At 47.0% G+C, this 57,027-nt stretch overlaps 1 protein-coding gene across 1 annotated transcript; it reads left to right on the top strand.

Moving 5' to 3' along the window:
• Positions 1-11,214: 11,214 nt before the first annotated feature.
• On the top strand, positions 11,215-45,293 carry LOC125738908 (heterogeneous nuclear ribonucleoprotein L-like). Its single transcript, XM_049008431.1, has 13 exons — positions 11,215-11,663; positions 32,467-32,585; positions 33,363-33,600; positions 35,588-35,673; positions 36,618-36,714; positions 36,850-36,922; positions 40,735-40,806; positions 41,108-41,322; positions 41,425-41,546; positions 42,324-42,525; positions 43,046-43,103; positions 43,429-43,527; positions 44,380-45,293. The coding sequence occupies exons 1-13, from the start codon at positions 11,451-11,453 to the stop codon at positions 44,433-44,435; spliced, it is 1,650 nt and encodes a 549-aa protein (XP_048864388.1). The 5' UTR covers positions 11,215-11,450; the 3' UTR covers positions 44,436-45,293.
• Positions 45,294-57,027: the final 11,734 nt, after the last annotated feature.

Here is a 57,027-nt window from a genome sequence, read left to right on the forward strand (position 1 = left end):
TGCATGGTTATGCTTTTGCTTCACGCCTCTGGGACTGGGGTTCGAGGTTTCGCCCTAGGCTCTACTTGTATGGAGGTAACATGGTAACATGTTTACCTGCCCGTGTCATTGCCGGGTATCACTCCGGGTTCTCCAAAAACATGCTAAGATGTATTGGAGTTTTCCTTAGATGTGAATGTGCTTATCACTGGGGTGTGTGTGTGTGTGTGCGTGTGTGTCCGGGATTGGCTCTGAACCTCTGTGACCTTGCATAGAATGAGCAGGTATAAAAGATGGATGGATGGATGGATGGAAAGGTAACTGAAGGTAAATCCTTAATATATGTGAAGAATAAGATGGTTATTGGCGGAGGTACCTACTGAAACAATGCCATGGTAGGAGTTCAAGGAACGTCTTCAGTGTTATTTTTGTACGTTTTGGTGTGTGACTCCAGCGGGTCCCATAAATATTACAAACTTTGAATTAATGAAATCAGGTCATTTAAACAGCTTAATGAATTCACATTATACCGCGAACCTTCAGTGGGGCGAGATGGAGCTAAACGGTACACCTGGCTTTCCACTCTTTAATGGAGTCCCAGATGGCCTCTTTTGATGACCAATATTGCCGCACATGTTTTTGGCAGCCGCGCTTTCGGGAGGTTTAATCCCATGGTCTGTTGCCTTCTCCTTCTGCCTCTTCTTCCTCCCGCTGCAGAGGGGGTGGGGTGGCTGGGTGGGTGGATGTCCTCTTGATCAGCATTCTGTGATCTACCTCAGCTTGGGCACCAGTCAAGCGTGGCCGGAACTTTGGCACAATGAGTTCCATACCCACAGAGGCTTCTAGACATGTCAGCACCACCTGGGTGCAGGTGGAAGCCGAGGAACTCGTCCATGGTCTAATGTTCAAGCATGAGGCTGAATGCTATATTAAATATCTGAAACCACAGATGGGGAGGAAGCAAACTCGCGACTCTCAACGCTGTTAAAAAGGTGCTTTTTTTTTTTTTTAGGTCTGTCAATCACTGTCCCGCGAGGATTCAAGGAGACAGGCGAAATTGACTCAATTAGGATAATAATTATTTGAATTGGGATGCAAACTGTTCAGCCGGAGCAAATGCCACCAAGACGGTGATCCATTGGGAGCAAGTTTCACACAAGCGTTTCAGACCAGATCTTAGATGATAACTTTCCTTTTTTGAACAAGTACACTTGTTTCACTATTCAGGGTAAACAAGAACAAGATTTTGCATCCTCCAAAAATACTGCTATTGCAGGTACATGTAGAATAATTGTTTATTATTGAACAGTTCTATGCATAAGATGGATTTTATGAGATGTTCTTGTGAGATGCAATTTCTTTTGTTGGGATTTTGGACAGACTGTTTTTTTGCTTGTCTGATACAGTTTACTAGTCAGTTACACATTAGTTCCCAGTAAAATGGTGTCTCACAGTTGCTGTGTTGTATAAAAGAGTAAATAATGAAAGGTGATCATTTACCTCATATGCTAAAAAAGGAAAAACAGGCAGGTTTCACTTTGCTGCCTCAACCTCTTAGAATGAAAATTAATTTAGATCATTGATTTTTTTTTCTCTCTCTTTATGTTCCACCTGAGATGTAGAATTCCAGGCAATCGGGTGAATAAAATTGGATCTTTAGACTGAATATTTGCCAAGAATATCATTGCCACTGATCAACACTGTTACAGTCCAGAAATAGTCACTCCATGAGCAGTAAGAAATTAACTGGATGGATGGATGATGAATAGATGGATAGATAGATGGATAGATGGTGTCATGAGTGGCAGATCTAGACGGTTCTGTAACGTGGTTTCAATTGGGATTAACTAATTGTCATTTCTCTCTAATTAATAGACAGAATATGATGAGGCTTACGGCTATGTGATGGAATGACAGCCGCTTTGATTATAGAGCGTAAATGACGTGTGAAGGTGGATCCTAATCGTTTTAGCGGAACACCTTGGACCGACAATTCTGCAGTGTGCTTTTTGACTGAGGTGCTGTCAAAGGTAAAACAATGCGAAACCTAAATATACAATCGGGGCCACATTATTAGGTACACCTGGCTAGTCCTGACTAGGAACCAGTTTGCCCCCAGAACCAGTTCTGATTATTCCTCACAGGTGAAACGAGTATGACCATTCTCCTCTGATCCCTCACAATGCCACTGCTTGGATTTTTGTGCTCATCTCACCATTCACTGTAAACTCTAGACAATGCAGTGTTTGACAATCTCACTACTGTTTCTAGGATGCCGGATCGCACATTTCAGCCATTCTGATTCTCAGCCCAATAGTATCTGACCCCCCTGACCCTATCTGCTTGCTGTATGTATTCAGTCGTAGTCACATGACTCCTGGTTTGTAGGAGAAGGCCGTTTCAGTTAAGAAGCAGGTGTATCTAATTAACAGGCCCCTGAGGGTAAAACTGTTCCACTGGCCTTATTACCCCAATGACTATACCAATGTAATCAATATTCCTACAACGCACTTGTCTTAATAATGTTCTGCCGATGACTGATAAAACGTAACATTAATTCCTGCAAGGTCTGTTGACCAGAAATTTAACCGGATAGTCTGTCAGTAGGGGAGAAACTGTCTGTAGCTACATGAGTCGGCTGGATGTTGTTCTGGACAGATTTTTTGGTTTACGGTGAGAATTTTTTGCTGCACTGTCTTGGCTGCCGGACATCCCTCACATCAAGGCTCGAGATCAGACTCGGAGGCAAAAGGAGGAGCCTGTAAGGCCATACAGCCTGTAAGGTGTTTTAATGAAGATGGTGAATGACCTGAAGGATGTGGCTGAATCTGCCTGGATGTAGTATTCAGGCTTAGTTCAGAGATATGAAAACTATCCTGCAATCAAGTAAATGTTTTCAATGCTATCCAATTTACGCTCAAAGTTTCACGGACTAATAAAATGGCCAGGGGGGTAGCAGGGCAGTGGATCGGTTGTCAATTTAAGATTAATGCTGCAATTTTTGTCAGATGTGAACAGACTGCATGAATGTGAGGGACAGTAAAAATGAAAATATATAGGCTTAGTTTATTTTTGGAAATTAACCAACCCAGTGTTTGAAAACCTGTAGTTTAACGAGAAGCATTACAGGTTTAATGTTTATCCACAGACCTACAGTAAACACTATCTGTACTTTTCAGTCAGACTCAGTTGTTATTCTCCTTATGCTGAAGCCTAAAAGCCAGTTTGTATCTCGAGAACCTTGTGTATCTGCGTCCAAAACCGTACAACATTTTTCCACTAGATGCCCAAGGTTGCTATAGTAACTCTGATTCATTCAACCTTTAAAATCAACTTCCCCCCCTCCCATTATTATCAAAAGGGTGCATGGAAATTTCCATTTGCCACATGAAAAGTTCCACTTGTATTCAGTCGTCTTCATTGTTGTCCCCTAATGTTAATATCTAAATCTTTTCGAGTAGGATCAGTATTGCGCAAGACAACTGACGCATTTGGATTCTAGCATAATGGACTGAGCCATGCAGCGGGACCTTTGGGCAGTTACGTAACTTAAGTTACTCAGGGAGATATTTTACGATATATCTGTTAGTGCACCTGTAGAAATACACGAACCGTGAAACCAGCCGTGACATTTTTTGAGCGAAAATCATGCATTTATTTTGTAAGGGCTTATGAGTAACACTGAAATAATGACTGACTGGTTTGGGCAGAAAAATCTGAATCTGCTAAAAGACCTGGACTTGTGTGGAAGAATTTGCAATCCACTGTATTGACACCCTAACCATCATATTGATCAAATGAAGCCAGTTAAGTTAATTTATTTCTATATATAAATTTGCAACATTTACGCAGTGAATACATAATATTGACAGTATGATCTCGGTGATATATTTTTTCCCACACAGAATAATACGACGAGAAGTGCAAGTTGTCATTAACATCCATCCATTTTCCAAACCGCTTATCCTACTGGGTCGCGGGGGGTCCGGAGCCTATCCCGGAAGCAATGGGCACGAGGCAGGGAACTACCCAGGATGGGGGGCCAGCTCATCGCAGGGCACACGCACACACCATTCAGTCACACATGCACACCTACAGGCAATTTAGCAAGTCCAATTAGCCTCAGCATGTTTTTGGACTGTGGGGGGAAACCGGAGTACCCGGAGGAAACCCCACGACGACATGGGGAGAACATGCAAACTCCACACACATGTAACCCAGGCGGAGAGGCAACATGTGACCCAGAGGTGAGGCAATATTGCTAACCACTGCACCACCATGCCGCCCCCCCGTCATTAAGATATTAACATAAAATAAGATCTAATAAACTGTTTCGTCTATATTGTTATATGTGAGGGTGAAATAAAACTGGGACAAGTATAGACCTCATTTTCTCGCTTATCCTGAATTGTCAGGGCTTTCAAAATTCACAACGACTGGAAAGATGGAGAAAAGGGGTAGAAAATCCAACACGCTTGGCTGTTTCTATAGTAACTACATCGCCGTAGATGCATTATATGTTTACTTGTCAAAAGGTGAAAAGTAATTTATTACGGTTCGCTTCGCACTGTCTAGCGCCGGAGGTAATTGCCCTGCAATCGGCAGTAAAACATTCATTTGAACTCTTTATTACATTACAAAGTAACGCTACTCGCTGTCATCGGTGATAAATGAAGACTAGGGAAGTGAAGGAATTAAGGTTTAAAACCTTCACGATCGTAAAAACACGTAATATTTCGAGCATTAAACATGTGCATTGCAGCTTCATCGAGATTAAGCGCCACGTCCGTTTGTAACCGACAATGCACCAGTTTGTGTGGTTTTTGCACCTCTGGGGGAAAAATACACACAAGATCTCAAATGTATCTGAAATGACAATTAAGGCAGCATCGAGGATAGTTTGCAACCTTCGTATCAATGAAGACTGACAATCTATAGCTGTCATTCATTTGCGTTATCCCAAGTTTTTCCACCGTTACTTGCTTGTTTTTTTTAAATGGGATATTAAATTGTAGGTCTAACAATACAAACATTGCATCAAGCGCAGGCCCCTATGTTGCATGGGACAAACTCTAGCCCCCTTGATCAGGACAAGCGGTTAGAAGATAAATAATGGAGTAAAACACTGACTGGGCACTAGTGAAGATATTTTTTATAATTTGCTTTGCATGGGATTTCGCAGCCTGTAACCTTAGACGTTAGTTAAACTTGATTGAGCTTAATTATTCAGATGGTTTGGATAAAAACCATGTTAGTTTACTTTTCAAAGACCATCTCGGAACCCGGTTTCAGCCATGAGGCTTAGCGTAAGATTAGGGGGAACTCCCAGAAATCCGATGATATCCGATGGCCACTTCAGCCGCCGTAATGAGTAGCTGCTAGTTCTGGCAGGAGATCCATTTTCATATCCGCGGGTGGAGATAAAATCAGAGCAGCACCCTGCGCCGCAGGACGGAGCGGAGCGGAGGCCGGGGGACGAGGCCCGGCTGTTTCCACGCTGCCTTTCAGGTATCCGCGCGTCACGTGACCTCTGATCGGCACTTTGGCGAAGCTGTTCTGCATGTAGCAAGTATTGGACTGCAGGACAACTTTAATAATTTTCTGATTATAATTTTTATAATATTTTTGTCGATATCGGAGTAAAGTACTGATCTGCATCTATCAAAAGTAAAAAAAAAATACATTTAGAAAACTGGTAATTGATGCTGCTTGTGTGTCTAATCAGTTATTAATCAGTCTGACATATACTGTATTTGACACTATTGTAGTTATATTCCTCAGCATGCAAAATGGAAGCCGTTGGATCCAGACCCATGAAAATAGGCTTATTTTGTGCTTCAGTAATACAAAACATAATAATTTGCATATTTACTTGAACTTCTTTTAATGTTATAATGATGCAGTGAAGTTGGCTGTTGCAGGCATTGCAAGACGTTTCTTTTATACTGTCTGAATAGAATATCCCCTTTTTTCACTACATTTGAAGGTGCACAGAGGTGAAAGGCTCAGTCCCTAGAAACTGTGACTAAGATATTGAAATCCTCTTCCCTTTCTGCTTTTATTCAGAGAACCTTGTGGAGATAGCCTCTCCTCAGCTCAGCTCTCAGCCTCAGAATCGGTGCCCGAGTCACTCAAAGGTGGGGCTTAAAGCTGATGGACTGGCTTGTGAAGCTGGCCTGCTGGGAATGAACCAGGACGGTTACGGTTCAAAGGAGTCGTATTTCACGGCAATGATGTTGAGGGAATGGAGTATGGGGGGGCTGGTCTTTTTATGATGTCACTGGGCAGTGTTTGGGAGAGCTTCACCGCACCTCCAACCTGATCTCTCACAGATATCATTCAGATGAAAAAATATCACATGGGAGGCAAAACGTCTTGAGTGAGTATCTCTCTCTGCAACGCCTGCCAAGCAACGTATACTGAAAGCAGCACAGGTGAACACAGAAGTCATTTGGAGTAAGTCGACATGATTGCATGATTCCAGGGCTCAATTAGTGTGTGTCTCCCTCCCGGAGGAGAGGGCCCTCTGTTCTTTCCGTGAAAGAGGCTCTTCGGCACAATCTAGGTCAAACAGCCATCACAGAGGCACTCAGCAGGATGCCTTTCTACAATGAATCATCTCATATTATCTTTAAGCATCAGAGAAGAAGGGATCAGGAAAGTGATTGTCACATGACACATTGGACTTGTTTTAATGCATCTGAAGTCGCCTTGTCACCCATGAAGACATTCCTGCTCGCAGTCTCTCTGTGAGACCATGTCGGCCCTTGTGTCCTTTGGGTCCGGAGTCCATGTAGGATGTTCAGGGCATAGCGAAGGGAGTCCAGCATTTCCATCAGCAGCTGATTGGAGATGATGCATACAAATCAAAGCTGTCCAGCATTATGCATGCTGCAGGGATAGCTCTTTGATCCAAACTAGACCTTTAAGGTCCGGTTCAAACGATGTTTTGGTTCTGTCTACGTTTTTTTTGGCAGGCTGTGCTCCAGGACTAGCAGACTGCAAAATCTTTCATCCTTCCCCTTCTTCCATTTCGGTCTTTTCCTTTCTTTTTATTCTCTCGTTGTCACACTCCTCTCATTCTGAGCTTTTAGAGGCGAAAAAAAAAATGCCGTCGTTTTACATAAGCAAAATCTATTGTGTGCCAAACCCACACAGTATAATAATTTGACGTTTCAAGCCGCCCCCCCCCCCCCCCCCCCCTCGCTCATTTCGCTACAGTTTGCTCTCCACATGTTGCAGAGAGAAATCTTGCCGTTTACATAAGCACATTTCCATGTAGGAACTACAGCCGAATATGCCTGTGATTTCTACCCTGGGAAACAAATGCACAATCCCCTTCAAGGAGAGACAAACTGAGCAGAATTATCTGTATAAAGCACTCTGTGTCCTGCTGAACACACGATAACGTGAGCTTCCATTTTTATTGCTAAAAAAACATCCTAGAAGTACAAACACATCTTGGCTTCTCCTGTCCTCAGTTCACCCATTACCGCTTCATTTTACACGTGGTACCGGGTTCGTGGATCTGAGTATGAGGTCCACACCTCTATGAGAAGCACATTAGATGTGTTTGACTGGGTGCAAGGAGCCACATTTTGGCAGCACAGAATGTAATACATACTGATGTATCACAGTGAGATGTTTCTTGGCACCTTGCGAAGAGTCAGTGTCAAAGAGGTTTTGGCCAGTCGTCATCAGAATATTTTGCAGTGCCATGTCTGACCTTTGCTTTCTGTATGCCCCCTGAAGAAGGTGCTGTCCCCTTCAGTTTAGTCTCCACTAAGATTAACCCAAGGACTCTGGAAACACAGGTGTAGCACTTCACACATCTTACTATAGATCCCCCTGAATTCCGATGCTTGTATATGGGCCCCGTGATCAGCAGGCTTTGTGGCCTTGTGGTCAGTGTTTTACTTCACCCTTTCGCTTTTAGTCTTTGACCCACACGCACCCTGCCCCTCCCCCCTTCCAATCCTGGGGTGTTGGTGAAATCATGTCAAATCAAATGGACTTTATTGTCATGCCATCCATATACAGGTATTCAGTGGCAGGAGATGCCGTTCCGTCTGGACCACAGTGCAACCAAAGTGACGGGGAGGGGGACGGGGGGGGGGGACGGACAGTTTCATAATACCTGACGTGCAAAACACAGGATGTTTCAAAACAGGGAGGCTGCACCGAACGGTTTATATTATAGTGCAATGTGCGTGTGTGTAAACAAGAAGTAAGACAGCAGCAACATAATAGGGTGAAATTAATATAGCGGCTAAAAATAAATTGATCAGGATTTTCTGCATAATTATCGTGTTCTTCCTAAAGACATGCAGATGGGATGATGGGAATGACCTCAGTCCTCCGACTTTCGGTTTGGTCTGGGACAGACTTCGAGATGTTTCACTGGCCTCCTAAGAACCCGACCTAGTTTAGGATTAATCAACAAACCCACTTTGTCACAGTGACCCTCATCATCACCTCCATACATAAGGGCTCCACCCTTTACACTCATAAATATTGGTAATTTCCACTCTTCCTTGATGGTCTACTTGAAGTACAGGCTTGTAGTACAAGAATATTCCGGATCTTTTCATGATGGAGTTTGAGGTTTAGTGTAAGGTTAACATAACATAATTATGGCCCAAAACATTTCCGGTTTAAACGGAAAATGTAGTGTGATCTTCTGTTGTACACTTTGAGAAACAAACTCAGCCTCAAATGCCTTAGTGTGATTGAGTGCAAAGGCAAAACCATTTTGTCATCCTGGATATAGTAAGCGAAAGATAATTATACATTTCATGTACACAGGAAATCCTGCTTTTTCAGCTATTTTTTGTTTGTTTTTGCTTCGACTTTGAATTGCTGTGCATGCATGCGTGTCGTTTTGTGCATGCATGTCTTGTATGCATGTGCAAGTGTTTGACTCAGCTGCCATATGTCTTTGTTTGAGCCATTTTCATGTCATGAGCCCACATATCAATTTGTATTTGTGTTTGCGCTTTGTGTATCTGTAAGTGCTCACCTTACTTGCAAGTAAACTTGAAAGATTTTGCCACTTGATTTCCAAACAGGATGTGATGTAGTCTGCCTAAGCAATAGATCTAGTCTTCTGAATCTAGACTCTAATCTCTAATCTAAACCTGCTTGTGGGATGGGTGGTGGTGGGGGAGAGGGGCTCGGTATCCCAGGAAGTCATGTGTCCAAAAATGAAGCGCATGACTGAGAACACACAATTTCACTTCTCATTTTTAATGGAAATGAAGACGAGATTAAAACAATTCAATGCTGGAGCCACCTCTACCTTGATGGGCATGGAAATGTTTAGGATTATAGCAGAGGATGGAAGATTGCAGATTTTCTGCGTTAGTTGGTGGTGCTCTTTGAATATCAGTTTGAACAGTCTGGCCCAGAATATATCAAATCAAAATGTTAGGACTTTACTCTGGTTCAGTGACACTATGAAAAGCTATTTTGAAAAACTGTCTTTTTGTGTATTTAAGCTGCTGTAATTCCGAACCTTTATAGGATTTTAAACTCTATGCAGTTGCTACTGGAATATCTGCAGGTCTGCACATGTTGTAGGTTGTGCAAGTGGAGTCGTAATGTTCGCGATCATCCGATCATCCGATAATGAAATGCATTAAAAGCGTGTCAATGTATATGGCCACTTTACGATGGAATGCCTGTGTGTTTGTTCAGTTTCAGTAGGTCTTCCCTACGCATCCTGCCTAAATGACATTACTGCACCCCCAGACACCCATTTCTATACTATTGGTCGGTAAGTGTTTAACGCTGAGGACAGCCAGCTTGCATGCCCCATTTAATTTGACATTGCACTCCAGCTACAGCGACCAAACAACAGGTGGCGCTATTCTGTCTGGCAGATGCCCAACGTGGAGTCAAGGGCCACTTTGTTGGAAGGAGACTGGGACGAGACTTGAAACTAAAGCAGCCGCTTTCTCAAAATGCTATCACAGGCATCTGTAAGTACAAACAGGGGTGTCCTTCAGGATTAATGCAGCCATGACTGAACCCTTTCTCCGAACCATTTCAGCCTACTTCCCAAGCAATTTTTCAGCACGCCCTAGATCAGATTGAACGCATGAAAAAATATTTATTAACGACACAGGGAAAACAACCCAGTTTCCTAAAACACGTTTTGGCTGTAGGCTCGCAAACAATATCGTAGTTTATGGCGGTATTGAATTTGACAGGGGACCCGAGGTAAACAGGAAAGGGGCTCGTTGTCCGACGTAAAGAATAGTTCCGTGTAGTGCTTCATAGGAAAGCCAGGTTTATTATTGTTTCCTGTCTCGTGCCTTTGATGTACGCGCCCCGCGCTACAGAGGCATGTGCTGCATGCGGCCGTGTCACTTGCAACTGCTTCGTTCTTGCACCTTGATCAAACCACCTCTTGTTTTCGCTTCAGCAGCACATGCATGCACCCCGCAGCACATTCCGTCAAAGGCGTGAGAGTAGGTCAGATTGTGGCACTGACGTTAAAAATAGTGCCACTGGCTGACAGTGTTGTTGCCGTGTTTTTTTAACGACATGCCAATGGATTTTGGCACAAGGAAAGTGTCTGTGCTCACTAGTGGAAATTCCAGCTGAGACGAAAATGCCATATGATGTAACCGGGCTCACGTTATTCACCAGTAGATCACCTGCCATCCAAAAAGCTGATTAAAATTCTGCTAGAATTCTCATTAAGGCTTTGGTAAACTTCAGAGTGTGCAAGTAGGCAATGAGAATGTTACTCATTAAAATACATACAAATTCTGTATGCTAAAGTTGAGCTCTTGTTTATGTATACAATTTTCGCTAAAGTTATGGGAAAATGTTCGCTCATAAAAATGTAAGCAAGATGCAAGTGTTTATGGAATAGACAAGAATGCACAGGTCTGCCAAAGACATGTAAATCTTGCTGTTTTTTATCTATTACACGTACGTAATTGTAGTGACCCTGAGTTTACAACTATAAGGTGATTATAACACCATAACTGCTGCGAACAGGAAATCCCAGTGCGTTGCCACTGTCAGTACTGTCCTGGTGTTTAGTAACCAAGGCACCGTGACAGACATAATGCTTTTTTTTCTCGTACCCCTACTGCAGAAGTATGTCTTCGGATCGCTTTCCCCCCCCTCCTTGACACGCAAGTGTTTTAACAAATCACAGGCGAGTTTTATTAGTCTCCAGCCGTGAGAATCCAATCAGAGGCCGGGGGGCGGGCTCTAAGACGTCTGAGCTGCAATGTGAACAAAGAGGGACGGTACAGATGTGTAGAGGGCGCTTCGGTGCTTGACAGCGGGTTTTAGCTCTATGCGCACGCCGCGGAGGGTAATATCGCGGTTAGGCAGGTCCGATTGGGCTCCCGGAGACGCTCGGCAAGTTCATCTGCCCCATCTGTCGGTTCCGGCATAAAGGGCGCCTGTTGTTGTTTTTGCCGTAGCGCAATATTTACGCCGAGGTAACGATGTCTCTCATTGAGGAATACGAGGAAGGAGAGTACGAGAGACCGCCCAAGCGACTCAAGACGGCGGAGGTGGAGGAGGGCGAGGACTTGGAGGAGGGAGAGGACTCGGATTCGGCATCTGCGGGGGTGCTGGGGGACGAGGAAGAAGTGTCCGGGCCGGGCACGGAGAAAAGGGGGCCCTGGACCTCAGCGAAATACGCATCTGGAAGAAGGGTATGATCAACTTGGTGACTGGGTCGTTTATTAGATAGAGCGCTTAGCGAAATATAAGCGCTATAATGTATCCCAGCATAATCGCAGTCTCGCAGCCGGGACTGATAATTAGATACTCGGCGAGAAGCGTCATTATAACTGCCCGGGTACTTTTGAATATTGTGCGCAAAGATAAAGCACAATTTACGAATCGGTACACTTGCTTTTTTTGATCAAAGCCAGCTACATCCAAGATGCAACCGAGCGTACCGAATTGTTAATTGCACCCAGTTACATTTTTTTAAGTGTCAAGGCTGTGCAGAGACTGGAATTTAAAATAGTATTATAGTGGATGTATAAACGTGTTTATGTGATTATTAACTATTTAACTTTTCGCTTGGCACGTCATCACCGCACGCGATCTCAAATGAAGAAGTGTTTTTATTTTTTTTCCCAGCCCCTGTATTTGTTTGCCAGTTGAAATGTAATGAATGAACTTTTTGTGTCCTTGGTACCGTACGATCTGGAAGATGTAGTTTCAGGGGAAGGTGTGACATGCAGTCATGCATGTTGCTTTAAAAGGAAATGCAGGATGTAAGAGAGAAAACTGAAAATGTTAATCCTTAGGTTGTACATATAATCAAATAAATAATTAACACGGCGACGGATTTTTCTTTCACTAGAGTAGGTAGGATGTGTTAATCACGCTCAATAATGCGCTTCGCAGGCTCAATTGGTAGTAATTTAACTCTCCGGATCTCGCTGTCTAACTGTATGGATCTAACCGTCTTTGAGACTCTGCACCTAGATGTGACCTGTCTGTTTTAAACTATTTGGACCTATCTTTAACTCCAGAAACCTAGTTGTCTTTAGTCTGTGGATCTTCTAACCTACCTTATCAAGTTGTGTGGATCCCTCTCCAGATCAGACTGCATTTAACTTGCTGTGTTTAATCACCCCGAGTGTCAGCATTCGCTCGAAGGTGTCAGACTGTAACCAGAGCCCGTTTTCCTATAACCCAGTTTTTTTTCTGCACCAGGTGTACGATTATAAAAACATTATCCATAACAATTGGGGGGAAAACAAACCAAAAAACCTTGACATGATAAACAACCGGTATCCACTATGTGAGATCTGAGTAGTTTTCATACTAACCCTGTGAGAAATAAAATGTTTATCGCTGGATAAGGTTTTATTCGTATTAGACGCCGTCATCTCCCTTTATAATCATGCATTTATAATGCCATTTATTATTGAGAGCCGAATCTCGCAGAAGTACGCAGAAATCCCGTTTATGGTGTTAGCGGCCGGTTGACATGAGTCGTGGGAGCGGGTCCGACTTCGGCTGCGCGGATCTTTTGAGAGGCTGCATTTGCGCCGGGAATAGTGAAAAGCAGCAGACAAACAATCTATTCGTGTTTATTCTCTCAGTGCCGACCGTAGTCTGAGCCTCGTAATCCACATAATTGCTTCATTTTTTTTTCCAAAGCCCTAATTGAGAGGTAGGATCATTTGGCCACCTCATTACACGTGAGGAAGTATATGCTGGCCATTGTTGTCATATAATTCAGTTTAGGTCAGTATAATTTTTTTCTGGGTATTATGTTAATATATATATATATATATATCTGAGTGATTATGAGGGTGCGGGGGTGCCCGCCACTCTTACATGACTCATGTACATGTCAAATACTCTGAAGCTCCAGCCGGCTTCAGTAAAAACAAATGCTTGCTCTCTACGAAGCCTGTTGATTTAACGGAAACCTAGCATCACATGACACCCCCCCCCCCCATATTTTTTTAAAGAAATTATGCGGATCTGTCATTATGCGGACGCTCCCAATGTAATCCCATTTTGAGTGTGCTAGTTAGCTAGCACCCAGAGGTATGGAAAACCTTTGAAGTCTCAACGCCCGCCAGAGGTAATATCCATCACCATATCGCCTCTATCTGACAATTATTTTTAAGAACGGATCGCATAAGAGAAGCAGCTTGTTTTTGGCAGGGGGGCAGAGTATCTGAAAGACATCTGTGACAAATACCGCTTCTTAGACTCTGGCCTTGGAGAAGCTAGGACGGTGTGATCTAGATGAGCCGTGCAGAATACCCAGAATACCGTGGTGTACAGCAGCATGGCTGTGCAAATCTTATTCTGCTGATCCGCTTCTCCTTATCGCAGACGAACGACCCCCCTCCCACCCCCGCCTGCCCGAGCCAGCTGCTGTACAGATGATATTGTAGTCCATACCTTTATCTTTACTGCCTTCGATCACGGTTTACATAAATTAAGCCCCTAGCATGTGTCCTGATGAGATGTTCGGTCTGATTGTTAGGGGGAATCTTGAAACGTTGCCACAGTGCTCTTGTCGATCCTCCTCTCTCTCAGACTGGGTCTCCCTCTATTACTTTGGCTCCTGCTCTGGTTACATGTGACCTTCTGTCATCCCCGACAAGGCTGCGGCCTGGTCCGTGGTCAGTCGCAGTGTCACAGTGTCAGGCAGCTGTTTCCCTGTGAAAGGTGCAGTTGTACGCAGATGTCAGCTGCATGCCGCCATCACTGATGCGCAGTTATTAAATCGGCTGCGTGGTTCTGCATCCAGCCCAGCTGAAAAGTTAAGTTGCTCACGAATCCCAGGTTATTCATTTATTTTGTTAATCTCCGTTTATTTTTTCTTTCAATTTTTATTGGTTAGTGGGAAATAATTATTGTTTAATTTGTTTTTAGAATTTGGTTTCTGTGATGGGTTGGCGCTCACTCCTAGGTTGTTCCCCATTGTCCAGGTGGAGGAGCATCTTAATTGCTGTGAACTTAAAATGTTTTGGGAACATTAACTTGTCACCCAGGATGGTCGCTCCTTGCGCCTGTGCGGGGAGGAGACCAGTGTTGTGTACAGAGACCATTGGGCTCCCAGTGCAGGAACTGGCTTTAATGGGATAGTCTCTGCTATAAATGGAGCCCCAGTCCTCTAAGAAATTGGATATTGATTTTCATTTTCTAATGTGGTATGCATCAAACGGAAATCGCAGAGGCCCGGCCTGCATCTCACTGGCTGGGGGAGAGGCAGCTGATTGGCTGGCCTGTTTGGGTCGGAAGCTCTCGCTAATGACGTTAATGAGCGGCCAGCTGCTGACCTTTTACAGTTGGACTTTCTGGCAGCCGCTGTCAGCAGACCTATCGCCACTTCCTTTGTACAATTTGCAGGTAGTAACAAGACCCTCCATCCCGTTTTTAGGGTCGTAGATTGTAGCCAGTCATTTAATTTAACTGGTCAGTCTGGTTTTCTTTATCACGCATCTCAAACGAGAATCGAAATACTCGAGAAATGCTTAGACATTTAAAAACTGATGAACATGAAAAAAACTGCCGACAGCTGTGAAATCGATCGTAATTTGGCTTGTTAGTGATTCCAGGCTTGTGCCGTAGGTGCAGTGCTTTCCACATGCTACGGGATGCAGTTTGAGTGGCCTGTCTGAGAGCGCCGGAGCTCTGCCTCAGACATCCCCGCACGTTCACGCTCACCGCCTCGGCCTGCAGTGTAAATAGGTCGCCACGTGGTAAGGCCTTGTGGCAAGGCTTGCTCTGAAAGGAAGAGGATTTGTGCAAAGCTTGCAGCGTGACCCGATGACAGGCATGTCTCCAGGAGAGGCGCCAAACTTTTTGCTTTTTTTAAAAACCCCTTTATGAAATAAGGTGCTGTTCCGTATGCTTGAATTAACAAAGCGCCGACGCAGTCACCTAAGGCACATCCTTAGACATTCCTAAATGCTCCGTTATAAAATTACTGTTCCGCACCTGGGTAGCCTTGATGGGGAATTTATAAGAGATGGGGGGGGGGGGGGGGTATGAAACTGGTGCCTAGTCTTTTGTCCAGGTGTCTCTTCGTTTTATTTCTTGTTTTCTTTTAAAGGCAGATGTTGCCTTAATAGGGCGCAGGGTGGCCCCACCCACTGCTGATATGCCCCAACTACCACTCACACAACCCCGCCTACCCCAGACATGGCCCTGCCCATGATATTCAAGTCCCTCCTTGCTGCATATAAGCACTAGTCTGCTGACGTGCCCCGCCTGCTACTCACATAACCCCACCATTAATTTGCATAGCCCCGCCCACAACCCACACAGCCCCGCCTACCATCCAAATGGCCCCGCCCATTGTCCACACGGCCCCGCCTACCCCCTTACATGGCCCTGTCCATCACCCACATGGCCCCACCTACCATTCACGTGGCACCCCTGACATCAGGGTTGTCGTATGAATAAAACACACACGCCGTTAGGAGCTTTCCCCCTATTTCCTTTGAGTGTTTTCTTTCACCATCTGTGCACGTAATTCCAGGGCTCCTCCTTTCGCGGCTGGGCCCCGGAAACGGCCACGCTGGGTCTCGCTCCACCATGCTCTCTCCGAGCCGGCTGTGAGCTCCCACGGCGCCTTTTTAGATGAATCCGAGACGTTTGTTTCATTACAGCTTTTCTTCTTCTCTCTCGGCAGACTCCTTGCCCTGTCGATATTATTATGGGTCAATTACGAGCTTATAAATTTCCCTCCACTGCCACCTCTGGGCCAGGGAGGAGTAGGCAGACGGCATTCCAGGTTGTTCTTGCTCTGCAGAGCTGAACAGGAATGTCGCTGTCATGAAGTAGGTGGGGGGGGGGGATGAATTTAGGTGATTTTGGGGGGCAGAAACTACAGAAAGAGGATGATGATGATATGGGGGCTGTGGGATTTCTATGGTGACCCCCCCCCCCCTACTGAGGTGGAGCAATGGTATCAGCTGGGGTGCAGTTCTTGGTCAATTTGTGACATCTGTTCTGCCCCCCCCATCCCGGCCAAGTTGTAGGATTGAGATGAAAATGCAGATGAGGTGTTAATGATATAAGAAGTTTTTGTTTGTTCAGTGTGGGTAGAGGCAGGAAGCAGGGTGTCATGGACCCGAGATACTTCAGATGGGGGGAGGGGGGCAAACCTACCTAAGGTAAATGAACGGGGCCGACTGTGTTTCTCGCTGCCTGGGATTCCTCTGGTCTCGTTCATTGCTCTGTTTTCTCCCTTCGGAGTGAGGAAGCCACCAGATATTTACTTTCTGTTCTGGTTTTTCCACAGCAGTTTGGCAAGAGGAGGCTGTGTAAGGCAGCCGGCTTTCATATGTCTCACCTGAGAGACTCTGTGTTTTCGGGACTGGTTTTTCTCCCTTTTTTGATGATTTTGGGCCACTGGTTTGCATCCCGCGATGAGATGGAAATGTTCCTAGCTGTTTTCACCTGAATCCGCTTCCTGGCTGCTCGTTGCACATCTGATTTTTACAAATGGAGTTGGACAAAAAAGGTTTATCAGATTGTAAGGGGAGCAGAAAAGGGCAGGTGGAATCCACCATCACCTTCATTTAAAATTGACCTCGCTGATATCCGGCTGCAGAATCTAGAGACACTGTTTCAGAGCACTTGGCCTGAAGGGCTTGTGACTGTAAGGCTTTTTAGTTTAGCTTAAGACATCAGGTGCTCTTGGACAATGTGACCCAAGTTACCCTCATGCCATGGTGCACGTCTGCATCCTAACAAGTGACTCGTACTCGATGCACTAGTCTGATCCTGCACTTTTGATTAATGGCCTTGTCCCACCCAATGAGAACCGAAACGGTCACCTGATCGGACATGATTAGTCCCACCCACCCTGGTTTTGTCATATCCTGATTGGCCACTTAAAGCTGTGTGTAACTGGCTTTGCATCCAGACGTTAGTACATCAGATTGTATGCGGACCTGTCAGAACGAGGTGCTGGGAATCACAGCGCAGGCTGTACATTTGTATTCATGCTGTACCCCGTCCGCCCGTATTAAAGTTTGATGCCGATGGGGTTAAGACTGCCCTGGGATTACTTGCTTTTAACTCTACCACGCTGTGATCTACAAATCATCCTCATGGTCGGCTAAAAAGACGCTCCTGGGCTCTGAAATGATGCAGGTGCCACCCCCCCCCCCAAAACAACTGTAACATCTGAAAGGTTGGCAGAGGAGCTGGGTATGACATACCTCAGAATTATTGACGATGTGGGGACCTCAGTGGATTTTGCACGGTGTCACATAGGTCCTGAAAACCTTGCAGATGTACAAATACTTGTTCTTCTTACTCATTTCTCTGGGCTATGGACTTTTGAGTCAGTAAAATTTAAAACAGGCCATTAAGCTGTGTAGGGTGTGAGATTTGCACTGATGAAGGGTATTGGGCAAGGTGCCAGGCAGTGTTGTGCACCTGTGTCTTTTCGCTGGTCTCGCTTCCCACGGGAACGTGCCATTTGTCGCTTTTAGGAATTTAAAGGGCAGCCATTGGTTGCTTTTCCTCGTGGGTCTGGACACAGACGCTCGTGCATCTCATCCATTTGCTGCGACGGCTTAACCTGTCTGTGGTAACTCCAAGCATCTGAAGACTTACTGTCGTCGGCAGTGCAATGTCCATCTTGGCATGGAGGCTGCAGCTCCAACTGGTACAGACGTGTCCAACCCCCCTCACCCCGGCATTGATGTAACACCCCAGTCATTGTTGGCTGTCATTTAAGTGCTGAGACACCACGAAAGAAATTGTTCTTTTCCAACTTTGAACATGGTGATTTATTCACTGCAGAGGTCTCTAAGAAGGACTCGGAGGAGCTGAAATAGCACGGTTTCTTTGTATGGATCAAAAGGAATGGGTCACATGAGGAAGACAGAGCAGAGTACAGGGACAGTTAGAGGAGAAAGGTGGGGTAGATTACAGCGACAGAAACAAGAGGAAGATGAGGTAGAGTAGAGGTACAATAAGAGGAAGATGGGGTAGGGTATAGGACAGGAACAAGAGGAAGATGGGGTAGAGTAGAGGTACAATAACAAGAGGAAGACAGGGTAGGGTATAGGACAGGAACAAGAGGAAGATGGGGTAGAGTAGAGGTACAATAACAAGAGGAAGACAGGGTAGGGTATAGGACAGGAACAAGAGGAAGATGGGGTAGAGTAGAGGTACAATAACAAGAGGAAGACAGGGTAGGGTATAGGACAGGAACAAGAGGAAGATGGGGTAGAGTAGAGGTACAATAACAAGAGGAAGACAGGGTAGGGTATAGGACAGGAACAAGAGGAAGATGGGGTAGAGTAGAGGTACAATAACAAGAGGAAGACAGGGTAGGGTATAGGAACAGGAACACGAGGAAGATGGGATAGGGTAGAGCAGCAATTCTCAACCAGTGGATCACGATCCAAATTTGGGTTGCAGGAAGTTCTGAAAGAGTCGCGAGGCAGAGTTGGAAATGTATGCATTTTAAAACCAGCAAGCTCCTATGCTGATCCGCTATAAGATTTCCTAGCCCCAGTCCTGTAATTAACCTACATAAATAGGTCTTGGGTCTGCAAATGCTGCAAACCAATCCAAAAAGCCAAATCACAGATGCTTAATTTAAAATTCACTGGCACATCCAATCAGATTTGTGCGAAAGGCATTGATTGGTGAAAACTGTGGAGTGCACTGCGCATTTGAATTTAGTGTTAATTTAGACCTGTACTTCATATAGGGTTGCGACTGAGCTGGCATGGCAAAAGGTTGAGCACCACTGGAGCAGAGGGTTACATGAGGCTTGTGGGTTAGAGTGCAGGGATAGTTGCATACTTTTCCATTCCAAGGCGAGGGAACATCTGCAGAAGCTTGTATGATGCTGCCCTTTGTCTTCAGAGGAGGTTTGCGGGGGGCAGCTGATGAAACTACCTGACAGTGGTGGTGGTGGTGGTGGGGAGGGGTCCTCTTCACTGGCACTCCTGAGGGACCTGTGCCAGGGGCCTGAGAGCTGGGGGAAAGCGTGTCTTTCATCAAAGGAGAGTCGCGGTTGGCCCCACGGTTGGGGCTCTGCTCACTTTCTTGTCTGTTTACAAAATTAGCCGTCAGACTCTGCCTCCCCCATGCAGGTGTTTTGATGACGACCCCTGCTGCTTCTTTATGTGACGGCCATTTTCCCCTGTGATCCAGCTCACTTTCGCCCTACAGGTGGTAATATCAGACATGCTTTTTTTGTTTTTTTTTTGCGACTCTCATCTTTACGAGAACTCGTACGTACGTACGTTGTTCTTGTGCTGCCGGAGCGCATACTGACGCTCTGGCCTGTCACCGGCATGAATGCAAATCATCGTAATTCTGCCTTAACTTGGCTGATTACTCGTGGAAAGGGAACACGGAGCCACTGAATGCCGGGTCAGGAATTAGGCCTGCATAAACAACGGGAAATTAGCATAACAATGGAAAATTAGCATCTCCCGCTACAGCTTGTTTGCCTGGTCAAGGCAAATGAAGAAAGTCTCTCTTTTTTTTCCCCCCTGCTAGCTTCAGAACACAGCACAATCATATTAGCATACACGTACAGTCCCGTGTGGAGCACTACATGCTGCCTAATGTAACGGTTAGTCTGCTAATCAAGCCCTTAATTCGAGGTGCTTAATCACTGTCGCCTTGCTGAGACGGGAGTTTCCCTAGCAGCTTGGGCACGACAGCAGCGCAGGAAATGACTTCACCTTGAAACTGTCGTCTGTCGATTTCATTTGGCTGTTTCGAAATTGTCCCTTTGAAGTCGCCGAATTGTTGGGTTATTTGTCAAGGCATTTCTTGTAAAGATGTACATTTTACTTAAAAAAAACTGTAGAAAAACAGCAGTGCTTTGAGATTAGGCACCATTATTTGAATTTTGGCTGCAGTTAGTAGAGTTGTAATAATACATAGCTTCATATTGATGTATTTTTTATATGTATCGTTTATTCATATAGATTATACAGTGGCTCCGTGGGTAGCACTGTTACCCGTCTCCCCCAGGGTACAAATCCCATCCTTGTTTGTGGAGTCTACATGTTCTTCTCATGTTTCATGGGTTTTAATTTTACTCCAAGCAAAGTGACGTTTCTACACTGCCACAGTGTGACTCTGAGTCTTCCCCGCCTTGCCTTCCATGCTGGGTCACCGGTTACAATATGGATCAGTTTTATAGGAAAGCTCAGCTGTATCGATGTGGATTGCTGGTGTTTTGCAGGACAGAAATGCATAGCGCCACATCCGCAATTAGCATGCCTGACAGTGCAGAGCTGTATGTTTAACAGATGCGACGATGGTCACCTTGGCGATAGAATGCGACATGTTATTGCCTTCGTACCGACAGGCAAGCCTGTGGCCTGAATTTACACTGTCTAATCTGTGCTTTGTTTCATTCTAATATATGATGTGCAACGCACACGTCTTTGCAGCGCTCTCCCACCCAAATACGGAAATGGAGCGTCTGTTTTTGCGTGGTTGCTCAGTATCTCAGCTTGTTTACTGTTTTATTTAGTTTTTTTTTTTTTGCTGAAAGGATTCATGTGCTTGAAACTGAGGTTACATTTAACTAGCTGTGCTTGACTCAGCAGCTTCCTGGTTACAATCACTAGGTCCCCGCTGATTACAAGTAGTTATAGTCATACGGGGAAATTAAAAGACAAAATGGATCCATTATGTTTAATAATCTGTGACCGTGGCTTGTCACTAAAGGAGCTTGTAGGAGGGATTTTCTTGGAGTTCAACGTCTGGGTTTGTAGCTGAGACCTTCTTTACTTATTGATAAGGAGGGCTGGTGCAGAAATTATTCAGTGGCGACCTCCACACAGTCTGAACAATCAGTTCATTGCAGATCACTGGGGCTTGCTTTGTGGTCCTACTCAATGTCATGTTCGACAACTCAGATGTGTCATGGTCTGGAATACTGGTCTGGAAACTGGATTCAGCCTTTTGGATGGCCGACCAAGTAAGAGGCGGAGGAAGGCGACACTGATGAGCTGGACGATGAGGCATAATCAAAGATTATTAGAGAAGTAGGACAGAAAAGGGGAGTCTTATAATTAGCAGTTCTTAGCGAATAGCTAGCGGGAAGCTGGGGCACTTGTGGCCTGATTTTCTGCCGGTGTGTGTCAGTGGGGGTGCCCTCTTCACTGGGGCTTGTTTCACACTTCTGGGCATTTCTGCAAAAGCCTGGTGATGAGATCAGCCGTTCTGGCTCCTGAATGCAGGACCACAGTTCAGCTTCAGACTGAGAGATACTCTGAGTCCCTGACTCGTGTTTTTCCATGTGACGCTCGTTGGCCCAGGCATCAGAAGCACTTTGTCTTAGTTTTCCGGTACCTTCTGTTTGGTGTGTGGGTGGCGTGTGGGTGGTCGTCTCGGCTTGTGATGGTCAGCGTAGCTTCATGAAGCTCTCAGAGCTTTTGGTTTTTCTTTCCCCTTCGTTCTTGTGGTTGATTGATTGACCGATCGTTCCAAGCCTCTCCGTAACGGCCATGGCAGATGATTCCGCTAGTTGGTTTTTCTTCCTGTTCGTTTTTTTTTTTTTTGTGGTTGCTCCTTGATGTGATTGTAATGCCCTCTGATTGAGGGTTTGGGTGGATTACACAGGGATGGGATAGTGCCACCACTAGCTTTGGGGGGGGGGGGGGGGATATTAAATCTCTGTTACAACTCGGCTTCAATTTGGTAGTCAGCAGTGTGCCAAGAGACAGCCCTGGGCCCTCACACGGTGATGGAGGAAGTGCCAGGATTTGCAGCGTCATGCCGTGATCACACAGGCTTGGCACGGAGACCAGGGGAAGGGTGTCGGATTTGTGGCGGGCGGGGGGGGGGGGGGGGCGGGCCCTTGGGAGAGCCTTTGTTGGCTGTGCTGCTTAACCCTTCAGGTGTGTGAATCAGAGTGTTGTTGAGGGAGGCTGATGCACTGCAGTATAACTAGAGGAGCTTTTCCACTGCCATCAAGAACCGAGCCGTGACCCCGGTTGCTTTTGCATTGCAAAGTATTTGAACCGTAGCCGCGCCGTACCTGAGCCGTGACCGCACTAACATGGGCCTGCTTACTAGCGGGGCCGAAAGCGTGACCAAACTGAGCCGGTTGCATCATCATCATTTGATTGGTTGAACTGCATGAAGATATTGGTGTTTTGTTCATGGGTTATCTGAAGGAAAAAGCGTATATTCTATGTATTGATCATTGTTAGTAGTATCGCACATCGTGATTCTTTCCCGAAAACTCGGAATTTGAAAATTTCCATCCTCCTACTTAAAAAAGTACTATCGGTAACAGCTGAACGGAATAGATTTATAATGCAAATTTATGCAAGCAAATGCTAATTCTACTAGCATTGGATTCTTGCATAACAGCGATTATCACTTGCTAGTCGAAATTAGCACACAGTAACTCATGATGTACACCATGTGAACTGTAAATAAGCGTCTTTTGGGTTTTATATCCCTGTCGCTCTCCAAACCCAGCAATCTCTTTACTGATAGATAGATAGATAGATAGATAGATAGATAGATTCCTTTAATTGTTATTGTACAAATATACAACGAAATTGCATTGCACCCACATAAAGAAAATACGGCTCCTATCTTAAAACAATAAACAAATAAATAAATAAGAAATGTAGTCAATAAGCCTAAATTAAGTAAGAACGAGAACCGCTTTACGGAGTGCTGAGCCGCTGTGTGTGTATGTTTACCATCTCCAAAGCCGACCCTTCTGCAGAGTGAAACCGAAACGAGCTGGAATCAGGCTGTAACTAGTCTCTCTTTGTGGTCCAGCTTGGTTCCTGTATGCCAGCGGAAAAGCACCATAGGAGCCACATGCCAAGTGCCCCACCCCCCACAAAGGGATGCATGCAGCGTTTCATTTACCCCAGAGGTCGGAAGTCGAAGCTGGGAATTGCATCACACCTGAGTTAACCGCGTCCCAGTACCAGAAATCGGAAAGCCATTTAGCAATACCAGTTCCAGCCAGGTTCAGTGTTTGTCATCGTTAACAATACCAATTGATAACAATGCATCATGCAGTATTTTGGACAGTACGACAGTGTGACAGTGTATTTAATGAGATGCAAATAAGACATACCATAAATGGTAATAATCAGTAAAGAACTACAGCTTCACTTCTGTTGATGAAGGGCATAACCATCTTGAATTCTCAAGTCGAGGCTGCAGAGGCCAGAATTCCGACTTCAGAGGGCGTCGAAATTTCCGACTAGGAAATGGAAGGCGCCAATATTTCAGCCAAACTGCAGACGCACCTCTACAAGATTAAGGTGACTAGGATGCTAATCTGCCTGTTCTCCACTAATCAGTGTCTTCACATTGACGTGGGGGGAGGGGTGGGGAGCAATATCACATCCCCTGTGGGGCAGGAGTCATCAGTGGAGCTGCATCACAGCGAAGGAAGCGCCGAGGTGGGCTCTGTGGCATTCTGTCGCCATGGCGCCCATTGTCATCGCGCTCACTCGGCCCCCTTGAGCCCCCATCTCATAGCAGGTATATGAATTTTCTCCCCTAGATACTCATCACTCTCACCCAAAGCTCCCCCTTCCCCCCAGGACCCACCAAGCTTTGAAGCCTTTGGTTACTGGGGCGATGGTGTCCTTCAGCTCAAAGGGGATGCAGAGCGGCCGATTGATGTCAATACTACATATAATGAGAATGGTCTATTTGTATGATGCTCACAGGGATCCAGGGGCCTCCCTGCCCTCCGGCTTGACGGCTGTCAGACGGCAAACGCTGGTCAGCCATGCTCCCCCCCCCCTTAGTGCCATGGCCCCTGCCTTACCTAGCCATCAGGGGCACAATCCAAACTGTGACTTTCTATGTGCTGCCCACGCGGTGTGGGCAGAAAGAGTGTTTTATTAAAAGTGTGTACAGGGGATTTAAGACAAAGAAAAGGAAGGAGAATGAGGTCTTTGTGTTGAAACGTTGTATGGCTTCAGCAAAGCGGCTGTTTGACTTGCAGTCCTGCTTTCGAGTGACTTTCACGCACTTCCCCTCTGCCCTTTTCATTTCCCATATAGTCTGGAATGAAATGTAAATCTTCATCAAACAGGCCCGCTTCGATAAATGAGCCTTCCTGGAATACCAGGGGGGGCTTCTCTAACACGAGGCACCTTTCAACGGGAAAGATTGATATTATTACTACAAAACACAGTGTCACCACGTCCCCCCCCCCCACTCATCTAACTGGAGCCGTCATGGTCAGTAAGGAGTTCAGTAACTTCCTGCACAGTGTGGGTGAGTTAATCCCACCCCGATCCACAAGAGCCTTCCCTTGGGGCTGAAGCTTATAATTGTGTGTGCAGTGCTCCAGCGTCACCAGTGAAGGGCCCCAGCACTGGCCCGGCTCGGATCCCACTAACCTGTCAGTTTTTTAATGTGTCCACCCCTGCCCCAGACCCAGAATCGTGGCATAGACACAATACAGCCCTTCTTCCATTCACAGGGTTTGGGATTTTCCCCCTCTGTTGTCATGCAGTGCGGGCTAAGGGCAGGATGAGGGCCTCCTCAGGTCATGGTGTCGCAGTCCCAGTGATAGTGGAGGTGGCAGAAGCGGTGTCACAGCGGTGATCGCGAACGCCGAGCGTAAGATACAAAAACACGTCGCTTATTTAGATGGGGAGGAAGTTGAGCAATTGCAACGGCCGCTAGGGTTCGGGAAGATGAAGAAATTGGCGAAAGGAAAAAAACGAGACGTATCAAAACAGAAAAACAGGCATGACATTGACGCCCATAAGATAAGGTCTGACTTATGTGAGGACCCTTGAGCTCCATTGGACTGGAGTCAAGACTTAGCTGGACGTGTGGAGTGTGACCCCTTGCTCAGAGTGCGGAAAGTTAGCAAATAAAAGGGGCTGTGTAGCTGATTTGGGAGGAGTGGGGATGAGCGTGGTATTGTTGGGGGTTAACTTGGGTTCATGACCCCCCCCCCCCCCCCCCCAGCGTCGGCCTGGCTCCGCCCCTCAACCTTGAGCTCGGAGTTATGTGCTGAATGTCCAACTCCTGTGGGGTGGGGGGGGGGGGGTTACTTTCAAGATCCTGAAAAGGGCTGGGGGGTGTTTTTACCGCAGTGCTGTGGCCGTCCTGTTGGGGGAAGTGTCGAAGTTGACAGCAGCGGGGTGTGGGTTCCAGGCACCCTGTTGGAGGGGGTTGTGAGCCCAGGTCTAACACAGTCAAATTGGGCTTTTGGAACACTGATCATGTTGAATGGCACAAAGGGTGACCTTCTGTATGGAGGTGTGACGCCCAGCTGCCTGCCGGCTCCCCTATATGCCATATACTTCGTCACCCTTCCCTTTGCTGCTGTCAGATGTGCTGTAATAGCTGCCATTAGTCTTGTAAATATCAGTAAATATCGTGATATTTAAGTGATATTTGCTGAAATTTGTGTCAGGTTTAATCTTAATACCTTCTGCTGAGGAAATAAGACTCTGGCAAAGTGCCTTTTCACCTGGATATGATTTGTCGCAAATTGAAAATCCCAATGAAGCCAATTTCCCTCCCGCCCTATAAATCAATGCACCAATTGGGGGAAAAGATACCATGTAACAAGCTCCCCTGATTGCATGTGTGGGGCTCTCTGATTGGTGGGTTTGCTGAAATTAATTAAACCCCAGAGATGAAGACCCCATAAGCAGACAGGTGGCCTAAATACCCCCCCCCCCTTCCATTCCCTACTGTGATGTTTAGGATCACAGTTAGGCTGCTGATTGGTTCATTTTCCTCAATCATCTCTAACAGTGGCTTACAACTCCCCCCCCGTCAGTATTCAAAAAGGAGATAGGGGAAGTTGTCTGGCCATCTTGAAGGCATGGACAAGGCCAGGCGGCATCTGCATACAAACTCGCCGGAGCACATATGCGCACACACAGGTGCATCCACTCCCCCTCCCCCGCCGAAAGTCAGGAGGAGCTCTGCTGAAACACACCCTGCCGAAATGCATTTTAAAAAAAGTAGCGCAGTGACGCCTCATGCGATCGCTCCTGCAGCCGCAGCGGGATGTCAGCTGTGGTCCTGATGGTCCTTTCTCAGTCGCCATCTTCGCGTCTGTCGTGACTTTCGTCTTGTTAGGCGAGTTTCCTGCCGAGGTTCCGCCGAGGGTCAGCTGTAGGCCCCGCATCGAAAGGAGGAAGAGCTTCGCCGGATGCGTGTCAGTCTGCTTTGCTGCCGGTGCTGCATTTTGAGGTGTGATAGGAGCGTGGGCACTTTTAGAAGCTGATTTTTAAAAATTGTTCCTTTTTTTCGCAATTGAAAATTCCCTGTGGGGTGTTTTTTGTTCAGTGCTCAGTCGGCATTATTACAAGCTAAATAAATATATTTGCAAACGTGGCCTTTTCTGTTCAACGCTGTCGCACAGCCAGTGTGACCCCCTCCGACTATTCCACCTGAGGTGACCTCTCCACTCCCTGATCTGGCCTGGGGGGTGTGTGTGGCTATCGGTTGTACCGTGATGAGCTGTGCAGGTGCTGAGAGCTGGCCGTTAAGGCGGTTTTGGCGTCCCCGCCTTGCAGGCACTTGGGTTAGTCCAGCACTTCCTGGGTGGAGCTTGACCAAAACCTGACCAAAGTGTCACTGGGGTGTCAGAGGTGTGTGTGTGTGTGTGTGGGGGAGGGGGGGGAGTTGGCCCTCATAAAAATGGAGGACACGGTCTCCTTCCTCGGCGTGGCACTGGAGCACTGAAGCTGGCAGTGATAGCTGCTGAAAGCTCATCTACCCCCTCCTGACACTGGGATTGCATCATCGTGGCGAACTCCAGGAGGGCGGATGCGGTCTGGGGGGAAAATGTGGTGGGGGGGGGATATCGCTCTGATGAATGAACCTGTTAAGAGTGTAACCCAGGAAACCGCCTGGGTACATCCATCAGCGAGGTATTTAACACTAAAACAAATTTGGGGGGGGGGGGGGGGGTGAATCTGCATGCCAAAGGGCGATCTGAGCAGTTAACCAGCCAGTAATAACGATGCCCTCTCTGTGTTTGTTAAAGTCTCTTCATGAAGTCATAGATGAAGTCCTGCTTTACAGCAGACAAGCTTATTCAAGGTCATCAGTAGGAGTGTAAACGATTGTCCCTGTAATGCTGCCTGCGTGCATGAACGCAGGACAGGGAGCCATTTTGTAAGCGCGCCGTCCCCACCGGACTGCAGATAATTGACTCCCCCACAGTCCCCGCCCCTCAGGCCCTCACAGGCCCATTCCCATTGGCTGCCACAGGCGTGTCATTTCCTGTGAAGCATGTCATTTTCTCCATGCCCCACGATGCCTTAAAAAAGAGGATTTTTTTGTTTGTTTGTTTGTTTAAGTGGGTGTGACTAACCTTACGTCTAACCTAGCAACATTTCTGAAGGCTGGACACCAAGTGATATAAATTCCGTTTGAAGTCGAGCTTTACATCTCGCTGTCTAATCTTTTGGTTACAATTAGTCGATGTTGAATGTGATTCACATGGTTCATCTCCTCTTCAGGCTATCGAAAAACGATGACTGACATTTTCATTATGAAACATGCAACAGAGTGAGGTTACGCTAAACAAATGGCGACGAATGGAGACGGCAACAATTTACGCTGCAGTTACAGTTCATGGCCGTTTTTTTCAGCCAGATAAATGCTGGTATGCCTAGTGTGGAGCTAAGGAATTCTGAGATTGTGATATGTGCTGCACCCAGGCATTGGTAGCATGGTTATACGTGTCTGTGGCGAAATGTCGTGTCCATTACAAAACATTTTGATTGAGGAAATGAAAAACACTGTAGGCTACGTTTTTAAATGGCATGTCCATGGTAAAAATTGCATTTAGATTATATTGACCATAATAATTGACCTTGGTGCTGACCCTTGGCGGAGCCGCAAAAGGGCAGTGAAATTGTGGGGTTTTTCTCAGCAAATCAAACCGGAAAACGGTGCCGTTTATTTCGGCAGCTTGGCATGTGAGCTTGACTTGGGAGCCTGTTGATCTTTTCCACCAGCGCCGGCAAGCGTGGTGGGCGCTGACCCCAGGAAGACGGCGAGCGAAGCAGGCGCACCTTTTTCCGCTTTCCGAGAGCGAGTCGGATCGAGTTCCCTTTTTCCTTCCCCGTTTGTTGGCTTGCTTGCGGCAGACCCGAGGGTCAGCTTTTGCAAAGAATCTTGCGAAAGCGCCCTGAGTCTTCCAACAGTTTTGGGCTCTTATCTCACATGGTGCTCTCAAATTTGTGTTTACGGGCTTCTGCTGTGGACTATTCCCCCACCCTCCCAAAGCCTCGCCCCACCCTCCTCTCCATCTTTTTGACTTATTTATCGTCCCTGTCTTCTGCTGACTTCCTCCTCTTGGTATCTAGCACACAGGAAGAGCGGCACAGGCCACAAGCGTCCATGTGTATGTGTGAGCATGTGTGTTCTTGCATACAAACATACCCCTATCTGAGAAGTTTGTGTGTGCATGTGCTCACGCACTACTGCGGTTATCCTAAGCTCACCACCATGCTGATTCTTTGAAGGAGGGATGGGTTTGCTACCCGTACCCCCCTCCCAAGAATCTGATTACTATAATGACAGTCACAAGTTAGTCTGCCAAGCTGTTTCACTGCTGGCACCGGTGATATTAGACAAAACTATCTCGCTGCGGATTGAATTTTCCGGGCATGCGGAAGATTTGGATCTCCGTCCTACTTTCTCTGACATTCCGGTGCCAATTTCCGAGACTGGATTTTCTGTGGTACCATGCTGGAGCCGTTGGTTTTGGCCCGTAGCCTGTTTTTTTTGCAGTGGAAATGCACAGAGCTAGTTCCGGATTGGGAAAAGGCCCGGCACCGGCTCCGACACCAGGTACCGAACTTTTGGTATTTCAAAAGAGTTCTAAAAGTCCGGTGCTACTTTTGTTGGTTTTCCACTGAAACTAGTACCGGAGCTAAATGACATCACAACGTGAAGCAGGATATTTTGTACTGATTAAAAAATGGCTATAGTATATTGTAGGACTGGATGATGTGCAGCATTCACACCAACATCCCATGTTATGCACATGCAGTTCTCACATCGCCGTGACCGTGATTGTCACCCGTTTTTGTAGATCATGGTTTTTTTCATACCTTCACACTGCCCTGACATTATGGCAGCGGGTTTAAGTTTCGTTAAAACATTTTTCCTTTGTCTTTTGACCCGATTGCAATGAAAGTTTTTTCCATGCATCCATTACTACTTTTGTTTTCCAACTTGGTTGTTATCAGCATGTGGCTCAGTGGGCTCAGCCTGTGGGCCTGTAATCAGAAGTAAAGTGCCATAGTATCATTTATTATTGTTTCTGTTTTTTCAAGACGGCAGTCATATTGTGTTTCAGTGGCAGGCTGTTTGCATAACCAATCGGCAATAACCACGATTGCAAGTCCCACCCCAAAGTACCAAAAAAGTACCCCAGCTGGTTTGACACTTTAAGTACTGGAACTTTTGGTACTGATACTCGACTGGAAATGTAAAAGGGAAAGTTTGGTAACACTTTACTTAAGGCCATGTTTTTAGTCATTTCTAAACATAAGACATTCATAACACATTATAAAGCATTCATAACACATTATAAAGCATTCATAACACATTATAATGCATTCATAAAGCATTGTACAATGGCTATAAATATTTATAAAAGGCACAACACATTATAGCCATTTTTATTATGCATTATAACTACCTTATGAAGCTCTCATCTACAATGTATTATAATTACCTTTATAATGCAGTACAAAGCATTATAATGGTATCTATAGTGTGTTATAAATGAGAGTTTAATAAGGCAGTCCTAACACGTAATAAACATAGCAATAATGTCTTTTGATAAATATTTATAGCTATTATATGCTTTATGAATGCATTATAATGCATCATGAATGTGTTTATATATTACTAAAACCACGACCTTAAAAAAGTTACCAGAAGTTTTTAGTGCCTAAGGTAAGGTACCTAGTGTGGCAGAGAAATGCTCTCTGAAACTGCGCCCTGTCTGCCCCCAACACCGCTGCACCTGGAATGAAGGTACAGCAGGCTGTTCCTCCTCACCCTCCCTCACTCTCTCCCTTTACATCTCGCAGTCTGTGTTTGAAATCGCCAGCTAAGAGGGAGTCTAATGTAATAAAACAGCTGCAGGGTGGCCTGTCCTTCAGTGCGAAGGGCAATAAATCGATCGGAGAGGGAAAAAAAACATTATTTAATACAATGGTTAATACGTTGTGAATCTCATTCTTTTACAGACTGCACCCCCCTCCCCCCGCCCCCCGCAGTCCGTGCAAATGTCCGGGAGAATGTGTTTGGGGGAGAAATGTGGTCAATTTGAAATGAATCTCATTTCGGAAACAAAGGCTCTTCCAGCGAGGATTCAATTTGCCTCCCTGTCAGTGGCGCGGAGACTCCCGGCCTGGGAGTCCTCTCCCTCCCCCGCTGGCAGGACGCAGCGCTGGGAAGCGGACAGCTCCAGTAATGAACTGCTTTGTTTGTTTACCCCCCCTTCTCCTCTTCTTTATTTGATGAGCCCGACTGGGCATTTTGAGAACTTAATTGGTTGCTTAGGTACAAGTCATTGAAACTTTGCTCTGCTTTTTTGGACACATGTGGGGTTGGGTTCGGTCGAGGTGGGAGGTGGGGTGTGGGCGGTAAGATGTGAAATGGCCAGCTGTGGGCCTAAAAATGCTTCTCTGCTACTAGACAGCACCCATCCTTCTCCCCCCCCATCTGTCTGGCCCAGATGGAGCCCGTTGCTGTCAGATAGATGGTCCCACCCTGTCTTCCTGCTTCAGCTATTTATATATTCCTCCCAGGCACTCAGGCATGGGGTTTCTTTCACGTGTTTAGCTTGCCACCCCCCCCCCCCTCAACTGTCCAGTCAAACCTGACCCAGGTTATGATCACTGTATCTGATTGGCCTACGGCTCTGCGGGACATGCCCCCCCACCCGTGAGAGACAACGACATCCGTTTCTGCAAGGGCCCGCCCAAAAAATTCCAGGTCCTGCTCTGAGTTCCATATTTATTTCCCCAAAAAGACTGAGAATATGTCCCTCTGTGGATCTCGTAGAATGAAGAGCGATTTGCTGCGGTTCAGTTTTTCTCTTTTATGTAGAAGCGGCGCCTTGAGACGGACCTCAGCTCAGATTAAATTTTCGGAGTTAATAACGAATGCGGTGCTCTTTGCCGTAGACGTAATTTCTACTCATATTTAGGTTTCATTACTGCGTCAGCTGGGTCGGCTAAAGGAAACAAGTCGGTGGTGTTGCTTTGTTTCTCTGAAGTTTAAAGAAACGTTGCAAATCAAGTGCAATTTCCCTTGAAATGATCCTGCACATACTGCGAATGCCTCTTCTGAGCCGCTAAACCGGATACATTAAAGCCAGCCCTAATTAAAAACTCAATTATGGATTTCATTTTTCCACGTGAGCGTCCGCTGCTCCTTGGTTTCCGTCTGCTTTCGTCTGCCGTCGAACGAGGCCATGTGTTCGCCGCCGTTTAACGCGCTGTAGCTGTTTGTTTTTAAAACAGGGCAACACAGGTTTTGAAAGAGCAGCCAGATTTTCCTGTATGATGATGGCGACGCACAGCGTGACGCGGTGGTTACCGCTGTTGTCGTACGCCCCTGGGACCAGGGTTCGAGTCTCTGCCCCGGTTCTCCGTGCGTCATTCTGGGGTTTCCTCCGAGGTCCCTGATATTCTCCCCACAATCCTAATTAGCGTTGCCAAGTTGACCGTAGCTGTGACTGCTTACGTAAATGGCGTGTGTGCCCTGTGATGGGTTGGCGTCCTGTCTTAGGTTATTCTCCGCCTTACACCTGTAGTTTCCGGAACAGGCTCTGGACTCCCCCCGACCCATTGGACAGGTATAGAAAATGGATGGATATTGACCGTGAACCTTTCCCAGTAATGGGACCCCTGGTCACTGAGCTGCTTTCTGAAATGTGCAGATTAGCTACACTGCTTCACTGCAGAGCAACATATGCAGGTGGATTTGACCTGAGTGCTGTATGTCTGTGCTCATGTTTTGCAGGACAATGGGGATGAGTCCCACCGCATCGCACCCTCCCCTGTGGTGCACGTGCGGGGGCTCTGTGAGTCCGTGGTGGAGGCCGACCTGGTGGAGGCGCTGGAGAAGTTTGGGACCATCTGGTGAGAACGGCAGGCTGCCATTTCTCTGTCGCGCTTGGGACCCCCCCCAAGGGTCACATGATACACCGTGGCCAATCCAGGGTTGGATCAATTATTTGCGTTTTTTAAATAATTTCAAAGGTGGAAAATCCATACGTTTAAAAGCGAAGAACCCAACCTGCCAATGGATTATCCAATAATAATGTTCCATTTCAAGTCTCGCCCTAATAGAGAGGAGCGAGTTCCTCAACGTTACTGGAATGCAATCAAGAATCGGTGATGTGTTTTGCCATGTGTCAGTTTTCGGTCTCGTGGTTTAACCTCGTTTTCTCTTTCGGCGCCTCTGCTGGGGTGTGCAGGACGAAATCCTTAAAGTTATACACCCTTTAAGGGAGCCTGATTAGATTTCTTAATTTTGGACTCGGCTGACTGCCCTAACCTTACTGGAGGGATCGGTCACATATCAGCATACGAGGGGCTGCTTTGTTTCTCACACCCTGACCTCTGAATTTAATCCTCCTTTAATCTCCTGCTCCTCCCTGTGCATTTTTTTTTGTAAATGTCACATTAGATTATCACCCATGACAGCATGCTCGCCAAGCGGGTTTTTCTTGTCGCCGCGTATGTTCAGGCAATCCAGCGTGGCGTTCTATCACGTCTCTGTACCCCACAAGCACTCTGACGCAAATCGAACTGCCAATGGAAGGAGTCGGCTGACCCTAAAGGAAGTTTAAGTGCTCGCCGCCGGGGGATGATGGGAAAATAAGCGGCTGACGCGGCCTCTGTCCCCACCCGCAGCTACGTGATGATGATGCCCTTCAAGAGGCAAGCCCTGGTGGAGTTCGAAGGCATCGAGAGTGCAGACAAATGTGTGGCGTGCGGCGCGAGCGAGGCTGTTTACATCGCCGGGCAGCAAGCCTTCTTCAACTACTCCACCAGCAAGCGCATCACCCGGCCCACCAACTCCGACAACCCCAACAGCGGAAACAAAGTGCTACTCCTGTCGATCCAGAATCCACTCTACCCCATAACTACGGTAAGAGAGAGAGGCCAAATCTCAGCACCCTACCCCATCACTACGGTAAGAGAGAGAGGCCAAATCTCACTACCCTACCCCATCACTACGGTAAGAGAAAAAGGCCAAATCTCAGCACCCTACCCCATCACTACGGTAACAGAGAAATGCCAAATCTCAGCACCCTACCCCATCACTACGGTAACAGAGAAATGCCAAATCTCAGCACCCTACAACAGAGAAATGCCAAATCTCAGCACCCTACCCCATCACTACGGTAACAGAGAAATGCCAAATCTCAGCACCCTACCCCATCACTACGGTAACAGAGAAATGCCAAATCTCAGCACCCTACCCCATCACTACGGTAACAGAGAAATGCCAAATCTCAGCACCCTACCCCATCACTATGGTAAGAGAGAAAGGCCAAATCTCACCACCCTACCCCATCACTACGGTAAGAGAGCAGGGCCAAATCTCACCACCCCAATTTATTCCTTGTATTAAATGAAGAAGCCTTTCTCCTGCTGCTCTCTGTGTTGTGCTCAGTTCGTATCCTGGACTCCTTTCTGTTTAGAAGTTACTCTGTTAGTAGCTCTGTTTTGTCTCTGCCCTGCAGTTATTAAGTTGTTCTTAACATCTTGATGTCTAAGGCTTTTCTTCTCCTCGAATGGAAAACAAATTGTTGTGCCTTTTTATTATTTTTTTTTGCTTGCCTTCTGAGATTTCCTCTCACCAGCTCACCAGAGTAACAGATTTTCTGCGCGCTCGCAGAGATGGCGAATACTAATCGATGTAATTAAAACAGTCGTAGACAAATGTTAAATGAAGCCCCCTTTTCTGGGAAAGGCAGCGCTTGCTGCTGAGCTGAGCAAGCCACTCGCTTTCCAGGCAAAAACCACTGCTGCTCAGACATGCACAGTACCGCCTAAGTGGCTGGTCATGACGCGCGCATTGACGTTATATCAGCTGCACGCACCATGCTGGGACTAAACTGTACTGATGGTGAGATGAGGCTCCGCCCACTACATGCAGTCAGTCACCACCTGGTTTAACCTTTGAACCCTCTGCGATAAACTAAGCTGAGTGTTGAAGAGGGGGGTCCTGGGGAGAAAGACACGATGTGAAAGTGAGTCTGCACTCAAGGAGCAGCACTTACTGGCGATTACACAAGGCATCATGGGAGAATAGGGTTGGCGTGGAGATCGTCGGCCTGTGGTTTTGCGGTGGTTTTAGTTGTTAGCGATGTCTATTTGGGGAAGGACAGTGGAGCAGTGTTTCCAGGAAGCCCCTGCCCACAGTTAGACAGCCAGTGTTTCATGCTCTGATTGGCCGCTCCACCTCCTGTTGTGCTGAAAGACGTCCCACCCCCCCCCCCCCCCCCCGGCACCTATTTCGTTCTGTCGCCTCAAGCCGCAAGTTATCATCTCTGCTGTGGTCAGCAGTAATCTGAAACACTGGGGCAGTCTGTGAAACACACACACACACACACACACACACACACACACGCAACATGGTCAGTGTACCCCCTAACCACACGCACCATTTCGGCCGCAGTGCCGCGCCCCCCCATCCATTTCCCGCTGCCTTTTCGGAGTGACTCAGTGCCCGCTGCGCGGCCCTGTTTTCCGGTGGCAACGCGGAACATTAGCGCCATGGAGCGGTTCACAGGCCAACACCTTGAAGGTCACCTCGGCACCAAACCACTTAATTAAGCCCCCGCCCCCCTAATGCCGGGGCCATTCACACGCTTCGAGCTGATTGACTGTTTTCACTGAAAATCCTCTGACGGCTCCCACCTGACTAAAGCGGCAGCCTGCATCGTTATCCCCCTCGAACCTGGGAAAAGAAAACAGAAGCTGGATCATAAAATGAAAAGCAAAAACGCACCGTCCACAGAGGAACGGTTTAGCCTTCTCTGTCTGTGAGCGATGGAGAAATCGTGTCTGTCTCCCCATCCGAACGGCGCCCCCCCCCGCTCACACCTCCTGCTCTCCTCTCCTTCCAGGAGGTTCTGTACACGGTGTGCAACCCCATCGGCAGTGTGCTGAGGATCGTCATATTCAAGCGGAACGGCATCCAGGCCATGGTGGAATATCCTTCATCGGGAAAGGGGAGGGGGGGGGCCCAATAACACGATAAACGTGGGTGAGGGAAGTAAGTACAATAATAACAGCGACGGTTAATGAGATCTTATAGTAAATCAACATTGGTTCAGCATTCTGAATAAGTAGCAAAAATGAATAGCTTGTGAGAGGTTTCCGGAATTCGGTGGGATTCGGTGCTGGTTCCACCCCTTAGCTTGGTCTTGAGCGTTGAGCATCTTCACAGTCAATGAAAATGGTTAACCAGTCTAAGCGGTTAAATTGGTGAAATCGGCCCATTCAGATGTCTTATCGTGGGGGTCTCTTGTTCAAGGTCGATCCGATTAGCCGGGCTTTTAAGTAGGTGTTCGGCTCCAGAAATTCACTGCGTGATGAAAGAGGTTGCCCTGCCCCCCCACCCAAGATGAAGTCAAAACCATGTATGGGATGTACCTGCTCTCTGGGGGGGGGGGGGGTAAAGTGAGATTGCTTGGTAACCAGTTATCCATATTTTACATGGATCCTAAACCTGTCTTGTTTCCCTCTGTTGCCAAGCAATGATACCTTCAGATTGGGCTGTGTGTTGAATAGAATTCTTAATGTACCGTCACTCTGCCAAACACAAACGTTTATGTCGCAGAAGGTGGATCGAATCTAAAGTTTATTTTTCCAAATCGAGCCTTGGAAAATTTCCGTTTGCCCAAATCCCTACTTAACCAGTTTTGACACGGAGCGAACGGATCCTACCCACCCAGTTACCCCGTCATTGCAGCAGCCCCCGTAAGTGACACGGCAGACGAGCAAATCTGTAATCCCCGGGAGCAGATCCGGGGCGCCCACAGCAGACGTCTTAACGTCCTCGGCTGGATCTCAGTGTTCTGTCGAGGGTACCGCTGGCTCCCGGGTCGGGGCGTTTTGGCTGGATCGGAGGCCGGCTCCTTAACTGGTACCCACGTTTGAGTCCGTTCAGAGTGCACAGAAGGCGAAGGCGGCCCTCAATGGTGCAGACATCTACGCTGGCTGCTGTACCCTCAAGATTGAGTACGCTCGGGTAACTATCCCCAACGTAGCGCCGTCCCGCCACTGTTCCTGCCATCGATCTGCTGTCGATCCAGCAGCTACCCCCAATTCACACACCAATGTGCAGTTTTTCTCTGTCTCCTTACGCTCCCCCGAAACACCTCAGCCTACGCGCCTCAACGTAATAAGGAACGATAACGACAGCTGGGACTACACCAAACCATATCTGGCAAGACGCGGTAAGATACTGTTCTCATTTCCACGCCCCAGCCTGTTCTCCCTCCTCTTCTTTGCCCTTTGCTGTGCTGTCTTTGTTTTCACACCTGGCCTGGGGGGGGCGGGTGGGAGGGAGGGGGGGCGGTGGCAATAGGCTGTAGTATGAGACCTGTGTGGTTACTGCGTAGTAAAGCAGTTCCCCATATCTGATGCAGTCAAATTCTTTTATTTTTTGTTTCATCGGTCTGCCCAATGTAATTTGATTTTTTTTTTTTGTACTTTAAGTACTAAGATAAATGTTCTCCTCTCTGTCTGGTTGCTCATAGTCAGTGAAGCTGATTGTTCTGTTATCCATTACCTTTGTCTGCCATAATGGGCCGGCTCAAGTCCTGAGCTGAGACGGGGGGAATCGGGGTTGTACCGAACAGCCATAGGGCAGAGATGCCAATTGTTGCTGGCCCGCCCCGCCCCCTTACCCTTCCTGTGGTGTAGCGTTTGAAGCCGTCAACCCTAGCGCCCCCTACTGCCCGGTCTAAAGGAGCAGGGCGGAAGGCGGACCTCAGACCTACAGTCAAGCCAGCAGCACACCGGCACCATGCGAGCGAGCGAGCGATCGAGCGTCCCTCTCCAAGCAACGCACTCTCAGACATGCCCTAGCCCTGCACCGCCGCTGCTGCCCCGAATGCGAGCAAGGGAGACAGAGAGAGACAGAGGGGGAGACAGAGAGAGGGAGGGAGAGAAAGAACGAGGGAGCCGGACTCCAGGCTGACTCTGCACAGCAGCACGCGCCCTGCCTGCTTCTCAGCACCACCACCACCTCCCGAAACACCGCGAGAGAGCCCCGACTCGGCACTCATCCTGACCGCATGCATCGCCTCAACATGTGGCCGCAGGAAGGACGCCCCCCCCCCCCTTCCCCGTGTCCCCGCCCAGGAGAACCAACCCCAGAATGACTGCCTCAGACTCCCAGAGTCTATCTTCCTTTTCCTTTCTTTATTTTATTGTTTTTCTTATTTTCCTCACTACTTTTTTTCTGGGACTCTTTGCTGTGTGGAGTGGGGGGGGGGGGGCGTTTGTAGGCCGGAGCCGGAGCCGGCATGCCCGTCACCAAATCGCTCATTTGCGAAACGCCGTCAGGCTTTAGAAATGAACGCCGACCTCAGAGGAGGTGAAGTTCCGCAGTAGCGCTGGGATGTGCGAGTATGGGATGTGTGAGTATGGAATGTGCGAGTATGGGATGTGCGAGTATAGGATGTGCGAGTATGGGATGTGTGAGTATGGGATGTGTGAGTATGGGATGTGCGAGTATGGCGCCATCCCAGAGCCCTGTTCGCATAGTACAGTTGAGTACGTTCACCATGGTAACCGCGGGGGGAAAAAAAGCAGACATGATGTAGAGTATATTCAAAACAGAATTGGTCTTAAACAAACTCTGGCTGCCTGCCTGCTGAGGCTTCGCTTTGGCCAAAGGCGCAGGCTGGACACCCACGGCGTAGCTAGTGGAGCTGGTGCTACTTCCGGTGCCATTCTGCGTGTTTGCGAGGCCCAGTTCATGAATAAATCGCAATGATTTGGTGACGGGGTTTAAAGCTGTCATGTCGTTTGCGTGAAATGGGCCAAGGGGAAAAAACAGCTTTGAATTTTAAGGGTTTGACTTAAAGATCCGTGCTGAATTGGCCCAGGTGACATGAATCGGCATAACAGCTTTAAAGTCTTGCGGGCTTTGAGCAAAGGAACACATTCCCAGTCTGCTTTAGATGTGTTATTCCATGTATAGAACATGATCTTATTTAAATCTGGACTGTTCTTGTTACTGTTGAGAAGTTTGTTAGCCTCAGTGGTGTTGAGTGACAGCTATATCCTGCTGAAATGTGATTGTTGATGTAATAGCAATGTGAACGGGGGCACACAGAACCGGGTAAAGAGATTCACCCTCTAAGTCGGGCACCGCGTGGTCCTAGAGAAGCAGTTTTTCGTTTTTGGAAAATTATTCAAAAAATGTTATTGACCCTCCCAGAGGCTAAATGGCACAACGGTAGTCGGGGAAAGCATTTTAAAATGTCAGTTTAGCATCGCAGTCTATTCCACAACCCATCTGCAGGGGGCACTATATGCGAGGTTACTGTTTCTGTCCAGTGGACACCTTGCGGATTTTAGAGCCCCCCCCCCCCCCCCCCCCCCCAGGTAGCTGCTGCTTTGCTGTCTTATTGTCCTGCACGGCCGATGTGTGACCCTCCCTTGGTACAATCCAGTCGAATGTCACATCAATGCCGCACAGGATCAAGGGAAATATGAAACTGCCGCCTCCTGGCGTGTCCAAATTAAAGCTTTCGTTTCTAACGTAACGTTCGCGTTACTATTTCTTACACACTGACTAACCCCTGGTTGGAAGAAACAGCTCAAGTTCAAGTGGTTATTTAATATATTGCAGCTGATCTCAGGCAGTGTTTCCAGCGTACGGACTGCACGCAGTCACAGTGTACGGTCACCGCACTGCCATCGCCGCTCCTGGGCTGTGGAGCTTCATGCTAATGCTCGCCTTTCAAGATCCGTCGTGTAATGCGATTTTTTTTTTTCCCCCTCCTTCCTGAGAATTGAATCCGTTCCGACTGGAGGGGAGCAGGGAGGCAGAGAACGGGAGCCGGCAGTCGGTCGAAAATAGCGGCGGATAATAATAGAGGGACGGACATGACCCTCTGCGTCGGCCGCTGGCCAAGGTCGCGCCGGCCTGAACGCCACCCCCACCGAAAGCCGCTCCGTCAATCCCCGCCCATGAGAGAGGCCACGCCCCTTTAGCCGGTTCTGTGCCCGCCCCCTTTTTCTGTCCTCTCCACTGCCTGGATTGTACTGACTGTAAAATGATGTAACACAGGTTGATGTTGTGCACATGTGCTGAAAGCCCCCCCCCCTCCCAGTTAAGAGAAGGCCTGGTAACAAACGCAGGTACTGTGTCCTTCACCGCGTTGTGATCAGATGTACAGAGCAAACTGTTACCTATTCTGTGGAATGTCTTCCACCCCCCCCCCTCCCTCCTCCCCAACCCCATCCTGTTCTGGAACCTGCCCTGTCAGTCCAGATGGTCCGTTTACACGCCGTTTGTCCGGCGAGCTCATAGCGCCCCCTGCTTAGTGGCGGCCTTGAGGCGCTGTAGCCGTCGCGCGCTATGTGTTAGTCGGGCCGCGGCTCTGTTCTCTCTGTACCAGCCCTGCAAGCCCATGCACACATCTCTGACTTGGCGTTAAACGGCAGGCCGACTCAAAACCAAAACACCAGCACTCTGTACTGTGTCTGTTTCTTTGTGCAGAAACATACGCACAGCCTCTATCTGTCCTAAAATAAAGAAGCTAATTGTTTAAACATTTTTATCCCGCTGGTTTAACTTAGAATGGCTTAAAGAGGCCTAACACCTTCTTTTTTTTTATATATGTCAATAATTTGTCCTTCTATCTGGGTCACTGTGTTTTTTTAAATTTTATTATAATTTCTTTTTGCTTTCTCACTCAAAGCCATCGAGCTGTAATTGTGACCTTTGAGTAGCTTCTCACCCCCAGCTGAATAAGTCGCCCAGCCAGGTGAATCTGCTCGTAGGCACTGAGATGTGAAATTGCACCCGGATGCAAAATGTCAAGGAAAAGCAAACGGTCTGCCTTTCACTGTAGCCGCCCTGCGATTTCGCCTGTTTAGCCTTGACCGTGTGAGAGTCTTACTTCCATTATTCTTTATTGTTTTCCCCGCCATTTTGTCTCTGTAGTTCTTGTTTTTTTTTCTCTTTTTGAAATGTAACCCCTGCTATTCTGCTCTCACGTTCCTTCCCCAAAATGTGCGGCTCTTTCAGAGCGAGGCAAAGGCCGGCAGCGGCAGGCGATCCTGGGCGAGCATCCGTCCGCCTACAGCGACAACGGCTACGGTAGGCCGCCCCCCTCCTCTCCCCCCCCTCCCCCCCCGTTCCTGCAGCTTTCCCCCAGCTCTGGCCGGCATGTCACGCAGATGAGGCTGGGAAGAAGAAGGAAGAGGGATGATTGTCATGGGGACAAAGTCGGCCGTGTAAACGCTGTGATTTATGTAGCGACGGGAGTGCAAGCACATCGCTGCAGAAAATGGAGTATAATTTTGTACCAGTGTCGTTTTTCTTTTTTCCTGCTTGTAGGGGGAGCACTGCGGCTCACTGCCTCTCAGGTGACACGTGCATGTCCCTTTTCTCGTTTCAGGGCCACACTGCCCCCTGCTGCCTCTCCCCAGCAATAACAGGTACAAAATCAGCTCCCATGACATACCTGAGTTGGTGGCCTACCCCCTGCCCCAGACCTCGTCCTACATCGGCCACTCATCCAGCTCCGTCGCCATGGTGAGCGGCCTGCACCCCACCAAAATGAACTGCACCCGCATCTTCAACCTCTTCTGCCTCTACGGCAACATCGAGAAGGTCAGGTGGCCACCGAAAACTCCTGCATGGGGCTGTTCTCGTCCGTGATCGCGGACCTGTTTTTCTGTCCTATGTTCCTAAGCGTGTGGCATACTCTCACAGGTCAAATTCATGAAGAGCGTGCCTGGCACAGCCCTGGTGGAGATGGGGGACGAGTACGCGGTCGACCGTGCCATCACACACCTCAACAGCATCAAGGTCTTCGGCAAACGGCTCAACGTCTGGTAAGTGACCCCATCCTTCCGTCTCTGTGGCCCCTTGAAAATTGATTCTAATCCTTACATCATGTGTGGAAGCAGAACTTCGAGCATTAAGAAGTGCTCCTTCATCATGTGCGTCTGCATGTGTGTGTGTGTGTGTGTGAGGCTTTTAGCAGTTTAGTGTGTTGATTCCAGAACGCTGGGGGTCAAAGGTCACAAAGTCCCCTGCTGCCTGGGCTGTGAGCAACAGCTACTGCTAATTAAACTAGCGATGACAGCGATGCTGTGTCTGAATGTGCTCTGTGAACCGCAAGCGACAAAAGGAGCCCAGCGAGCCCCGGTTGGGGGGGTGGGGGCGGCATTACAACTCTTTCTTCGCTTCGTTATGAAATGAAATGGTGGTAATGTGACCTTGGGACGGCGTGTTTCCCCCTGGGGTTAAAGCCAGCCTTCAGTGGTGCCCTCTGCAGGCGGAGGTGCCCCTTCTAGGTGCAGAAGGGGGTTGGGCTGCGCTCAGATCACACCCAGTGCTCCACATATGACCTCCCTCCCTCCATTAAACCCCCTGTGTTTTTACCTGCCCTGACGCTGCGTAATAACCCCCTTTGTTCCCGTTTCAATTGTTTTTCCTCCTGCTTCTGAACTGATCCCCACCTGCCCTCCCTCCTGTCACCTCCTCACCTGTCCCGCCACCTCCTGCATCATCCTACTCTCTTACCCACCTGTCACTTCACCCCTCACCACCATCGCTCTCTTCTCACCTCAACACCTCTCCAACCCCCCCCCCCCCCACCCCCCCAGTGTGTCCAAGCAGCACGCCGTCATCCCCAGCCAGGTGTTTGAGCTGGAGGACGGCACCAGCAGCTACAAAGACTTCGCCATGACCCGCAACAACCGCTTCACCAGCGCCGGCCAGGCCTCCAAGAACATCATCCAGCCGCCGTCCTGCGTACTGCACTTCTACAACGTGCCCCCCTGTGTCACGGAGGAGGAACTGCAGCGGGTATGGAAACAAGGGAGGAGGTCACACGTTTGTGTGGGGTCAAGGGTCAGGGGTCACTGTGGAAGCATGGAATGGAAAATCAGGTGTTCCTCATTGTCAAGAACACAAAGGACGTGTTTGTGACCTTGGCAAGAACGGTGCCGCTGATTTACCTCCCAAGACCGAACTTAGCGCACAATAAATCATGGGGTTGTTCTTGTTTGGCGAGGATGCAACCGGTGAATCTTTTTTATTTTGAATGGGGAAAGACCGACATCCAGAGATTTGTACCTTCCTTCGTACTTCTGTTCTTAGTATTGGAAACTGGTCTTACGCAATGGAAGATGACAGAAAAGAGTTAGGGTACATGAGAACACATGTATGGTCAAGTATGTATATTGAGAAACAGAGGGTTAAGGGTTTAGCCTAATTAGACTGTAATAAACCATCCTGTAATTAAATTAAAAGTCTGTATTTTTCATTCGGTCATATGTACTGTTATAATAATGTCATGTGACAATAAATCTTTTTTTTTCTTTAGCTATGTACAGAACATGACGTACCAGGTTTCATCAAGTTCAAAGTGTTTGATGGCAAGCGTAAGTCCCTCCCACACACTTTTCCTACATACAAAAGCCATTAACGAGGTTTTATGGTCCTTTTTATGTCAATTATTTCTTGTGCTCCGTAACTGCGGGTTCTTCTGTCCATTATGCTGTTGATGGCTGGCACCCGGCAGTAATGCCGAAGTTTCCAGGACACCTGAATTCGGTGCCATGACTTGCCGAGGGTCGGGGGCTTGGGATACCCCTGTAGCCTCACATGGAGGAGGGGGCGGTCGCCTTTGAGCGAGCCGTGAGATGTGCTGACTGTGCTTTAGAGAGCTGCAGGCGCTCACTGGTCCTGTCTCCACCTCCTTGGCAGCCTCCTCCAAGACTATCTCAGGGTTGCTGGAGTTTGACACCAAGACGCACGCGATCGAAGTGCTAACGGTACTCAACCACTACCAGATCCGAATACCAAGTGAGTATCCAAACTCACAAGCAGGTACCAAAGCATCATACGATTTCAGTTCTCTCTCATTCTCCATGGTCTTAATTCGCTCCTAGTTCCATCCTGCTCCCCTTCTACTTCCGTCATAGTCCCATCCTAGTCTTGTCATAGTCCCATCCTGTTGTCATCATAGTCCTATCCTAGTACCGTCATAGTCCTGCCATAGTGCCATCCTGGTCTTCACCTAGTCCCATCCTAGGCTCGCCATAATCCCATCCTGGTCCCCTCCTGGTCCCATCTTAGTCCCATCTTAGTCTTTCTAGTCCCATCTTAGTCTCAACCTAGTCCTGCATAGGTGGTCATGGAAGATGGATGGATGGAGAAGCTTGTGAAAACTCAGGCATATATGTGTCCATACAATACTCATTTAGTAAATACTCAGTGGGACAGGTTGTAAATGAGAGGACAAGCTTGACCAGGTGTCACAGGGGAGTGAAGGTCTTCATGCCCCAAAAGGAATCTAGCATCTGAGGGCACGGAGGGTGATTTTGACACTATGGAGCACGAGGAGGTGGGCCGCTTGTGCTATTAGCAGCTCAATAGAGGGATTCGAGAAGCAAGCCAGCAACATGAGGAAAATCCTGGCTAAGAAACCAGCTTTAACTGGCTGTACTGTTGTTCAGTCTTTATTATTTTAGGACTTAATTATAGGAAGAGCCCAGGTAGATGACCCAAAGCAGAGGTCAGCATCAGCAGTCCTTGCCTTCATTTGAACACCAAAGTAATGTGATTTCACCTCTAATTAAAGTGAAGCATTGGGTCCTCTGGCGAGTCCCGTCTTCCTGGGTGACGTGAGTGACCCTGTGATCTTGTTCGTTCCAGATGGTTCCAACCCGTACACCCTGAAACTCTGCTTCTCCACCTCCTCACACCTCTAATGCCCGCGGTGGCGGCGGCGTGGGGGGTGGGCGGAGAGAGAGCGCCGGAACGAGGAATTGGCCAACGGTGCCCCAAGGAAAGAAAGGGGGAGGGTTAGGGAACCCGTCGCACCGTTTGACTCCTGATCCAACACCCTTTGAAAGAGACAGGAGTACATACACAGAGAAGTGCAGAACACTGGACGTCATCGTTTTCATGTCTGGGAAGACTTTCTTTTTTCCTTTTTGGGTCTGAAGGTAAATCTGGGAAGGCGAAGAGGAGAACTGTGACTGTCGGAGAACGAACCGGCCCCCTTTGGCATCCCAGCAGCCCGTGGGGCTGGCCATCTTCAGGTCTTGCTCAAAGCGCCCCCCCCCCCCATTTCTAATTCATGCTGTTTCTCATGTTCGACTGGGACCTTCCACGCTGTCCATACTGCGACGTCCACCTGACTGTGCAGGGGAAGTGCTGTCAGTCACTTGACATCTACGAAATCCTCAGAGCCCGGCGCGGGTAGCTAATGTAAAACCACTGGATGTACGATTGCCCGACGTGTTCGGTACTTCAGAAGAACAACATCTGTATAGCCTGTAATATGTAGATCACATTGTAATATATGTATGAGTATAGCACTTGAATAAGGTTGGGGAGGGGGCCATGTTGAACTTCAGTTTAAGACCTGGTGTCTTACCTTTTCCTTAAGGGGAGGATATTGGGGGGAGTTTCAGACACTGTGCTTGTACCACGTTTGCACATGAAGGTTCACGGTTTATGTAGCGGTCAGTGTTTCCCGGTGTGCAATATGTGGTGTGCCACCACATCTGCCCCCCCCCCACAATGTGAGCATGACATCCATTAAACACTCTCCAGTCCCCGTCTTGCGGTTTGGGTTTCTGGTTATTTTAATGTGCCGCCAGTCCCCACTGCATCTGACTATAAACGATGCGAGTTTGACTCTTGACGGAACTGGGAGTTTCTAGCTGCATTGGTAGGTTGCGTCGTGCACAGTTAAATCAGCTAGTGGCTGGAATTGGTATTGCAGCCAGGTACGGCCGGCACCTGCCTCGTTACCACGGCTTGACGAATCCCTGGCCCTCGGGGTTATTTCAAGCAACCCAATTGAGCCAGACCACAGATTCAGAGAAATCCCTTTAGCTTCCGCCCTTGCCACAAGTGTCCCCGTACTGCAGCTTAACCCCTGGAGAGGCCTCTGTTTCCGGGCCCTTCCGCCTGTCGCTCCAAAGTGTTCTTGCATCCGTCCTGCCTGACAGGAGGCCTGCTGGAAACCATTCATGTCCCTCTTGTGTACCCGACTCCCGTCTGTCACCTCTGGCCCTCCTCTGCCATTTCCCCCACATCCTCCCCCCCAAGCACGGATAGGGGTCACAGTGCAGTGTGGGTCCGGCGTCGTGCCCCTATACGGCCCCTCTACACTGTTGGCCGCGTCTCTGAAACAGCAGGACCAAATGTCCCCACAAAGTGACAAAAACCTTTCTTCTTGTCTTTCTCTTTCACATTGTGGGCACCATTGTTTCGGTCCCCAAAAGAGGAACTCAATTTTATAATTATCCGTGAAGTAAAAACGCCAGAAGGCTTGTATTTTGTTTGCTTATTTATGGTTAAGGTTAGGGCTGGGTGGAGGGTTAAGGGTGTCATTGTTGGGATTAGGGTTTTGCCTACAGAAATGAATGGACGGTCCCCACACAGATTTGAGTACAGGGGTGTGTGTGTATGTGTGTGTGTTTCTTCGTGTCTCTGCTGTTTCGGTTAACCAGCACAATGCAGGATAAATTTAGGAACATGCTGATGCAGAATCTGTTTTGGGACACAAGAAGGTCCCTTATTCCATGCACACAGTGGTTCGAAATGTTCCACTTGTGTACCATCTGTTGATGGGGTGCAAACAGAGGGCACTCGTGACTGTGTGGGGGGGGGTGGTGGTATACTAAATAAACTGCTTATTTTGCGTGATGGTGGTGTCCAGTAGTTGAGGAAAGATGCGTCACATTTAATTTTTGTTAAGTTATTACCTGAAATGTGCAGTCAGAGGAAATGTCCGCCATTCTTTATATCTGAGAGAGTCGCATGGGTCGTTTAATATTCTCCTTTTCGATGCTATCTAAAAGCCTTAAGAACGAGAGTATTGTGTTTGCTGTCGTGAGCGTCGAGGCCCCCGGATTGCGTCGTACAGACGTCAGGTGAGCTCCACCTTTCCCCCCCCTCCACATTGAAGTCCCTGGGCGTCACTGGGAAGCCATCCTACGTCTCGGGGGCCTGAGGTCACCGATAGTGCATGTAGCGACTTTGCATGTGGGAGATGCTCCTACCTCCTTATTGGCCTGCCTCTGTCAGCATTTTCCGGGGATGAAACGGAGACAGACAGGGAGGGAGGAAGTCCTCTGTGTCCTCGGTGGCGTAAAGTGAAGTGTTGCCTTTGATGTCGGAGAACGTGGGCAAGCAGTAAAATGGGACGGGGGGGGCGCTGGATACATTGGGGTTATTCCTGTGTAGCAGGTTTCTCACATGCTAGTATTTTCCTTTCATCTTTTTGATAAACTAGTGAGAACCTCATACCTTCCAGAAGCGTGGGACCTGCACTGTCACCTGTCCTGCTCATTCTCAGGCTTATGTACCCAATTAGGTAGTTCCTCAAGGCGAACATTGCTATCTGCAAAATGCCAGATCGCACCTTTCTCGCTGCCCCGAATAGATTGTTTTACATTGTATTTTATACGACGGCGTGATACCACAGGTGCACCTTTGTTAGATAATCTTAGTCCTTCTCAAGGAATAAAAGGGCGTGGCTTCCCATAAGGCCTTGCACCCACCGCGGCTGTTAGTGCATGTGGTTCGGTACAATGGTCCTAGCTGACTAAGTAATGTTATTATTTTTAGATTGACTTCTCTGCATTCCGCAAAAGGGAAATGTTCTTATGTGTTTTGTTAAAGACATCTGTGATAGCATGATCATGGGACATTGACATATCTTCTTATATCTACATTTGCCCTGTTAATCATGGTCTTGTGTCTTAGATTAAGCTGCTGGTTAATCTGGAGCGGTAAGTATAAACCAAGTTGAATTGTCTGTAATACATGCCGAATTAAATCTAAGACCTTTACATCATTTAAATGTCTGATGTTGATGATGATGCAATGACTCGTGTTGGAAAGTGTGGTTTTCCCGTGATTTTTTTTTTTCTTTTGCTATTTAAACATGATTGGGTAAATTTGGCTGGCTTAATGGGTGCCACATTGAAAAACCACGGGCGATACACAGTCCATTAATGTCAAGATTGCTGCCATCTTGTGTTTAAAAGTGGGCTTTCAGTATATTGTGTTCAACTACGTGTACAGTACAGTACTGCGACCTCCCATAACCATAATGGGGTCAGGCAGTTTGCCTTAGCGGCACTGTTTGCCAGGAACACGCGCCCTCCTCTCCTCTGCCAGGACGAGAGCGCCTGGCAGTGTCCCGTGCCGCTCCATGACTACGGCAGCTCTACTCCCAGCACATTGTCTGGGGAGGCTTTGTTCACTACATCCGGATGTTCAATAAAACATTGGACCACCAACAAGGTTGCCTGGGACTGGGAAGCTCGAGTCATTAATGATGCATAGTTCTGCTGATTTCTCATTCCTCTTCAGTTCTCCGTCTTAACTAAAGGCTTTGTCGGGGTGGGGAGCCGAATATACAGCGGTGTCATCAGGTGCCCCAGAGAAGCCATTGAAGACTCTGTGTGGCTCAGCCTTCCTCACTCCCCAGGATAAGTGCTTTTGGTTTCTTCTTGAAGAACTGGCCCTCACATGACAGCCTTGTTCTTCGGGAGGATTGGGGAGGTCACAGCTGTGGGAGACAGGCTCGTCTCTTGAGTGCCGGCGGGTTCATCGAGTGACACAGATGGCTGCCCCCCCCCCCCCCCCCAAAGGTTCTCAACAGTCCCTGGACTCAAAGGCTCTTGGGTGACCCTGCACTAATTTTACCCCGTCTGGATCCCTGTCATCATGGGCTGCCTTGGGTTTTCGCCCCCCACCCTGGTCACCCACTTTATGCTGTGTGCACTTTTTTAAAATAGCTGATCGTGTCATACAGTTGGGGGTACGAGTTACACATTGATTAATGGAGTAAAATCATAATACTCTGGCATCATCCAGCTGTCCATGGAGTTTAGTTCATATTCATCAGTTTCAATTATGACTATTAATCAATATTAATCATCTTTATTATTGGCATGGATTAGAGCAGGACTGTTGTAAGCTATTTTCCTTAATTGGCTCATGAAGGGAGTTCATTTGGGGGCACTTGCCAGTCCAGTGAACGCAAATGATTAACCCCACGTCCCTGTCCGGAGCATCGTTATCTCCTTGCCCAAAATTCGCAACATTTTGAATGTCTTTTTGCCCGTTCTTCCCATTACTCTCTGGGGCTGCGTTTTGTCCATTTTCAGAGTTTCCCCGTGACACTTGGGCTGTGACGGGTAAGGAGAAGGTCAGCCTGTGCTGCCTGTTTATTTAACTTGTTATATCATAAGTGGAAAAAGTGAAATTTTGAGCACTTGTTTTCCGGACTCTCTGCCCAATGCAGTTCTGAAATTTGTGTGGGAGAGATATTTATGGATTTTAGAAGCAGGCCATCTGTTCCTGATACAGTCTGAATCGTGATTAATTAAGATAAACGTATCCATTCATCGCATGACTTCAGACAAGCTGTGTACATCTTAGTGCGTGTCACTGTCATTTAATACGGCAGGTCAGATCGCGCCCCAGTACCCGCCAGTCCAAGGACACCAAAATGTCATCTTAAATCCCAAGCTGTAAGTTGGCCTGACTTGCGCACGGTTTACCGACATCAACTCTGACATCAGATAGCTTTTATTAACCCAGGGGTTGGGTATTGGTATTTTAGGGAGAAGGCATCTATGGGATCCTTCCTTAGTGAACGAGGGCAGGCCTTCCACTGTCACTGAGCGTGCACGATTTGATTTATTGCAATATGTGCGACCCTTCAGTTGTGTAGGTGCTGCGGTATTGTGGTGAGGATAGTGCATGGAGGGGTCTCCCCAGTGGCATCCTGGATTTGATCACCGCTGTGTCACATTATACTGATGCAGCAAGTAGGCCCAGGGAGCGCAATTTGGCACTTGTTCTGTCAGGTGGATTCAACAGCCTCATGTCGCTCAGCTGTCAAATGGACGCCTACAGGGCTGTGGGTGGAATCGCGCGAATGGCGTGCTCCCCCGAGCGTGCTACTTCGCTCAACGTGGCCCGCGGAGCTGCGGAAGGGACGGCTGACAGCGCTGATACTGCTGAAGGTGTGCGCTAGTCCTCAGCCCTCCCGAGGTGATGTGAGCGTCATGCTCTGAAGAGAGGGTGGGATTATGATAGGATTAATGAGGGTAATGATTTCAAAAAGGGAAGCATATTTGAATGCAGAAATAAAGTGCATTTCTTATCCTACTTAAAAATCTGCTGGGGACTTGAGTTTCATAGAGAGAGTGGTGACTTGCATGCTAGGATCATTGTAACTAAAGACTTGATTTCAATGCGAGGTATTCTCCCAGTCTGGGAAACTATCCAGGCCTCTCTGCACTGGGCATATGACCGAGTTGCCTGCCACCTCTTTGTTGACGATCCACCCCACTGGTTGCCTGGGTCATGGCTCCGGATAACTGCATATGCCTCACGGGGTTGTGAGGAACAGAAATGGAGGCAGATGGGTCATCAGATCCAAGAAAAATGTGACAGAAGATGAGGGGATGGGCACAGTCATGGCTTTGACTATCGAGTATCAAGTTGCCCATTTTTGTCTAATAGTTATGAGGTAATAGTCAGATATTGTAATTTAGCATTCAACGGAAATGAGATTCTTGTTGGTGATGTATCACATTCAGGTTTGTATCTGTCACAAACCAACTATATACCGGATGACTTGCAGTGAAATATTTTATGACACTGTGACATAAAACACTACAGTGGGATACAAATGTAGCACAGTTAGACAGGGTTACATCAACTAAAGTAAAGCAAAGAAATAAAAGAAACCATCAAACTAAAAAATAAGAAATTCACATAAGAAAGTTTTTTTAAAAGATGTGCATGTGAGGCATGAAAACAAGAACTGCATATAGATAGATAAGTTACACATAGGAATCTAACAGCGTGGGGAGGGAGAGTACAGATGTTATAAAATCCAGATGTGCATTTATAGTTGTATGTGCTGATAATGCAGCAGTACAATAGCGAGCAGAGGTAGTTCCTAGTAATAAGGTGGTGGTGGTGATGTTATTTTTATAGCCGTCCATCTTTGCATTTAATTCAAATCTGATTCCATCTTCTGTGGTGCAGTAATTTCTGTGTTGTTTGTTCTGTGGCACCATACCTTCTGCATGTGGAGGTTTCCGCCAAGGAGCCGAGAGGTCGACTCATCCCAGCTCCCCATCGCCTCCTTCCTCCTGATAGGCTCGTTATAGAACTTCACCTCTTCACTGGTTATAGTGTCCTGCCTCCCTAATGATCCCTGCCTCCGGGCGTCCGAACCAAGGACGTTCACACGGTAGCTTACTTAAACTGGCACACAGGCACCGCCGGTTAGAAGCCGGTCACAAGTGTGTGTAGTCATGCCAAATCCCTTAATAATTCCACTCTTGAACGTACATGCGAATGATTAAAATGAAACTGAGGAAGCTGCCATCCCATTTTCATTCTCGCGAGGGTTTTCCACATCTGTAAAATGAGGATGTCGTATGAGTGTTATGGAAGCTTCTGGAGTGTCTGTCTGCTTCAGCCTTCGGGATAGCAGCTCTGTCACACCGAATGCCATGCGATGCTTTGCTAACAGCTTTTACCGTCTCCCCTGCTTATGACGTAATCAGACATACAACTACATCAGCCACGCTGAGCGTCAGTAGTCTATTTAATCAATATTACTCTTGGCCACATTGTAAATGAATCGTAACTGAGCGCCCCCACATCCTGATCTGGTCTGTCACCTCTGCAGATCTCGGCATGGTGCTGAACTCCCACATTTCTGTGTTCTTTTCACTCTATAATGAAGCTCTCCGCACATTATGGCTCTGATCAATACGTGAGATGGGGTAGGCTTAAATTCTGCCCGGTGTTAACAGTCTTAACAAGGACGTATCTCGTGGTGCGTGGAATGTTGGACCTACCACCAGATGTTTCTTTCACAGTCGGTAGCCCAGAATATGTTGACTTCAGCACTACGAGCTTGAACCCCAACCTGCTGAGGGAAGCCAGTGACTGCCTGTACTCCATTATTGATTTGTGGTATCAATGTATATTTCAGTTACTTACTTTATTACTTCATGCACCCATGACCTGATTCCTGCTGGAAATAAACCAGTGAAAACACAGGCCATTTATAGACATATAAGCATCGCTTTTTTTATTACGAATTTCAGCATTGTGGCAATGGAATGACCGGAATGCATTCAAATGTTGCCAACACATAGTCTGATGTCAGTTTAACCCTTTTCCCCACACAGCCTAGATACTAGACTATGTTTCTTTCTCCTTTTTCATGGCTCCCATGATCTGATCCCCTGGCTTCACTGCTGACTGAATTCTTCAGCTCTTCTGTGACACTGAACGGCGAATAACAGAAAATCTCCGCGGAAATCATATTAGCAGGAGCCCTGGAAGAGCAGGTGACGCCGTGGGTCAGTCACACAGGGGCTGTGGCTTCTTCTAAACCCCGAAAAACTATTTTTATTTTTTTTTAAAGGCAACCAATAGCTTTATCTTTGTCTTAAATAAAAACTGTGCATTTGCTTCAGTGAAAAAAAAAATCAATAGATAGGCTTGCACAGGCACAAGACTAACATTGTACTTTATTGATGGGAAAAAGCACATACAGTCCTGTCAGAAGGAGATAGTCCATGTATGGTTGCAGTCAAAAAACAAAGTTTGCAAATGCAAAGTCCTACTGGTTTCACACCGTGCAATGTTCGCTCAGTGACATTTCCATGGAACTGTGTGGCTCGTTGAAACTTGAGTTTCCTTCCATATGACCAGATCAAAATAAGTCTTACAGCTGCTGTCCAACTAATGTGATAAGTCGGTTCCCCGTAACCTGCATTACAATATATTTAAACAGCCCTCCCTGCTTGTGCCCCCCTCCACAAAGGCACCCAACTCTTCTCACTAAATGTTGTTTAGTAGAGTTTGACTCAACAGTGAACATGGACAGTAGAATCCAGATCTGTGTCACTGTGCAGGGCAGCCGTCTTCCCTTGGAACCTTGTCCACGAGGCTGTAGCTGGCCTACGTTAGTATGCGGTCTTCAGGGATTCGGGGACGTGGGAGCTGTCGGTTCTCAATGAACGCACCAGGAGTTTTTGCGAGACATTCCTTCAGAGTGCACAGTCAGACTGACATGGTCAGATTTATGATGGGAATCTGGCTTGCAGACAGAAATAAATAAGTTAAATCGTCATTAAAGCTGTTGTGTTTGAGACATCAGAGCAGCCAATTAAAAAAATTTGTCCACAAAACACTTTAATGTACATCGCTAAAACTCAAGATCATGAGGTTTTCATGACGAATAATACGGAGATTCTAGTATCTATCCTGGATTCTACATAGCAATAGTCTACACTACACAGTGATCAGTGGTGGTCAGAGCCATTGCTATGCCTTGTGCAAGCTTCACTGCAGATGGCTGCTCTGCAAACTTCACCCCCCCCCCCCCCCCAGCATCACCTCATACTGTGGTGGTGGGACGGGGGTGGTGGTGCTGGCAGTTAGCCAAATCGATGCCCCCTTAGAAGATGGTGCCCTGGAAAATCAGCCATCTTGCCCTTGCCAGGAGCTGCCACTGACAGTGATTCATGTCTTAATTCTTTGTTTTATCTGCACATCAAGGGGTTCGTTTTCTCAGCTGGGCCGTCGGCACAGCTGTCGGTCCGGATTATGATGCTGGTGTGTGCCTTTGATTAGGTAATATGTTTTAAATAGTAAATAGAGTGTACAGGCTTCCTCGGCGGTGAGGGACTTACGGGCAGCATCCTTATCATACAGACACATACTCACACACAAACAAACCCTGAGGAAACTGTGAAAGTAATGAGGTTGTATGATCTAAGGCAGAAGATCCCCCGTATAACTCTTACTTATGTCTGACAGATGAGCCCAAATACAGGATTGTTCACTGACCCTCAACACCACTGGCCATCTTTGAGCTGTACTCTTAGGAGCCTGATGATCGAATTCCAGAAAAGTGCCGTAAGATTTCCTCCTACCCTCGCACCAGCAGTAGTTCTCATGAAAATACCGTAGCATATTCAGGTCAACTTAGGCGAGCTTCTCGGGCTCGCAAAATTCTATTATGCTATAAAATTATTCAGCGTGTTCACTTGGGACACAGTGTGGATGTCTTAAAATAAATCAGTAGTACATCTGAGTAAACGAACCACAGCTGCAAGGCCAAATATTAGAAAATTCTGTGCTGGTATTTTGGAACTATACTTCTCATAGAGAGAGGCAAGATATTTACAGTAAGCACAGCAGGGCTAATTAAATAAAGGCCCCAGACTAGTTGGAGTGTTTTGATTTTGCTGCTGTTTCTGTTTGATAAGAAGAGTGAAAGCTTGGTGGGAAGAGGCACATTCGCTTTTCACAAACCTCTGTGCCCTTCCACTCATGTGAACTGTATAATGACATACCCTTATGTAAAGGTCACGTGACTTTTCAAGAACGATTTCACCTGGAGACACGTTACCAAAGGCATTAAGCATCCCACATTGCGTGCTTTGAAACCAAGCATTCAGTGAAATAAATTGCAGTTTGACTGAATGCATTGCTGTTCTGCAACTGTAATATACAGCTGCAATTTCTCTACTATGCTCCGTCCATTTGTGATACTGACTATTTGACAGTGGAAATTTACAGTGACCGCAGTTCTCACGTTAAAGAATAATATATGAATGTCATTATAAAGCTTCCGGGTTTTATAAGCACAGTGTTCCCCAATCTTATCACAACTGCAAATACATGCTTCTTATCACGGTCAAAAATAGAAAGTCATTGTACACAGCCTTATTAGGTTCATTATAATCCCTATTTAGACTATATTATTGGCCCATATCTAAACGGGGCCAAGTTCAATGTAGGTTGTCGTCCTTCAACATTATGATGTATGCGTGTTACTGACAAAAGTGACTGAAAAGCTGAGCTATAATCAAACTTCATATCTAGGAATTTCTATGTCTGTGATAAGCCTTGTGGAAAAGGAAGTTTGATTTGTCTTTCTCTTGTCTTGGCAGCTTGCAAAACAGTCTGATAGAACATTCTGTAGTATATACTGTATAATATGCAAATTCTATACTACATCCTTCCAGTAATTATAAGCGTAAGTTGGATAAATACACCCAGACCCATTGTGGGGTTGGAGGTGTTGCCTGGAGCCATGAATGAGTATGAAAATTGGCAGAGACATAAAGCAAGTGAAAAACATTTGTGACAAAGTAACCAGAAATAATTCAGGCAGATCAATAGGTAAATAGAATATTTATCCCATTGAAATGCATGTGAATAGACAATAAATCACAGTAAACTTGAATTAAGTAAATCTGGTTATTTTTCATCCTCCTTTTGCCTGTTTCTGTACTATTCAGTCTTAATGATGCTGTAATGTACCACAACACGCCCATGTAAAGCACCTTGGGGCAAATCTGCTGTGAAAGGCGCTATATAAAAACAAATTGAACTGAACTGACCCTCTTCTTGATAATGGTATGGATGGATTGATGGGTGTTTACAATCTACTTTCAAATATGATGTAATACATTACAGTTTAATCAGTAAAGTAACATTTATAACCAATAGCAAATGGTGATGTACCGTAACTGTTAGATAAGAACTGAGTAGTGCACAAGATGTACTTTGAAATAATCTATTATTACACATGATTAAAACTGTACTGTACTGTGACATACATTTACAAATGCGCTCTATCATTTTTAACAAGTGCTGCCAAAAATGTGAGATTTGATGGTTCACATTCAGTAGTTCACAATGTTGACTGTAAAAGCCCGATTTAAGTGTCCTAGAATCTTTTGACTTGAAGTTGGGGGTGGGGGGGCTTTTTTCCAAAATCCGTCAGATGAGAAAAAAGAAAAGCAACTCAAAATGAATTGATAGGTAAGAAAGACCACAGTAAAAGTGTACATATATGACAGAGGTGTGGGTAGCATGCTGGTCAATCAGGCAATGGAGCCAAAATGCATCCAGGGCAGAACTGTGGACTTTTTCAGTTCATCAAACAAATTCCTCATGTCAAAGTGCCAGTTCTTTGCTAGAAGCAATTCCAGTATGCACTGTGGATTTCCAGTTTGGAAGATTCAGCTGTTCACTAGCAAGCTTATATCTGTCTGCATGACATTCTGCGTTGTAAACAGAAAATATCATTCCTTTCATGGGAGTCCAAATCAGATCACATTGTTCCAAGAGGATATATGGATGGTAATTAAGATACGGCTCAGTGACCAGAAAAGGGACAGAGTGATAGCAAGTGTGTGGTATCTAGGTACAGGTGTTTGCTGAAATGTGAGCCACATTCATTAATTGCTGGTGGTTGAAATCATTATTTTCATGCATGTTACCAGAACAGCTTATCTAATGCAGGGTAATAGCCTGTGTAGAGTCAATCCCACCGACATAGGGAACAGACATGCACAGCATGTCAATCACTCATATGGCATGCATGCACATAAAATGAAGATGATGTACAGAGACCAATCCATCTCACCCATGTCTCTGGACCGTGAGTGAAAATGTACAGAAAGAGAGGAAGAACATGTAATCTCCACATACACAGAACCGGGACAGGAATGAACCCTACAACTCGTAGTGTGAGAGGCCAAATTGGTGCTGCCCGATACGTCACTTCATTTCATCGCAAAGGTTTTAAAGAAACGCTGGCAGTCTCTACAAACCCAATGAGATTTCCTTCCCATATACCCACATAGTAGCATTAAAGGTCAAGACTTCTTATCTTCTGTAGTTCGATATGTGTGTCGTTATCATGTCATCATGTCATCATGCCTGATAAGTGTAGAAGAAGCATATTGTTATGTACCCATATGCTTTCAAATCCAGAATCTTCTTAATTTGATAACAGAATTAGTTTCATGTAGTGAGGCTTTTAGAGTTAAAAGGTAAGAATGAGTACTAATTTCTCAAATGAGACTATGTCAGCTGCTTGTGATTGATGGGGTCACAGCTTGACATACTTTCTGATCTTGTATTTAACTGCATGTAAACTATTTTTATATTAACCCTTCTATGAAAATGCAGTGGGAGACAGTACTCTTTAACTGTACGATAGGCAAGGACGTCACTGGGAAAAGCAGGTGTATCTCTGAAAGAGGGAATAGGTCACCCATCAGTAAATCATTTGTGGCCTTAAGAAAATCCACCCATTTTCTGAAACCAGTACTACAGGCACATGGCAGGGAACAACCCAGGATTAGACATCAACTCATCACAGGGCATACTCACACACCAGTCACACACACACTCACACACCATTCACTCCTATGAGCCATTTGGTAACTCCATTTAGCCTCGGCATGTTTTTGGACTGGGGGGGGGGGG

Source organism: Brienomyrus brachyistius, chromosome 3 (assembly GCF_023856365.1).
Source record: "Brienomyrus brachyistius isolate T26 chromosome 3, BBRACH_0.4, whole genome shotgun sequence".
Classification (NCBI taxonomy): domain Eukaryota; kingdom Metazoa; phylum Chordata; class Actinopteri; order Osteoglossiformes; family Mormyridae; genus Brienomyrus; species Brienomyrus brachyistius.

Coding starts and splice junctions, on each gene's coding strand:
- LOC125738908 (XM_049008431.1), top strand. CDS start 11,451: ATGTCTCTCATTGAGGAATACGAGGAAGGAGAGTACGAGAGACCGCCC. Junction 40,807..41,107: donor CTACAGCGACAACGGCTACG/GTAGGCCGCCCC, acceptor TTCTCGTTTCAG/GGCCACACTGCCCCCTGCTG. Junction 41,547..42,323: donor GGCAAACGGCTCAACGTCTG/GTAAGTGACCCC, acceptor CCACCCCCCCAG/TGTGTCCAAGCAGCACGCCG.